Below are 72,089 nucleotides of genomic sequence, written 5' to 3'. Positions count from 1 at the left end.
AATAAGGTTTTTACCTTACCATCCTCATCTTCACCAGATATTTACAACTTTGCCATTGATATCAATACCTCAACCACCATGAACTACCAAATTGAGAGTGTTAATGCCCTAAAGTTTCGATTTTTTCTCATCCTTTCTCATTTCCTATCCACACAAACCACATATCTTACATTTTCTCTCAAAATTCATAAAAAACTGAAGATTTTGATTACAAATTATGTAAGGTTCATAAGCTCACGATTCTTGGTGTTTAACGAGTAGGTAGCTGTTGTGGTGAAGTTATGGCTGATTGGAGAAACCACGCAAGTCATCTCACAAGTTCAAGGTATGAAATAGCGAACTACATATTATTTTTCAGATCTGTTCGACGAAGAAGACTTCTTTAGAAGTCTTCTGGTCAATGCATAAGTTAGTTTTGCAATTTACCTTTTGTGTGTGTTTTAATAGAAGACTTCCCTAGAAGTCTTCTAACTTTCCTTTGTAAACAAAAAATTTAAAAATTCCTAGAGAAGTCTTCTCGGATAAAAAAGTTACTTTTAAATTTGACCGAAGTTGGTCATAAATTTGACTTTCTGTAGAAGAATTCTAAGGAAGTCTTCCTGGAGAAAACTTCTATAGAAGTCTTCTGAAAGTCTTCCCTAAGTCTTCTCAATGCCGGAAGATGTCTGCGTGGGTTACTTTTGCAATTGAAAAATAATAGTAAAACATTTAATATGAATGAGAAGATCGAGTTTAATTATGGGTTTTGGTCAAACCTTTGCCCGCGAGAGAAGACTTCTAGAGTAGTCATCCGATGGAAGAGTTCTAAAGAAGTGTTCTCTCGAAAAGTCAAATATAATGAATTGCAGAAGTAACCCAACAGACTTCTTGCGACGTTGAGAAGACTTCCGAAAGACTTAAAGAAGACTTCTTTTGAAGTATTCTCCAGGTTGACTTCCCTATAAGTCTTCTACAAAAAGTCAAAATTCTGACGAACTTCGGTCAAATTCAAAAGTAACTTGTTTATCCGAGAAGACTTCTAAAAATCGAAAAAAAATTCAATTTCAAAAGTAAGCCAATATTTACAAAGGAAGACTTCCGAAGATGTCTTCTGTAGAGTAGACTTCTTAAGAAGTCTTTTTTCGTAAATTTGCAATTTCAAAAATGACCTAAATAGAAGACTTCTTTTGAAGTCTACACAGAGTAGACTTCAAAATCAAAAGAAGTCTTCTACGTAAATCTTTATTAAACTTCAAATTTATCCAAAATTAAAATCAAAATCAAAAGAAGTCTTCTACGTGAATATTTACTAAACTTCAAATTTATCCAAAATTAAAATTAATTTTTAATATCTTCTTACTAATTCGTCTTTATTAGTCAATATTAAGACTACTGAGTCGAATTTATAACTTAATTAGTGATAGTTATGAAGTTACAAACGTTGATGTTTAATAATGTTTTTAGCTCAACGGAGAAGTCTTTTATAAGTCTTCCTCATAGAAGACTTGTAGAAGACTTCATAAGAAGTCTTCTCCGATGATTTTGTTTTATTAAGTTGATATTCTATGTTTTTGTTGTCTTCCTCATAAGATACAATTTTTAACTTTCATGAGATTTAAAATTTTAATTTTCACTTAAAATTCAATTTTGATCTTTTGTAAATTTGAATAAGGTTTCTTGAGAAGTTTTCTCTCTTAGTTTTAGAAAATTTTACTAAGTTTTTGTGTTGTTGTGTTTTGTTATGTGTGGGTAGAATGATTAAAATATTTTTTGGTATGTTGCATCAATAACTATAATGAAATCAAATACTTTTCGCAAAACATGAACATATATTCTTTTGATTAACAGCTCTAAAAGTTTACAAAATAATTCACAACTAAAATATTACACATACAAATCATAAAAAGACCATAAACAAAATTATTACACAGCTAGATATTATTCTTCAACATAGATAAGCTTGGACTCAACTTCACATCATCTTTTTGTACCACTTCATCATTTTGTACCATATGAATACAACAGTTGGTTTAACTATTATACGTAGTTTTCACTAGAACCATATATAAAACCTGAAACTTTATAAAATGCTAAATATTTCTTATAATAATAATATAAATTTCAAAACTAAAAGGAAAGAACATAACCAATGGTTATAAATAAGCAACTGCAAAATAAAACACAAATGTAAGAAGTGGTATATATTATTTTTTACTACACATAAAAAAATATGATTCTATACCATGCTCCAACATAATTATATGACTGATTGTTATTAATTAAATGATAATAATAGAATATAAAAATAAATTGAATTTTTATAGATAATTTTTAAAATAAAAAAAATCAAGGAGAACTCTAGAATTAACTTTAATTAAAAAAAATATATCATATATTGGTTGGACATTATGAAATTAGAGACAAGAAAAATTTAACAAAAAACAAAAAAAATACATTGACTTTTTTTAATAGGTTAAGCTAGTTACAGTAAAAACTCTATAAATTAATAATGTTGGATTATGATAATTTATTATTATTATTTTTTTTGTCGACGCCCATCTTCAAAGATCAAGTGGTAGTCGGGCTTGAGTCGTTCTGAAGAGACGCTCTGTCCGGCTGGGTCTGATCGATATGGGAAAAGAGAACTCCGATGTTTCTTGCCTCCTTCGCGAGAGAATCTGCACGCAAATTCATGGTCTTCGATATACAGTCAATGGTAATCAATGAGAATTTATTAAATTAACAAAAAAATATTTTTTAGATTTTTATTTATAAAATATATTTTCAAGTTTTATAAGAAAAAAAAATTGATTTCACGATATTATATAATAATTTAATTTTGTAGATTTGATATCTTTTTATTAGATTATTTGATAAATATTTAAGTATCCAAATTACATATCCTCAAACATAGGTGTGTTTTGTATGTAATTCGATACAATAACATCAAAATATTTAAATGCAAAGAGAAATTTTAGATGAATTTCACTAAAAAATAAGCAGTACAATGTTTGTATGTTTATATAAACCTTATATACTAGTTGTTGGACCTAATTTTGGTCAATACATTAATGAGCCACGATCGAGGATATGGGCCGTAAAGAGCGGAAGCCCATAGCGAGTGTACGAGTTCAAGAAGGAGACTTCGAGGGCCCATAGGTCGTGGAACAAGGTACAGAGATCGCGGAGCGGTTATGGTGATCACGAAGTCGACCTACTATAAAGAGAAGAGAACATACATGGAGAAGAACACATTGAAAACCATAGAGAGAGCGACACCCACACTTCGACCTTGTTTTCATCCATCTTTAGATCCTTTCTCTTAACGATCTCATTGTAACGTTCGATCTTGTTTTACTCATTGTATTTGATCTTATTCATCAATAAAGTCCATTTTTGCCTATCGGAAACTGATTGTATTGTTGTGTTCTAAGGATATCGTTGCCTACATCATTTATCTTCCCTTAATTAAACTCCCGATCACTATCAAATTATTAGTGTAGATTTTAGGATCTACATTTTGGAACCGACTGTGGGGAAGATAAACGAAAAACATCTTTGCTAAGAAACAGATCTAAGTTTCCTAAGCGCGACTATGGATCTTAATCACGCACGATCCGACTGCATCAAATCGTCGATCTCGATCTTTCTAGATCGAGAAAACCGAAGTCGTCGAAAATCGACCGCGACGCGAAGGGTCAACACATTCCTCTCCAAAAACGAGGTTGTCTCTCAAGTGACAAACCGTCTGACCCCTCGCGGAAGCAATTGATAAACCGGACGTCGCGCCCTCTGAAGAGATAATGCGCGACGTCAAGACTATAAACTTCCACGAACATAAAGTCGCTAAGCTCGATATTCCCCACGACGATGCCTTAGTAATTGCGTTGGAGTTTGCAGGCACCATCTTCTCTAGGATTCTCGTCGACTCCGGGAGCGCCGTCAATGTCGTTTCACAAAAGACACTACAATCAATTATCCAACCGACCTCAGTAATCGGTCACGAAACGACTCCCCTCAATAGTTTCAAAGGAAACTCGGTTCGGTCGCTCGGGGTCGTGCCACTAACCACCAGAACTCACGATGTCGAGCTGCAGACCGGTTCACCGTAGTTGATCATTTCATGCCCTTCAACGCCATCATAGGACGTCCCTGGTTACACCAGATGAGGGCGGTCCCATCGGTTTACCACCAATGCTTGAAGTTTTTATCACCGACCGGCGAAAAACCATACGTGGGAGCAAGAACAATTCCCAGCCTGCTATATGACCGGATTCCTGAAGATGCCCCCGCGAGGAGAAACGTCTCACTCGTCCGCTATCTAACGGTAAAAGACCCCGCCAAAGACCTATCAAGCATCATCGCTCTAGACGAAAACTCCCCTGAAAAAGGCATCAACATCGGGAACGATCTCCCTCCTGAAGTCAGGAACGACCTCTTATCTTTCCTCAAGAAAAACATTAGAAATTTTGCATGGTCCACAGCAGACATGCCCGGATTCGACATCAGTATCACCTCTCACGACCTAAATGTCGACCCTACGTTTAAACCTGTCAAACAAAAACGAAGAAAAGCTAGGACCCGAACGAGCCAAGGCAGTAAACGATGAAGTTGACAAGCTCCTAAAAATTGGTTCCATTCACGAAGTCCAATACCCTGATTGGCTCGCAAACCTAGTCGTAGTAAAAAAGAAAAAAGGAAAATGGAGAGTGTGCATCGATTTCACCGATCTCAACAAAGCATGCCCAAAAGATAGCTTCCCATTACCACACATCGACCGGCTGATAGAAGCCACAGCCGAACACTAACTTTTTCCTTCATGGATGCATTTTCCGGCTACAATCAGATCCTCATGAACCCCGACGACCTGGAAAAAAACGAGCTTCATCATCGAGCAGGGCACCTATTGCTACAAAGTGATGCCATTCGGGTTAAAGAACGCCGGAGCTACTTATCAAAGACTAGTAAATAAGATGTTCTCCACGCAACTCGGAAGAACGATGGAGGTTTACATAGACGACATGCTAGTAAAATCATCAAGAGCCAGCGACCACGTTCTACAACTCCAGGAGTGTTTTAACATTCTCAACAAGTTCAGAATGAAACTGAACCCTACAAAATGCACTTTTGGAGTAGCTTCCGGAGAGTTCCTCGGATACCTCGTGACCGAAAGGGAAATCAAAGCCAACCCGAAACAAATCACGGCGCTCATCAATACCCTACCTCCGAGGTCGATCTGAGATGTACAGCGCCGCACCGGCAAAATAGCTGCGTTAAAACGTTTCATCTCCAGATCAACCCACATATGCCTTCCTTTCTACAAGCTATTGAAAGGAAATTGGTATATATTAAATCAATTTGTATAAAACTAATAAAAATGATATGAAATTGTATAATTATCAAAAATTTAGCCTTAACAATATTTATAAAATTTGTAGGTATATACAAAACTAATGATCTTACAATTAGATATTTAATTTTTAAAAAAATTGTAGAAATTTTTGAAAGTTTTAGTAATACAAATTGGATAATTATACAAAAATAATAATATTTCGAAATTTGAAATGTTATATGAATATATTTATTTTATAGATGATGTATGAGCTATTACCATATTTAAAAACAAATTACCAAAAAGAAATATCAATATTACATGTAATATATGAATTATTACCATATTCTAATAAGTTTGCCAAAAATATAAATCAACATTAAATGAAATTACCCATGTTATATTTTTCTGGAATCCATGTCATCAATTTCAATAACCATGTCATATTTGTTTTGTAAAATTGATAGTAGAGAGGACATGTGGCAAAATCACTTCGCAAATATAGTCTAGGGGATAAGAAGTTCGAATGGAATGCCGTAACAGATTCCGCCCTAAAAGAAATGAAGGCATACATCAGCGAGACGCCCATGCTGTTAAAACCAATCATAGGAGAGACCCTCATTCTATACGTTGCAACTTCAGATCACGCAGTAAGCGGAGTGCTAATCTGCGAAGAAATCGGAAAACAAAGACCGATATACTATGTAAGTAGATCGTTGGTCGACGCCGAAACCAGGTACCCCGTAATGGAAAAACCGGCGCTAGCAGTAGTAACCGCCGTGGCTCTAAAATTAAGACCTTACTTTCATTCGCATTCGATCACGGTCATTACATCCCAACCCCTGCGGACAGTGCTCCACATTCCAAGCCAATCAGGATGATTGGGAAAATGAGCAATCAAGCTCAGTGAATACGACATCGAGTACAAATCACGAACAAGCTCGAAAGCGCAGGTACTAGCTGATTTCGTGATCGAGCTCGTCCCAAAGGAGGATAAAGTGAGGTCGAATACCCAGATATGGAAATTACACGTCGATGGGGACTCGTCAAGACAAGGATCCGGGATCGGAATACAACTCGAATCCCCGACAGGATAAATGATCGAGCAATCGTTTCGCCTGGGATTCAGCGCATCAAACAACGAAGCCGAGTATGAATCCCTGATCGCGACTCGCACGAAGCATCGTCGCCCGGGAAATTAACGCCTTCAGCGACTCGCATCTACTCACGAGCCAATTCCACGGGAGTATGAAGCAAAAAACAAAAGAATGGAAGCATATCACGCAATCCTACAAGAGATCTCTCAACAGTTCGACAAATTCGAACTAACAAAAACCCCAAGAGGAGATAACACGTCGGCCGACGCTCTAGCTGCGCTAGCTTCGACTTCCAATCCGGCAATGAAGAGAGTAATACCAGTAGAAGGAATAGAGAAACCAGCATAGATCTTCCATGCAAAGCAACCAACCCTCAAGGTGATAGTTCTCCCAGTATCGCTTGTTGGGATCAAAATCGGTCACGACGGAATCAATGTCTGAAAGCCCGAAAAAATCATCATGAACGTTTTTACGAAAAGTCTTGTTCAAATCTCAATCGAACCACAAAATACCGATTGTCTGAAGGTAACATACATATATCCAAATCGGCCGCGGACAAGCTCGAGTATGCCAATCGGACCGCGGACAAGCCAAGCTCGATATATACACGGTGACCAAGCATGCACACAGCTCGGTCGCTACGTAGCGACCGAGCTCGAGCCAAAACTCGGTCACTACGTAGTGACCGAGCGTTCGTCCCGCTCGGTCGCTACGTAACGACCGAGCTCGAGCTCGAGCCAAAGCTCGATCGCTACGTAGCGACCGAGTGCTTGTCTCGCTCGCTACGTAGCGACCGGGCTCGAGCCAAAGCGCGGTCGCTACGTAGCGACCGAGCTCTTCCAAAACGTCGATACAACACCAGTCCATGCATTCTCGTCAAACCTTCGATGCTATCTCCCGAAGACCGTAGTTAACTCGGTTCATGTTTTCCGCTATTCTAAATCATCGACCAAACTTTGAGGATTAAAACCGCGGAAAGTTCGTTTTTTATCGAAAGAAGTCGCAGTAAACGCTTCGAGTCGGAAGACGGCCCAAAGGGACCTAAAACACGACTCGAGGCCCATCCTACGATTTCTTAACCAAAAGCCCGTAAAACGTAGCACGGTTTACGCTTGGCGCGCAAGGAAGGATAAATGTCAAGTTTTCGCGGATAAATACGGAATTTTGAGGATAAACACGAAGATCGGAAAAAATGGAATATCTCCATTTTATGCTATGACGGCTTAAGGGCAGAAGAGTAAAAGCGTAAACCGACCTTGGAGCGAGTATATAAGGAGTCCTAGGCGAGAGGCATGGAGAGAGAACTTTTTCAGAGAAAACTTAGCATTTAGAGCGATTTAGGCAATTTTCCGTTTTTGTTATTCGAGCTGCGACTCAATTAGATTTTTTGCCATCTTAGGGTTTTACCACTAGGAATCTCGCCAACAGCTCTCGAGCCAAGGCTTATACCTTGTTGTAACGCTCAAACGCCGATTCGGAATAAGATCTACTTTGCTCTCTTTTCGATTTCTTATTTTTCTCGTCTTTATTTCGTGTCTTGATTGTTTGGCGTGTGGTATTAACATATCTCCGGGACCTCTGAGAAATTAGGGTTTTTCTAGTTTCCTTATTTAAACGGAAATCGACAGTGCGAATTTCGGTTCCCACAGTTTGGCGCTAGAAGGTGGGGGGGGGGGGGGGAGGGGGGTACGGATCAATCTAACTCTCAGCCAAAAAACGCTTGATCAAAACAATGTCTGGAAATACGAAAGACAAAATCGCAGTTTGCAATAACGCTGGTAAGACAACCCCAGCCGCAACTGCGCCTATGGCCACCGACTCCGCAAACGCCACAGTTCTTGAGAAAACCGAAAACCTTGCTGCGACTTTTCGCCGCAGGAAGTGCAATGAAACGAGCTCGCGATTTCTCTTTCTAAACATAAAGGGAAACGTTAAATCTTATCAAACCCCGTAAGTTTGGCTCATTACTGAACAAAAGAAATCTCAATGTGTAAGGGTTTTACCAAAACACGTTTTCCGAAAACACTTCGGAAGGGTAAAACTTGTTCTCCCAAAAACCGCTGAAAAACCCCTAGGTTAATCGCGGAAAAAGGAAGCACAACAAAATGATTACACAGCTTGGTCGCTACGTAGCGACCAAGCACGCACACTGCTCGGTCGCTACGTAGCGACCGAGCTCAAGCCAACTCTCCACTCGCTACGTAGCAACCTGTAAATCCTCAGAAAGGTCCTCCTTTGGGTTCTCTTTTGAATCCTCATCGAAACGCTTTTCGTTTCGTCTCAATCAGAGTTTCCGTTGAGATTTTACGACAAAAACAAGTAGGACTCTTCTTGGCTCGCTTCCACTCGTTACGTAGCGACCTGTCAGACCTTCGTTCGCTACATAGCGACCTGTCAGGCCTCAGAAAGGTCCTCTTTGGGTTCTCTTTTGAATCCTCATCGAAACGCTTTTCGTTTCGTCTCAATCGGAGTTTCCGTTGAGATTTTACGACGAAAACAAGTAGGACTCTTCTTGGCTTGCTTCCACTCGATACATAGCGACCTATCAGGCCTCAGAAAGGTCCTCCTTTGGGTTCTCTTTTGAATCCTCATCGAAACACTTTTCGTTTCGTCTCAATCGGAGTTTCCGTTGAGATTTTACGACGAAAATAAGTAGGACTCTTCTTGGCTTTCTTCCACTCGCTACGTAGCGACCTGTCAGACCTTCACTCGCTATGTAGCGACCTGTAAGGCCTCAGAAAGGTCCTCCTTTGGGTTCTCTTTTGAATCCTCATCGAAGCGCTTTTCGTTTCGTCTCAATCGGAGTTTCCGTTGAGATTTTACGACGAAATCAAGTAGGACTCTTCTTGGCTTGCTTCCACGCGCTACGTAGCGACCTGTCAGACCTTCACTCGCTACGTTGCGACCTGTAAGGCTTCAGAAAGGTCCTCCATTGGATTCTCTTTTGAATCCTCATCGAAACGCTTTTCGTTTCGTCTCAATCGGAGTTTCCGTTAAGATTTTTAGACGAAAACAAGTAGGACTCTTCTTGGCTTGCTTCCACTCGTTACGTAGCGACCTGTCCGACCCCCAGCTCGCTACATTGCGACCTGTCAGGCCTCAAAAAGCTCATCCTTTGTGTTTTCTTTTGAATCCCGATTGAAACGCTTTTCGTTTCGTCTCAATCGGAGTTTTCGTCGAGATTTTACGATAAAAGCAAGTAAGACTCGTCTAAACTCCTTCGCTTGCTCCTACTCACCCTTACCTCCAGCTTTGTGTTCTCCTTTAAATCTTGATCGAAACGTCTCTTTTTTCGATCGGAGTTACCATTGAAACTTTACAAAAAACTGCAAAGACTTGTTTTCTCGCATGGATTCAGATTAATCATATAAAACGGCAACGGTTAACTTAACACCTTGGCCGCCTTAACTATACGATTACGTTGAACGTTTTTACAAAAATTGACGTCGTATCTAAGGAGAAGATAACATTAAAGTTCGGAAGATAAATGTCAAGTTTCAAAGGATAAACAACATTATCGGAAATGGCGAACATACACGAGAAGAGGAAAGGGAAATGAGTAAGCAAAACTGAGAAGAGACAAAACTGCACCTTCGAGAGAACTAAGGTATTTCCGACTTGAAATTTTTGAAATCAGACTTGGAATTTTCGTAGAAAATTACTTTGAGGTTGCCATAGAACTTTAGGGAACGTAAAACCTAGGCGGATAGTCTAGCGAACTAAGTCTTAAGCGATTTTTCCTGTCTCAATATATTGTTCCATAATTGTTCATCTAGATCTTGCAAACCGATCTAAACTCTCTGAAAATCGAGAAATGATCACCACACATATCAAGCTCGCCTCCTAAAGAGAGAAAAAACTAGAGACAGGAACGTCGTCTTAAAACCGAATCGTTTCTGGCAATTTTCTCGGAACCCACATATTCCAAGTCGTCAACGTGGAAACAACCAAATCACAGTCCAAGCATCGTCTATAAATCGTCCCGAATTATCGATCATTCCAAACCTAGAAGAAACGTAAAGTATCGGTTCAACCGTTTTCTTTCTTAAAAAAAAAAAAAGGGATTAGGTGCGTATACTATACTCGTATACTCCCAAACTTCAAAAACTTCTGCAAATCGTCAAGAATAGGCAAACGACAATCAAATATTCGTCTAAACGCTAGCAACATATTCAGACGATCATGAACATAAATCTCAAAGACTACATCATTTCTTGTCGCAATCATGCGTACAGAAAACCTGTACCAATATCAAACTGAAACTCGACGATTAGCCAAAGTATTGAAGCCCTTTCCGGCTTTAGAAAGCCAGTTTCGTTTAAAATTTTCTACGAGAAAATCACCAAAGCATTTCTTTCAGTTTCCGTTGAACCAAGCAAGTCACGGAAAAGCATCGAAAACATTTGCGACGAAGAAAACTCGAGAATAGATGTAGCATCGTGCACATTAAAAGGAGCACTTTCCTCCCGATGGTTAGCTAGATTCACCTCTGGTTGACCAATTCGTTCAAGAAATGAATGTGTCATGAGAATCCTCTAAAAAAACCTACGAAAAACGTTCTGCGACTAAATCGTATTGAAATAAACTTCGGTAACACTCCATGAGTAACTTCAAGCAACTTTCGCCTAAGATCAAAATCACAGCAGAAACGTTTCTCGTAAAACCCGCAGAAACAACGCTAATTTGACATATGTATACATATCACTGATTTACAACTTTTGTAAAACCGGTTATATGATATGATAAATTATCGTATAGCCTACAGTCGGAAATCATATGATAAATTTTTCGTAACGAAACTAAGTCCTAACAACCAAACGGTTAACGGAAAATCTAAACTTTTAGAAAATTGACCAAGTTCAATACGCTCCACAATTCACTTTAAGCTCGCAACGTTTTAACCACAATACGCGACATGTAAGGAAAAACTCGTAACAAAGCTTCTAGAGCTATACGAAACATCCTAAAAAATGCACAAAATACCTCTCGGAAGGCCAACACTTCACAAAGCACTATGAAGGAAAACGCTTGTTCCCATGGACAAATTTACACGACACCTCAGTCATAATTCCTCGATCGCAAATAAAACTATTAGCATCCAAATAGGAACAACAATTTTGGCTGCGAACATTCGTAGTCAAACCAGAATGTTTCTCAAACGCATGGCTAAGACTAAACCCTTGCAACCTCGCAAAATATCTTCAAGCCCGCGAACATTTCAAGCAGGAAACGTGGCATACGAAAGAATAACAAATCTTCAGCATCGCGAGACGTCGCAGACGCCTGAAGATTAATTCTTTGACGAAATTTCCTTCCTCGATAAAAACACCTTCATGGAAGACCAGACAGTCATACGCACTAACATCTTCTCAAAAAATATTATTCGGGAAGACTCAAAATGGTAATTTTTACCATTAAGTTTGTTGCTGATCACAACAAACTCTTAATGTCCTAAACAGACTTAGCCATCTCGTAGAGATGACTCTCGTATATCCGTCACAAGGATAATAGCGCTATAAAAAAAACCCAAAATTTTTGGTCAGCACTTCCAGGAGGCTTAAAAATTGTCCTTGGAGAGATGCTCGGCTCCAACCATACAAGAGCCTTTCAGTAAAATCTTGTTCAAATCTCAATCGAACCCCTAAATACCGATTATCCGAAGGCAACATACATATATCCAAATCGGCTGCGGACAAGCTCGAGTATGCCAATCGGACCGCGGACAAGCCAAGCTCGATCGATACGCGGTGACCAAGCATGCACACAGCTTGGTCGCTACGTAGCGACCAAGCCCGAGCCTAGCTCGGTCGCTACGTAGCGACCGAGCGCTCGTCCCGCTCGATCGCTACGTAGCGACCGGGCTAGAGCCAAAGCTCGGTCGCTACGTAGCGACCGAGCTCTTCCGAAACGTCGATACGACATCAGTCCATGCATTCTCGTCAAACCTTCGATGCTATCTCCCGAACACCGTAGCGAACTCGGTTCATGTTTTCCGCTATTCTAAATCGTCGATCAAACTTTACGGATTAAAACCGCGGAAAGTTTGTTCTTTATCGAAAGAAGTTGCAGTAAACGCTTCGAGTCGGAAGACGGCCCAAAGAGACCTAAAACACGACTCGAGGCCCATCTTAGGATTTCTTAACCAAAAGAGCGTAAACCGTAGCACGGTTTACGCTTGGCGCGCAAGGAAGGATAAATGTCAAGTTTATGCGGATAAATACAGAATTTTGAGGATAAACACGAAGATCGAAAAAATGGAATATCTCCATTTTATGCTATGACGGCTTATGGGCAGAAGAGTAAAAGCGTAAACCGACCTTAGGGCGAGTATATAAAGAGTCCTAGGCGAGAGACATGGAGAGAGAACTTTTTCAGAGAAAACTTAGCACTTAGAGCTATTTAGACATTTTTCCGTTTTTGTTATTCGAGCTGCGACTCAATTAGGTTTTTTGCCGTCTTAGGGTTTTAGAACTAGGAATCTCGCCGACAGCTCTCGAGCCCAGGCTTATACCTTGTTGTAACGGTCAAACGCAGATTCGGAATAAGTTCTACTTTGCTCTCTTTTCGATTTCTTATTTTTCTCGTCTTTATTTCGTGTTCTGATTGCTTGGCATGTGGTATTAACAGATCTCCGGGACCTCTGGGAAATTAGGATTTTCCTAGTTTCCTTATTTTAACGGAAATCGACAGTGCGAATTTCGGTTCCCACATCGCTGCAATCATGACACGGAGCAAAGCCCAGAGAGCAAACCGGAATCCCGACGACGAAACAAACAGTGAGCTCGAAGAGCGACCATCCCCTAGCGAGCCACCCACCAGGACTAGGAGGACCGCGAACTCAGCAACTATTTCCAAAGAGGCCGATCATGACACTAATAGCGAAGCGCACGAAGCCTTATGAAAAGAACTCGAGGCCAGACCAGACTGGAGACTCCCAATATTTAACTATATAAAAAATGGCGAGCTCCCCGGAGAAAGATGGAAAGCCCGAAAAATAAACGCACGAAGCTCGCGTTATTGCATTATGGAAGATAAATTATACAAACTTAGCCTAAACGAACCCTATTGGCTAGGCGTGTCGCCCAAAGACGCATTCACAACCTTGAAACAGAGCCATGGGGGATCGTGTGGGAGCCACTCCAGCGGACGACCTTTAGCAATTAGGATTAAAAACTAGGCTATTTCTAGCCAACGATCGCCGATGACAGCGAGCAGTTCAAACTAAAATACGACAAATGCCAAAGACATGCACCGATGATACATCAACTGACACAAAAATTATCTATGATATCATCGCCACACCCTTTCATGAAATGGTCTATGGATATAGTAGGTCCGCTGATATCATCAGGACCGGCCCAGTTGTGATTCCTTTTGGTATTAACAGATTATTTAACCAAGTGGATCGAAGCCGAGGCATACCACAAAATCACCTCAGCGATGGTAACCAGCTTCATTTGGAAAAACATCATATGCCGAAACGGTTTACCATACGAGACAGTAACCGACAACGGACCGAAATTCATCTTGAAAATATTCAATGAATTCTGCGAAAAGTGGAAAATCAAGATTAAGGCTTCAAGTCCCCGATATCCAAAATCCAACGGGCACGCCGAAGCCGCAAATAAAACCATAAGGAACAACCTCAAGAAAAGACTCGTCGTTAAGAAAGAGAGGTGGCGCGAAGAACTGTACGGAGCCCTCTGGGCCCCATTCTCACTATCTTATGGAGTCGAGGCCGTAATACCAGCTGAAATCGAGGTCCCAAGCCAACGACGAAAAATATGCCCAGAGGACATCGAGCTCAACGAAGGACTACTGATCGATCAACTAGAGATGATCGAAGAACAACGAGAAAAAACGGCAGTACGTTCACAAAACTACAAACAAGGCGCCGCATGTTACTACGACTCCAACGTAAGAAACCGCGGAGCAGGAAAATTGGAAACAAGATGGGAAGGTCCATATAAAGTAGCCAAAAAAATCCGAACCGGAGTCTACGAGCTAGAAGAATGCAAAATCGGTCTCCCCGAGATGAGACCTTGGAATGCCCACAACTTAAAGAAGTAATGCAAATAGTACAAACCCAAACCTCGACTAAGTCCATCGAGCATCGAGCTGGGAGGCTACCGGCACCAACAGCTCAGTAAAACGAAAAAGAACTACGAATAGGCTTGATCCCTCGATACCGAGCGCAGCCAAAACAACCAAACAAACTTTTGTCACTTTCCTTCTATTATTCAGAAGACCTGAACTACTAGCATAACCCCCCCCCCCCCCCCCCCCCCCCCCCCCCCCCCAACAATTGATTACGCCATTAGGCCTTATAAAGGCCCACGAAACAGATTCCTGATCAGTCTCTGTTCCACACCTTTTAAATGTTAAACAAAAAAGCTCAATGAAGCTAAAGTTGAACAAAACATTTGATTAGAAGGGTATTAACCCGATAATCTATTTTGAAGACATATATATATATATATATATATATATATATATATATATATATATATATATATATATATATGTTTCTTCAACAAACCAAAAGAAAAATAAAAGTTAAAACACAACAAAAACTACAAAGCAAGCGGGTTAACTTTCGCATCATTCTTGATCAACTGAGTCACCAGAAACCTCAGGAAGCTCGAGGCAACTAAGGGAAGGGTCTGACACTGAAGCAACACAATAATCAAGATCAAGCAAGATCTCTCGGTCTCTAAGACGCCCCAATTCCTCTTCGAGCTTGAAACCACCTTCGCTGTACTCAGTCAAAGCCTCAATACGAGCTCGCACCTCCTGCAAATGAATCTCCGCAGCCGTCTCCTCCTTCTTTTTCTGAAGCTTATCTTTCACCACGGCCAGAACCGCGTCATATTCCCGGGCGAGTGAACGACGATCAAGATCGCGTTCCTTGCCAGCCGCCGCATCACGACCTTTGATCTCCCGCCTATGCTTTTCCTTCATCGAGTCGAGGTCATTCTAGACAGCAACCTTCTCCACCTCAGTAGCAGCCAACTTCCCCTTCAATACCACAAACTCGACCTCACGTTGCTTCTCCGTCACTCGAACGGCCTCAAACTCACCTCGGAGTTGTTGAATCGTGAGAAGAAGACCTCCTACCTCCTCCTTACTCGGAAAGTCAGCCAACTGCCTCTCCATAAAAGCAGCGTATTTCATTGCTCGCCTCCATAGCCTAAGCAAAAGCAACGACAGAGTTCATGCAGTCGTCATTTAACCCAACAGAACATCAGAAGCAATTGCGGGATAGATTACCTTAGCATTCGCGACCGCCATCCGAATATAAGCATAACGTTCAGGCATGTCACCCATAGAAGGAAGCTCGCATTCCTTCTCTCTGATCTTGCGCCAGATCAAAGCGAGACTCTCGGGGTTCTCAAGGATTGGTACCTTGTTGTTGTACAAAAACCTCCACGAGGTGGTATCCTGCACATCTGGAAGATGAGCGCTCGGGTCGACTTGAGAAGTACCTTCAGCAGAAGCTCGCTACGGTGGAGGAAGCCCCGAGCACGGGGAATTAAAACTCACAGAATTGATTTCTTCTAGGGCTCGACGTCGGTGACGGTGAGTCGATGAATCGACGTCGGCATCAAGGGCTCGATCACCAACAGAACCAGTTGAAGCATTCATTGCCTTACGAACCCCACCCACGGGAACGGCGATCGACACAGGCCTAGCCAAAAGACCAGGAGACTGAGCCTGCAACCTCGATCTAAGAGTCGGTCCACGTCGAGCTTTTTGAGCTCGTTCCAACGACCCAACTTCAGAAGACTCGTCAGGACAGTCGGGTAACACCTCCTTCTCCCTCGCTCCTGATCGAAACATATTTGAGGAACTGAGGGACGCACAAACATTTGGATCTTTCCGAAAAAGGGAAAGGAGGAAAGATCGACTTACTTTTGTTACGACGACCTTTCGTCGGTCGAACAGGACCGTCGGACCAATAGGAGTAGCACGATTTCTACCCGGTTGAAGAGCGTAAGCAGCTCGAATTCGATCTACGGTGAATGCGAGCTATCGAGTGCTACCTCGCCGCAGAGTAGCAATCAACCCACGAAGCTTGGGAGTCATAGGCGCATGACCAAAGGGCTCTACAAATAAGTGGAGAAAGTTTAAAAACGCCAAAAGAGATTGAAGAGTACAATTCGCCTCGAGAAAAAAAAACTTACCAATCTTGTCGGACCACTCCCTAGGGATCCTCCAGAAATCGAAGTCACCGACCGACGCCGGGTTAATCTTGAAAACGAAAAACTTCTCCCTCCACCGGTCATCCCTGTTAGGGATACCATCTATGATAGAACGGCCGGGTCGAGGAGCGAGAATCATGGTACCGGGAAAGCCACTGTTCCTCTTAATAGCAAACAGTTGCTCTAACTCCTCGAGGCCAAACTCGAGACCTTCCTCCCTAGCTCGGATCCAAGAAGCTAAGAAGTAGCAAAAGAAATTAGTCGCCATCTGGGCAAAAGCCATCCCAAGCTCCGCAAGCGCCTCAAGAAGAAAGCAAGGAAGAGGAAACGACAAGCATCCGTCTTCGAAATGCAACATGTAGGCCCCACAATACCCCGGCCTAACAGTCTCCAGAGTTTCATCATCGTTGGGAGCTTCGATCTCGACGGCATAATCAATTCCCCAGAGTTCGTAAAGGGCCTCGATATGTTTTCCCTGGATGATTGTCGGGAGATGAGGACAGAATTTCTCAGATACAATAGATTCCTACAGGAAAAAACACCAAGAGGAGGACGGTGAGAGAAAAAGTAGAATCGTGGTGTTGAATAAGATTATATAATCGGTAAAATATAATATATATATACAAAAAAATTGTTCCCGAAGCACTTAAAATTAACCGGCCACGAACTATCGATCTCAACCACACGATTTGAAAATGGCCGACAAGTCAAATCAAGCCGATGCGCGTGACGTCCCACTTCCCGAGAATCGCGACGACGCCGGGTTATGTCAGTTTTCACCCTTTCGGTTTCTCAATAAACCAAAAGGGCTGGGGGACAAATGTTGGACTCAATTTTGGTCAATACATTAATGGGCCACGATCGAGGATATGGGCCGTAAAGAGCGGAAGCCCATAGCGAGTGTACGAGCTTGAGACAGAGACTTCGAGGGCCCAGAGGTCGCAGAACAAGGTACGGAGATCACGAAGTCGACCTACTGTAAAGAGAAGAGAACATACATGGAGAAGAACACATTGAAAACCCTAGAGAGAGAGACAGCCACACTTCGACCTTGTTTTCATCCATCTTTAGATCCTTTCTCTTAATGATCTCGTTGTAACGTTCGATCTTGTTTTACTCATTGTATTAGATCTTATTCATCAATAAAAGTCCATTTTTGCCTTCCGTAAACTGCTTATATCGTTGTGTTCTAAAGATATTGTTGCCTACATCATTTAGCTTCCCTTGATTAAACTCCCGATTACTATCAAATTCTTTGTGTAGATTTTAGGATCTACACTAGTTATAACCATAAATATTAATTTATGATTTGATGGGACCATGTATTTATTTAAGTGTTTAATTTTTATTATCTTATTACTTGTTGAATTATATCATATTTTACATTGATCAAATCTGAAGTCGAATAAATTTATCAACATATAGATTATTCATGGCAATTTGAGTTAATAAATACCTCGAAACTTCATTTATTTCGTCTCCGCTCTTGGTGTCGGATTGAAGAAAATGCCAAACCCTGGAAGCGGCGTGTTGTTCATGAAGAATATACGGGCCTCTCGTTATTGGGCTCAATTTTGTACCCAAAATAAAAAATGAAACGCATGAGCCCAATGTCACTTTAATAAAACGCAGGGTTTGGGAAGAGGAACACTTGTCACTCCCAAAAGCTCGATTTTCTGACATGTATGCTAAGGTGACGCGCTCAGGAGAAAGATAACATTTATATATATATAGATAGATGGTAAGAACAAATAATTAAAATTACACAAATTATATAACATACAATTTTAATTTAATTTAAAATAGAAAATTATTTTTCTTATTTAATTTAATATCCGAGGGACAAAGATCGGATATTCACACCCTGCTTGGCATTACCAATTGGGGGAGGGGGGATGGGCAATTATTTGGGCATTCCGGAGAGTCCAGGGAGATAAAAAAATTCAGATTTTTGGGTTTTTAAATGAACGATTAAATACTAAAGTGAACGGTTGGACAGTTCGGTTTCTTACAAGAGGGGGAAAAAGAGGTGTTGATTAAATCAGTAGCATCAGCAAAGCCAACATATGTAATGTCATGTTTCTGACTTCCCAAAGGGGTCACTAAGAAAATAACAGGTACCATTTCCTATTTTTTTTTGGGGGGGGGGGGTTGCGGAAACAAAAAAAGAATTCATTGGCTGTCATGGGATAAAGTATGTACACACAAGGAGGACGGGGGGGGGTGAATTTTAGATATCTCCAAGACTTCAATACAGCTTTGTTGGCAAAGGAGTTCTGGCGGTTAATTGACAAACCAGATTGCTTGTTCTCGAAGGTTTTTAAAGGAAGATATTTCAGAAATACCGATCCTATGGACGACCATATATCTTATTCATTCTCTTACGGTTGGAGAAACATCTGTTCAGCTAGATCTCTGGTTAAAAAAGGGCTAATCAAAACAGTGGGAACCGGACAGTCTATTTATGTATGGACAGATCCGTGGATCCCCGCTCCTTGCCCGAGGTCAGCACAACCAAAATAAATACCCAACTTTTAAACCCTAATTTAAGGGTGGAACACTTCATTAATCTGGTTGATTGTTCATGGAATGTGAATTTGCTTAATACTTATATACATCCTGACGATGTGAAGATCATTCGAGGTTTGGCGGTCAGTAGAAGTTATAGGCCGGACACGTATGGATGGAATTTTACGGAATCTGGTAAATATTCGCTTAAATCAGGCTTTAAGATTGAATCTTCATTTCCTGATACAGAGAAAAGGACGATTGTGTATGGACCAAATATAAAACCTTTGCTTGCATATTCTTGGAAACTGAAATGTCCCCCAAAATTGAAGCATTTTGTGTGGCAAATTTTATTGGTACGCTGCCGGTCTTGAAAAATCTAAAGACTTGGGGGATAGATTGCGATTTACGTTGTAGTATGTGTGGGGCGGAGGAGGAGTCTACTAACCATGTACTTTTTGAATGTCCACCAGCACTACAATTATGGGCACTATCCATGATTCCTTCCGCTCCAGGGGTTTTCCCATCATCCTCGGTCAACACAAGTATGGATTATTTATTTTGGAGGTTGCCGAAAGAGGATGAGTTTAGCTATTTCCCATGGTTATTATGGTATATATAGAAGTCTAGGAATGATAAGGTCTACTCGAATAAGAATGGAAACCCGCAGAAGATCCTTTGCCTAGCTGATGTGAAAGCAAGATATGGATGGAGGCGCAAGTAACAGTTAAGAATCAATATGAGCATTTCCATCATGGGAGTTTGTACCAGGCTACTGACTGGATTTCATTGGATAATACAAAGATTTGTTATATTGATGGAGCCTGAAAAAAAAGATAGATTCACGGGTCAAGGATGGTTCTGTCGAAGTAATGGCTCGGCAGATGTTATGATGGGGGATGAATCTCCGTAGAAGTCTATCTCCTCTGCATGTTGAGTGTGAAGCATTGATATGGGCTATGGAGTGCATGAAGTTCCTTATGTTCTCTGATGTAGTGTTTGCAACGGATTTTTTTCAATTGATGAAGATGGTGTCGACACCGGAGGACTAGCCAGCTTTCTCTACACACATGGAAGAATTCAGACGCATTAAGTGTTTCTTCCCTGATTTCCAAATCAGACATATTCTAAGAGCACAAAACATATTGGCGGACACACTTGCACGTGGTGCGAGAAGTTTTACAGTTATGCTCAATGTCGATTCCACACCATCGGCTTGGCTCTCCGAACCGGCTGGCGTAGTTATTTAGTTTAGTAGTTGTTGTCAAAAAAAAATCAGCTTCTCATGGACTTGAATTTTCTCTTCTAGAAGAACTATTTTCAAATACATAACAGAAAATACTTGTTGTCATGTAGTTTTTTACAATTGTAAACACACACATATTAATCTTGTAAGTTCTCTGGTGAGAGATCAAAAAGGTCTAGTTTGTTCTTCAAAGTATATTAACTCATGTAGAGATATACCTCTGGCTTCATTAGGTTCATAGTAGACCTAGTCGTCTCTGAGAATCTTATTTTTATAAGTTGTAGCCAAAAGAAGACCTAAACCCCCCCCCCCCCCCCCCCCCCCAAACCACAAAAGACATTTATAGAAAAGAGAAGCCCTGATTCATTATTTTGAATCCTTATCTCCTACTCGAACTTCGAAGGGAACATATAATAAAGATATTAACTACAGGGTGAAGGTTCAGCTTCTTGTTTGTCTCCGGCAATGTTGTATGAAGTATACACTATAAAAACATGATATGCTTACTGTTTGAACCGAGACTGTCGATAAACTAGTAAAGAGAAAGGACGAGTTCTCGTCAGTGTCGTCGGTGGGTCAAGACAAAGACGTGTTTTATTAGATCAATGAGTCGAAACAGTATTATAAAAGGGGAAGAGAACAGAGGAAATAGTCCAGTGAAGGCTAGTTCGTCGGACCGTACAAGTCGGCGAGATGTAAGATATAAAACTCTAAGTCTAGCCGAAAGTGAGTGTAGTGATTTGCGGATCCCCTTCCTTGTTGCCTTTCCTTCTCTTTTTATAGACAAATGCTCGTTGACCTAATGTTCTCTGTCTCGATGGGCCTCCTCGAGTAGTTGGACCGAGGTGTCGGGCCGCTGAGTCAAGTCGTCGAGCCGACGGCGTTCAATTAGTCGTCTCGACGGTCAGAAGTAGTCTAAAGCCGAGCTGATCGCCGGCTCGCAAGTCGACGAGCCGACTTTCTTTGTTGTGATCATGTGTCTGGGTAATTGTCTTGTGAGCCTTTTGGGAGGGCTAGGCCCATACCCAACACTTACTTGTAGGGATCCAAAGATTCAAACCTTTTTTCTTATGTTTTATTTTTTGGTGGCAGTTGCTGAGTGTTGTTGCCTTCCAGTGAAGATAGACATTTTAGTATAATAGATAGACATCATCAGCTCAAGACCAAACTCTCTCAGGTCATCTCCAACCCAACTTCAAAACACTATTTTAGTATAATTTTGACACAAAAACCTTCTCCAACCTAACATTAAAAATCACACCATTTTAGTACAACACTATAATTTCACACCAAATTTGGTGTAACACTATTCACCACACTAAAACACTATTTATTCCACTAAAATATTATTTAGGGCAATAGATAGACATCATCAGCTCAAGACCAAACTCTCTCAGGCCATCTCCAACCCAACTTCAAAACACTATTTTAGTATAATTTTGACACAAAAACCTTCTCCAACCTAACACTAAAAATCACACCATTTTAGTGCAACACTATAATTTCACACCAAATTTGGTGTAATACTATTCACCACACTAAAACACTATTCATTCCACTAAAATATTATTCACTTATTTTATTAATAAAATAGATAATTAAATAAATGATAAATAAAAACATAAATACATATAATATTATAAATATAATTTTTAGTGTGAAGTTTAGTGTTATGATTGGAGAAGAATTTTTTTTTAGTGTTGAAATTACATTAAAATAGTGTGATTTTAACATTAAAATAGTGTTATGAGTTAGAGATGCTCTAATTCAAACCTCTTAAGCCCAAAACCCCTACTCTGAGTGTACACTAACCAAACTCAGTTTCCGAACTTCTTATTCTCAATCTAGAGATGAATGTTGCTTTAAGAACTCTCCGTTTTGTTGCCTGAAACGAAGCTTGTATTTCACAAGCCACCAACCCAAAGAAATATTCAGAAAAAAAACAGTAAATATTTCCGTTTTAATTGTAAGTTTGTAACTAAAGCTTATAAAATGAAAATATAAGTAGAGACCATATTATCTTAAGTTTACGCATAAGAAAACCAAAGAGCAACGAAACATATATTATTATATCAATCCACACATATTTATGGATATACCACAAGGAAAGGCCCTTCTCTTAGCTGCGTCTAGGCTAAGCATTAAAGATTCAAATAATTGTGCCAGTCAGATTGCATATTAGAAGAAAACATGTGGGATCCAAGTAAAATTGAGATTACAAAAGCACAAAATGGGATACATAAATCAAGACCTCATCTTTTGGTTCCCCTTGTCATTATACAAAGGAGTAAGGATGATCTAAAACTGGGACAAACCTTGAGGTTTCTCACTGTTGTGGGAGTGACTTGTGGTCTACCTGTCCTTTATAGATAGACATCAACTCAGGCACCAGCTCGTCATGCTTCATCACATACTTGTTCAAGAACTTCGGATCCGTACACGACAAAACAGACGACACTGGAGGGAGTTCACTCCCAATCAACCCTTTGGACAAGAGAGCTTTGATCACGTTACACCTTGGTACAATCCTCTTCTCCAAGCTGTAACCAGCAACCTGAGGGTGCAAAGCAACGGCCTTCACCGTCCAATTCATCTTCTTCAGCAAAAACTCAGTCTTCTTTATAACCGACTCCGTGGAATACTCAATGCAGGGAGGATAGCGTTTGACCATCATGGCAAACTCATCCCTGCTGAACCCTAACCCTAGAAACGTCTCCATGGAGCTCAGCATCTTGGTCTTGGAGACTTTCAGGAAAGTAGGAGTGCTCCTGAAGATCTCCCATATATCTTCGACAGTGAAACCTAAACTCTTATAGACTTCAACTTTCTCCTCAATCGTCTTGTCGCTCATTTGGTAAAGCATGCGGAGAGCTAGGACAAACTTTGAGGTGGTCGGATCAAAACCCATCTCGATGACCCTCTTGAGGGAAGCATCGAAGTTCTCTTTTCCGCAAATGGGCTGAGATTTGGAGATGAGCAAGGGGAGTAAGAGCTTCTGAGGCATACCTAAACCTCTAAGAACAGATACGTTTCTGACTTTGTTCTCTAAACTAGTACCCTGTGGGAAAGAGTCATCATTACTATCTGCTTCGATGATGCATTTGACAGAGTCATAGTATATGCTGATAGACTTCTTTCCCAAGATCTCTGGAACTTTGGAGATAATCTCGGTGAGCTCGGAGGTTGAAGCTCCTCTGGAAAGCAGCAACTTGAGCTTGGGAGCGAGTGTTTTCTCAGCGTCTAGTGTTAGGACTTGTGGGTACTCTGTAATGATGGTGGAGATCTGAGAATCTGTGAAAGCGTGACTCTTCAGAAGATTCAGAACCGAATCTGGGTTTCTGTCTTCGTCTTCGAGACTGAGTTTCTTTGAGATTGATTCGGCGAGTTTTGAAGTTAGACCCAGTGAGCCAACGAGGTAAGACACTGTAAAGTTCTGACCATCTTGAAGGATTGCTGCACTAGTAGAGGAAAAGGAGTTGGAGAAAGGAAATTCATTTAAATGACGCCATTTCTGCAACTCGCAGAACCTTCTTCCATGGAGTATCAGAGAATACATTACAGAGGAGAAAAAAGAGGAAGAGGAAGAGGAAGAGGCAAATGATGACTGGACAATCGGTGTGATCCGTCCGTTCACTCGGAAATAGGGTTTATGATGCAAATGGACCTTTACAGCCCATTATCCAACTAATAGTATGCACCTTTTTCATATATGATAATATATAATCATCTTCTTTTTTTAACACTAAAATCCTTTGGCTTAGACATTGAAGAGATACAAAATCGAATACAAAACCGGTGGAACATGAAAAAATCACCAGAAGCAAAAGCCCAAAAGAGAAAGACTCAATACTAATAAACAACAATAGGTTTATATTTAACACACGAGACTTGATATTCTAAAAAAAAAAGACAGTGACACTAAAGCTGGGACTGATAAACCAAAAACTAATTCACTTTTCCATAGAATCCGGTAACACCGAAAATGAACTAAGAACCAAAAGCTTGAGCATTTCTCAACCCTAAAGGGATCAATAAGGGATCAACATCGAGCCAAAGTATAAACAAATTACAAAAGGAAAGATAGCAAGGCTAATTCAACACCAACACTAGCTACTACCAACCACAACTTGCACGACAAAGACCATCACTACACCTAAGAAACAAGTACCAAGGAACTTGAAACTCCACTCGAGAAAACGACAGAGAAGACCACCATTTCTTACATGCAGACACTCACTAGACAGCCAAATGACCTACAAAACAAAGCTGCTCACCTCCTCCCAAGAGAAGAACTGAAGATCAAGTTAACTGCTTCGCCAGAAACCAAAACCTAAGGCCACAACTGTCCAAGGAAAGGTCTTGTAGATACCTCCACAGCGAACACCAATCGCAAAGCCGAACCCAAACAACGAATCTAGGCGGAAACGATAAGACCAGGGAAACAAGAAACTTGAAAGGAACCCAAACAACGAATCTAGAACCAACTCGACAAAGGCACTACACCGAACCAAACTAAGGCAATAAAAGGGAATACATCCCACCGTCTGTAATAACCCTCACGAGCCAATAAATTTTTGGTCGAGAAAAATCTCGCTCGACCAGTTTTTAGTTGGCTCAACCAAGATTAATAAGAATAAAAACCGACCCGGAATATTAATTTCTCAACGGGGCTGTCTTGTGGTCGAATTCACTTGATAGTCTTAAATATTTTGGTCGAATTTTTATTAAGTTGGACGAGATTTTCCGAGAACAAGACGAGAGCCAAAGACAAAGATTATTTGGGTGGAAAATTATTAAAAATTATCAAGAGAAAGAAGAAGAGAAAATCAGTGAGAAAATCAGAAAATTAAATCAAGAAAAAAATTGTTGGTGATTTGACCTTCAGTCCTAGCTCAGTCAGTTGCTGTGAGAAAGATCAGAAGGTGAGATTCTTAAATAAAACCCTAGACCTAGTTCAGTTCAGATCATGATCAGGCCTTGATCTTTCTCTTTGATCAGTTCAGCAACAATCTAATCTTGGAGAAGAGGATCAGCTGAGGCCATCTAGTCCTTTGGTTCATCTTGGTAAGCTTCATCTCCTTGCCTCAGACCAGTCTTGATCAGAACCAGTTCATGTTTAGCTAGGTGTTGGTCGGATCACTTGTCTAAGTGAATATATGGTTCAGTTTGTTAGTTTCGGCTTGGATTAATTTTCTGTAAACTGCTAGCTAACTGATGGAACTGTATAGACCTAAGCTGGACTGAACTGATCATGTACTGAATAAACCTTGTCTGAACCGAGCTGATCTGATTTAGGATGAGTAGAACCAAGCATGGACTGAGCTGAGATGAACCTAGATAAACTATTATAGCTTGAACCAAACTGATCTTGTGATCATTCACTTATGTTTCAGGTCAGAGGTGGAGTAAGACTTTAGGTATCCAACCAGTTCCAAGACGAATCTCTTAGGTGAGTCTAGAAAGATGTTGAGATTGATTAAGTTAGTAAAGTCTCTGAAATTTATAAGAATGGTGTTATGTTTACTTATTGTGAACTATACATAAAGAGTAATCAAAATGTTAAGTGAGATTAATCCCAATCTTAGTACTTGTTTTCAAGTACTAACCTTAACTATGAAATAATTATGGTTTAATTAAGAATTAATCTTGGTTTAATTGAGACTTAATCTGAGATTAAGTAAAGAGTAATCATGATTAATTAAAAACTATTCTTGTATTAATTAAAGATTAATATGAGATTAATTATGGATTAATCTGAGATTAATTAAAAGTTAATTATGATTAATTAAGGATTAATTATGGATTAATTTGAAATAATTATGGAAGTAAAATCATGTGAAGTCTTGTTATATCCACTACCCTAAAACCCCGCATTACCGTGACTTGGTCCTGGAAACGGAACATGGTCATGAAGACACGATGATGGGGTAGCTCCCTGGAGACCGTGTACTGCATGACGATGCTGTGTCGGATTGTTCATACCAGACATTCGACAATGACGGTGATGCTAACTCACTAGTCTCAGTTAGCCTCAGTGGTTTCTCGGGTCTAGTATATATATTTTATTTTATATGGTAACGGGCGGGTGTTGTGGAAGTGATGTTTAAAATAAGAATTCACAATGATGATTGGTATACTAAATATAGTACTAGTACTTGCATGATCATGTATATGCATTTGATAATTGTTTTGTTTATTATTGATTGTGTTGTGATTCTAGATTCACTGAGTAAACTGGTTGCTCATGACTCATTCGTGTGTGCATGTAAACCTTAGGCGGGAGACATTTTACTCTTTTGGACGGAAAGAGCGGCCAACCAGCGGTAGTATTTTGTTGTCCTTGCAACGTACTTTTTGATGTATATTTACTTAAACCGTTGTGGGGGATAAGCCAGAGAATAAAACTATAACACTTTGTAAGATGTTTAAAGTAAATAAATAATGTATAAAAGATGTTTATAAATAACGAGTTCTCATATGATATTAGTCCTTGTCCGGGACGAACTAACTATCGAATATTGCTTTATCGGGTTGAAAAGACTAGAGTAATATCCGATAGGAGCGTCTGTGTTCTTTGGTTGTTGGTCTAAGGCGATCAAATTTATTTCGAGAACCTCGGGTCGACTATCAGGGAACATCGACCGTGTCATTTCCGGTTATCTACGATCAAGGGTGTCACAGAGGTGGTATCAGAGCATTGTTATACAATGCTCTGAATGGGACTTGTTTCAAATAATTTTCGAGTCAAAAATGTGTTGCAAGGATAATTAGGAAATGCTGGTTTGTTCTTTCTTTTAGAAATTGATAGACCTGGGTAGAAACTTACCATGATCTTTCGTTGAAGATGCCACCCAGATAGGCATATTGTGATGAAAATTATCTACCAATACCTATTTTATCATCTTCAGACTCTTCGCCGCCATCTACCCCGACACCACTTCCGACTCCTAGCTTTGGGGCTACACCTTCGGGCTCTAGCTTTGAGACTGACCCATCTGAAGGGTCATATAATCAGACACCGGTGCACATGCCTTTGTCTCCGGACCCGTACTTTATGGACATCGAGGTGGCTGTGGTACACGATAGTCCAGTGCACGGAGATCATCCCGCAGCTCCTGCATCTCCTGCCGCTCATATTCCACCAGCCTCTGCCGCACCTATTCCTGCAGCACAACCTGAACCAGCGCCAACTGATCCAGCTATAATAGCACTTCTAGAACTGATGGCTGAGATGGTGAATTTGCAACATCAAGCACTGAATGCATATCATGATGCACAGCGTGCTCAGCCAGGTCTAGTACCTACCACTTCTCATCTGAACTTCCTGAAGATAGTCATGATTATGAAGAACTTGGGGACAAAGCATTACAAGGGAGGCACTGATCCCTTTGAAGTTGATGTGTGGCTTCACAATCTCGAGCAAAACTTTGCTGCAACCCGTTGTCCGGAAGAATTCAAGAAGGACGTGGCTGTTTACTATCTAGAGAAGAACGCCATCAGTTGGTGGTTATGTGAGAGAGGAACTTTGGAGACTTTGATCTGAGTTGGGCAGACTTCCGGTACAGCGTTTGTTCGAAAGTACTTCCCACCAGAGGCCCGTGATCGTTTGGAGATTAAGTTCATGGATCTAGTTCAGGGAGGATTATCTGTTAGGAAGTATGAGGCAGAGTTCACCCGTCTCAGGAAGTATGTCCACTATGGTCGGGAGGACGAGATGATGGTTATCCGTAAGTTCCTTCAAGGACTTAACCCATATATCAGGAGCAGACTTGAGGCAGTAGAGTTTCATAGGCTTGCTGATCTTGTTGAGCGTGCTGTGAATGTTGAGGAGGCTATTGCTGCTAAGAGAGCTTCTTCTAGCCATTCCACACCACCGAGACGTCCATCTGTTCCGTTCCATTCTCAGCCAGATTCTGCTATGCAGCGAGGACGACGAGGTAGAGTTTTTTGGGGAGGTCGTTCTGGAGGTCCTAGACCTAGAACCCCGACTTGTTTCACTTGTGGCCAGCTGGGCCATGTTAGGCGAGATTGTCCAAACGTGGGATAGTTCCAACCGGCTGTACCATCTCACATCACTTGTTTCACGTGTGGAGAGCGAGGACATTACGCGATATCATGTCCACGCACTCATCTTGCTCAGCCTGTTGTTTCGAGTGCTCGACCCGTTGGACTAGTTAACCCACCTTTACCCTTACCTCCTGCTAAGCGTCAAGCCACTGTTGGTAGGGCTTACGCTTTATAGTTACCAGGACCATCCAGACCACCTCAGGGTCCGATTTCAGGTTTGTTTTCTTATCCAATTGAGTGTTGCATAATTTTTTAAATGATTGGTGAATTATTAATATAAAAATATTATAAAAGTGGTTGCGTAAGTAATTGACGGTAAAGTCAATTATTGTCAGGGACTTTACTTGTGGGTGGAATATCCGCCCATATCCTTTTCGATTCGGGAGGAACACATAGTTTTGTAGCTCCCGAAGTAGCATCCAGATTTGATAGAGAATTCACTAAGGTGAATTTATCCATTCCCGTTCTAACTCCCGGAGATTAAGTTCTTGAAACTTAAGGCTGTATTTTAAGAGTTCTAATCTATCCAAGATATGGTTTTCCTGGCTCATCTGTTAGTTCTCCCATTAGAGAGGTACGAGGTAATCTTAGGGATGGATTGGCTGTCAAGTTACCGAGCTCACCTTGATTGTGGACGAGGGAAGATTGTTTTCGAGAGAGATACCCAACCCCCTTTAGCTTACCACGGCATAGTACCAAGTGTTGAAGCGTCATTAGTACCAGCCTTGAGAATTGAAAATTTTTTGGAGAAGAGTGAAGAAGTGTACTTAGTGACCTTGGTTGCTGGGCCAGTAGAAGACGAGAAAGAGGAGAACATGGAAGAAATACCAGTAGTCAGAGAATATGAGGACGTGTTTAAGGCATTAGAAGGATTACCGCCGTCTAGGAATAACCCCTTTAGTATAACCTTTGAACCCGGATCAGCTGCAATAGCAAAGGCACCATACCGAATGGCACCAGCAGAACTCGTTGAGTTGAAGCAGCAGTTAGCTGATTTGTTAGACAAGGGTTTCATACGTCCTAGTTCATCACCATGGGGAGCAACTGTGCTGTTTGTAAAGAAGAAAGACGGAAGCATGCGGTTATGTATTGATTATCGTGAAATCAATAACGTAACCATAAAGGACAAGTACCCACTCCCAAGAATTGATAAGCTGTTAGACCAGTTACAAGGCGCAAGCTGGTTTTCGAAGATTGATTTAGCTTCGGGTTATCATCAGATTCGGATTTCCATAACCGATATAATGAAGACTGCCTTTAGAACCCGCTATGGACACTTTGAGTTCGTAGTAATGCCTTTTGGTCTTACCAATGCCCCGGCTGCATTTTTGCGATTGATGAATGAAGTATTTCGGGATTACCTGGACGAGTTTGTTATCATTTTCATTGATGACATCCTCATATATTCCAGAAGTGCAGAAGAACACAAAAGACATCTACGACTAGTTCTGGAACGTTTGCGAGATCAAAAGCTTTTTGCTAAGCTTAGTAAATGTCGTTTCTGGAAAAGAAAAGTTGGCTTCTTAGGACATCGAGTGTAAGAAGGAGTTGTCGTTGATCCAGAAAAGATAGCTGCTATTAAGGAATGGCCGCATCCGACTTCTGTTACCGAGATTCGAAGTATTTTCGGATTGGCTGGCTATTACAGAAAGTTTGTCCAAGGATTTGCAAGCGTATCAAAGCCTTTGACTCGTCTTACCCGTAAAGGGATTGCTTATGAATGGAGTATAGAAACCGACGAAGCATTCGAAAAGTTAAAAGAAGCTTTGACGACTGCACCTATCATAGCCTTGCCTAAGCCTAACCAACCATACACCGTGTATACGGATGCATCTCATGTTGGTTTAGGTTATGTGCTGATGCAAGACGATAAGGTAATCGCCTATGCATCTAGGCAACTGAGAAAGCATGAAGTAAATTATCCGACACATGACCTAGAGATGGCTGCAGTAGTATTTGCCCTTCGGATTTGGCTATCATATTTGTATGCTGACCATAAAATCCTTAAGTATTTTTTCACTCAACCTGATCTGAACCGAAGGCAAAGACGATGGATGGAGTTCCTAGCTGATTATGACATGCAGATCCTATACCATCCAGGAAAAGCCAACGTTGTTGCTGATGCGTTGAGCAGAAGGAAAATTGATGTAGATTTTGAAAAAGAACTCCATAGCCTAGAAGCAGAATTCAAGATGGTTAGTTTGGTTGCTTTAGAAGGAGAGGAACGAGAACCTCTAGGACTACAAGCAGTAAGCCAAGCTGGTTTACTTTCTCGTATCCGAGAATATCAAATGAAAGATGTGAACCTGAAGAAGATACGAGAGCAGTTGAATGAAGGAAACTTCGGAGGATATCAAATTGCAAGTGATGAAACTTTGTTACTCAATGGTCGAGTAACTGTTCCGAAAGGAGAAGGACTTCAAGAGGAGATTCTAAGGACTGCACACTATTCTCTCTTAAGCATTCATCCCGGGAGCACAAAGATGTATCGAGCTATCAGAAGATATTACCACTCGCCAGGGATGAAGAGAGATGTTTCCATATGGGTTTCTCAGTGTCAGACTTGCCAGCGGATAAAAGCTAAACACCAAGTCCCAGGTGGCTTACTCCAAAGCCTACCTATCCCTGAATGGAAATGGGATGCAGTAGCGATGGACTTTATTTCTGGTTTACCTCGAGCACCCAGCCGTGGGAATGATGCAGTTTGGGTACTTGTAGATCGTCTTACCAAATCTGCTCATTTCCTACCGATGAAACTTACAGACAAAGTTGAGATGTTAGCAGAGCTATATTTGGAGGAAATAGTAAAGCTTCATGGGGTACTAGCAAATATAGTTTCAGACCGAGACCCGCGCTTTACAGCTGAATTTTGGCGAGCCTTTCAACAATCCTTGGGAACTGATTTGCATATGAGTACAGCGTTTCATCCAGAAACCGATGGCCAAACCGAAAGAACCATTAGAACTTTGGAAGATCTGTTAAGGTTGTGTATCCTCGACTGGAATGGTCCGTGGGAAAAGATTTTGCCTCTTATAGAATTCTCCTACAACAATAGCTACCACTCTAGTATTGGTATGTCACCATACGAAGCATTGTATGGCCGACCTTGTAGAACACCAATATGTTGGGCAGAAGTTGGTGAGAGAAGAATTCTTGGTCCAGAAATAGTAGATGAGGCTGCAGAGAAAGTAAGGATAATTCAAGCCAATATGAAGAAGTCTCAAGACCGACAAAAGAAGTATGCAGACCGCGGTAGAAGGGAAGTCATTTTTGCAGTAAATGATTTAGTCTTCTTGAAAGTGGCTGCGCAGAAAGGAAAGTATCGATTTGGAAAAATTGGGAAGCTAGCTACTCGTTACATTGGGCCATACCGAATTGTCGCCAGAGTTGGAGAAGTAGCCTATAGACTAGAACTTCCACCCGATATGCCTATGCATCCAGTATTTCAAGTATTGATGCTGCGTAAGCATATACCAGATCCGAATATGGTCGAGCCGCAGCGACCAGAGAACTTGCAACATAACCTCACCTATCCTGAAGGTCCTTTGCGGATAGGCGAGCGTCGTATCAAGAAATTGAAGAATAGGGAAATTTTGCAAGTTCAAGTATTTTGGGGAAAGCGAAAGAGAGTTGTCATAACATGGGAGGATGAAGACAAGTTCTGAGCTGATTACCCAAAACTCTTCTCAGATACCCCAGTCGTCCAGTAAAGGGTGTACACTTGTATTTTGAGAATTCGGGGACGAATTTTTTAAGGGAGGAAGAGTGTAATAATCCTCACGAGCCAATAAATTTTTGGTTGAGAAAAAATCCCGCTCGACCAGTTTTTAGTTGGTTCGACCAGGATTAATAAAATTAAAAATCGACCCAGTAGATTAATTTCTCGACGGAGCAGTCTTGTGGTCGAAAGACCTTCACTTGATAGTCTTAAATATTTTGGTCGAAGTTTTATTAAGGTGGATGAGATTTTCCGAGAACAAGACGAGAGCCAAAGACAAGGATTATTTGGGTGAAAAATTATTGAAAATTATCAACCAACGGCTACAATTAATTTTGGACCAGACTCATGTCTTCCACAAGCCTGCTTGCTCAGTATTTAATCATATGACTTGCACCTGCCTGCTTACCTACCTTCTTCACTACATGTCACATGACAATCACAAGCTGCATGTATGCTTCCTTCCTCTCTTAATTATTATGATTGGCTGGAAACTGCTTCATGGGAGGGAAAGAACAGCATAGTGCAGATGTTGAAGCTGCTTGCTAGCTGTCTCCTCTTACCCTTCTTTGGTCCTTCATCTGGACACTCATCCAAAGACCATCTGAAATATATAAACCTCTCCTCCAGCTGCTTTACCACGTTCTGAAAACTCAGAAAAATCCACAAAATTTTCTGAGAGAAACAGAGAAAATCAGTGAGAAAATCAGGAAATTAAATCAAGAAAAAAATTGTTGGTGATTTGACCTTCAGTCCTAGCTCAGTCAGTTGCTGTGAGAAAGATCAGAAGGTGAGATTCTTAAATAAAATCCTAGACCTAGTTCAGTTCAGATCATGATCATGCCTTGATCTTTCTCTTTGATTAGTTCAGCCACAATCTAATCTTGGAGAAGAGGATCAGCTGAGGCCATCTAGTCCTTTGGTTCATCTTGGTAAGCTTCATCTCCTTGCCTCAGACCAGTCTTGATCAGAACAAGTTCATGTTTAGCTAGGGTGTTGGTCGGATCACTTGTCTAAGTGGTTATATGGTTCAGTTTGTTAGTTTTGGTTTGGATTAATTTTCTGTAAACCGCTAGCTAACTGATGGAACTGTCTAGACCTAAGCTGGACTGAACTGATCCTGTACTGAATAAACCTTGTCTGAACCGAGCTGATCTGATTTAGGATGAGTAGAATCAAGCATGGACTGAGCTGAGATGAGCCTAGATAAACTATTATAGCTTGAACCAAACTGATCTTGTGATCATTCACTTATGTTTCAGGTCAGAGGTGGAGTAAGGCTTTAGGTATCCAACCAGTTCCAAGAAAAATCTCTTAGGTAAGTCTAGAAAGATGTTGAGATTGATTAAATTAGTAAAGTCTCTGAAATTTATAAGAATAGTGTTATGTTTACTTATTGTGAACTATACATAAAGAGTAATCAAAATGTTAAAGTGAGGTTAATCCTAATCTTAGTGCTTGTTCTCAAGTACTAATCTTAACTATGAAATAATTATGGTTTAATTAAGAATTAATCTTAGTTTAATTAAGAATTAATCTTGGTTTAACTGAGAATTAATCTGAGATCAATTAAGGAGTAATCATGATTAATTAAACACTAATCTTATATTAATTAAAGATTAATATGAGATTAATTATGGATTAATCTGGGATTAATTAAGAGTTAAATATGGATTAATTTGAAATAATTGTGGAAGTAAAATCATGTGAAGTCTTGTTATATTCACTATCCCTAAGGCCCCCGTATTACCGTGACTTGGTCCTGCGAACGGAACAAGGTCATGAAAACACGATGATGGGGTATCTCCCTGGACACCGTGTACTACATAACGATGCAGTGTCGGATTGTTCATACCGGACATTCGACAATGATGGTGATGCTAACTCACTCGTCTCGGTTAGCCTCAGTGGTTTCTCGGGCCTAGTATATGGATTTTATTATATCTGGTAACGGGCGGGTGTTGTGGAAGTGATGTTTAAAATAATATTTCACAATGATGATCATGTATATGCATTTGATAATTGTTTGGTTTATTATTGATTGTGTTGTGATTTTAGATTCACTAAGTAAACTAGTTGCTCATGACTCATTCGTGTGTGCAGGAAACCCTTAGGCGGGAGACACTTACTCTTTTGGACGGAAGGAGCGGCAAACCAGCGGTAGTATTTTGTTATCCTTGCAACGTACCTTTTGATGTATATTTACTTAAACCGTTGTTGGGCGATAGGCCGTAGGATAAAACTATAACACTTTGTAAGATGTTTAAAGTAAATAAATAATGTATAAAAGATGTTTATAAATCACGAGTTCTCATATGATATTAGTCCTTGTCTGGGACGAACTAACTATCGAATATTGCTTTATCGGGTTGAAAAGACTAGAGTAATATCCGATAGGAGCGTCTGTGTTCTTTGGTTGTTGGTCTAAGGCGATCGAATTTATTTCGAGAACATCGGGTTGACCATCAGGGAACATCGACCGTGTCATTTCTGGTTATCTATGATCGGGGGTGTCATACCATCAATCAAATAGATCCGGATCTCCGGCTTCAACAGAGCGAAGAAGATGACCACATCTGAACTCTTGAACCTCTCAACCAACCATAGCTCTTCAGACTACAGCCTCAAACCACAAAAAAAAATACAGCCTCAAACCACAAGAAAAAAACGAAAGCTCTCTAGACACCGACTAAACAAAAGAGGTCCTGGGATGTGAGACCGAATCTGATGCTAACAAAGCCATCAAAGCCGGTCTCTGATAAGATTGACAGCGAAACCCAAGGATTAGGGTTTGACGGCTGTGAACAAGATTACCAGGATAATATATAATCATCATCAATCAAATTTGATTAAACCCATACATAGCTAAAATTTCCAAAATATCTCATGATCAACTAGATCTTAACCTGTGCATTCGCACATATTATTTTTAATATATAAAAATATTAATGTTTGTATTCCAAAAATTTATGATATTTTAGTGTTATTCTATAAGTCTATAATAGATGTTCATCTATCTTACGATTATTTTGATATAAATTCATAAAATATTTGATTTTTAATTTTGATTGCCCCACATACTAACCGATAAATTTGATTCAAAATATTATTTAGAGGTTGTATCAATTTTTTTGTTGACATTCATGAGAGACAGAATGATATGGAACTTATCAGATTCATCACTTTATAAATGTTATCTCATGTGAATTATAATGTTATTGGTTTGTTTATTAGAAATATAATGGTCAGTTAAATTCCTAATGTATACCTTATATAATGTATGGTAGATGAATGTTTAAGAGATACAATAATATAGGTTTGGTTTAACAAATTAAATGAAACATTTTCTATGTATTATAAACAGAGCTCATCTAACTCTACTAAAAGGAGAATAACAAGCCTTCTTAGGTGTGCCACCTAGGATCAGAAAATCAGTCACTAATATTACAGCAATGAGACATGTCATATGTCTTGATTTATGCTTCTTATTTGATTTTGGGCTTCTTATTAAACCTTTCTTTAGTTTGTTTAGGGTTTTTTTCTATAGCTTTCTCGATCATCCTCTTTTCTAACTTCGGTGATCATGCCGTTCGCTTCTTACCTTTCAACTTCCCGATCTTCCCTTACTCTTCTCTCCAAATCCGTTTCAACTCATACTTTCACCACAAACTGCTCTAATCAAACCTTTCTTGATCTCATTCAATGGATTCTTTTCATCTTCCTCTCCATTTGTCTGTCTATAAATCTCTTCCCTTGGCTTATGTGTCGATTAAAATCGAAAAGCTTCTCTCAGACAAACGTCACGATGGAACCCAAAGGAGACTCTTTGATCTCCAGCGACCGCAAGACCAACAAGAAGACCGTCGCCTCCTCGGCGACTGCAAGGCCAAACCGGAAGTCCACTGCTTCCTCCACCATTGTGATGAAACCTAACGGAAAGTTTTCTGTTTCATCTGCCATTCTGATGAAACCAAATGCTTCTACCGCTCTCTCCTCCACGCATGGTGATCAAGTGATGTTCTTCAGAGATGTTTCACTCGGCCCACCCGAAGCCGGCTTGAGGTTTCGACTGATTCATTTATGGGAGGCTCGAAATCCATACACGAAAACCCTCATTGGACAGGAGATGCTCCTTATCGATGAATAGGTTCGTCTGCGAATCTTCTACTACTCTTTCTCCTTCTTTAATATTGCTCGATATTGTTAGATTTCTATTAATAGACAATTTCAAATGATCTATAGGGAACCGTTATTCAAGGTTTTGTTCCAGCGGGACGGGTTGGGACATATAAACTGGAACAAGGTTTTGTTTATAAACTGAGGAATTTTTTCGACTCCAGAAACAAAGCTCAGTATCGTGTTACGGATCATAGCACCACTGTTACATTCGCTTGAAATTATGAATTATTGGTTCTTGATAACCCTTTGGTTCCAATTCATGAAGATAGGTTCAGGTTCCATAGCTACGAGGAGTTTCAGGCCAACTGTGACCGCAAACTTGATCTTTTTAGTGAGCACTGTTGATCTTTATACTTAAATCTTTAAGTTATTTTCACATCCAATGAATATAATTCCTTTGAATTGTTCTATCTCAGACTATGTTGGCCATATGAAGCTGGTGGATGGGCAGACTATCACTGAGCATTGGTCCTCGACGAAGTTGACATATCAGAGAAGCGACATCTATGTGTTCATGTTCAGACACATGAGTAAGTTTGTCTAAATATTAGACGCATTCTTTGTGTGTTATGCTTAACACATGATTTAAACCTTATGCAGTGGACCAGTGATAAAGCTCTATCTATGGGACATGGCCGCATCTGACTTATGTGAGAAATTCAAATCTTATGGAAGCACTATCCAAGCGTTCTGTTGGTCACCACAGTAAACCCTAAACATCTTGGAGGTTAGCATTTCACTAAACAACCGGATTAAGTCACTGTATTATTAGGATTAGATGAGAAATTGATATATCTTGTATGGCCATTTAAATTCTATTGTCTCTCATCGTTTATCGTAATTGGTTGTGTCCTCATCTAGAACGTAGCTGTGGTAATTTAAAATGAACTGTATTAAGTCATTTTGTGTTGCTAAGTGAGACAGTGATATAACACGTACCGCCATTTGAATCCTATTGTGGCATTGTTTACGCATTTGGTTGTTAGTAATGAATTCATGTGTTCTGAACATGAACCCTTGCTCTCACTTTGATGGCATCATCTCGAGTGTTTATGGATACCGATGTCCAGCCTAGCAGGGATTATCTTGGATGGTAGGCATTTTTGTATTCAGTTATATTTTTCATTCACTTCTGCTTTGGCATTTCATGCGACTTCAGCTCTGACATTCTTTTGGTTTCCTCATTTTTTACAGGCTGAGCTCCAACTCAGATATTGCTAATAAGATTAATGCAAAGGTAGTTGTTCTGTTTCACATTCATTGTGTTATGCTTGTGTATTGACAGAGTTTGTATTATTTTTCACAATGATAGGTTGTTTGGTTTGAATGCACAACAACTATAGATGATGTTGTTCAGGGTTCTGCTTGGTATTATATTTCATGTGGTGCATGTAATAGTAAGGAAGTCAAAGGGCCAACCTCTCTGATTTGTAACAATAAGAAATGTGGGAAAAATGATGTTACAGGCGTTGTAAGTATAACACAGTTTCATTAATTTTTTCCACCACTAAAAGCTAATGTTCTCTCATTGCAGATACCTCACGAGGATTTCTGTTTATAATAAGAGTGAACAAGCATTTTTTATCATTCTTGGTGATGCTAGCAAAGAGTTGACTGGGAAGCATGCATCAGAATTAGTTGCCAGTTACTTTGAGGTAATTTCAAACCTGTCTATACATAGCCCCAAGTTAGTTGAACTTACATATATTTTCTTGAACGTTAGTCTAATGAGGGCGTAGAAGCTGATCATTGCGTGCCGGTACCGCAAGCTCTACTTGATACAATATGGCAGACTTATAAATTCATTGTTGAAGTCTCAGATCATAATTTGTCGGGGAAGACTCAAACCATAATTGTCGCAAAGATATTCCCATCAGAAGCTCCACAACCTATAGCTCCCTTGGAAGAACCCGATGTTCTATCAACGTCTGATGATATCTTGATGACTGGAAGTGAGGAATCCGGTCCTTACAGAGGCTTTGAGGATTCTGCGCGTGATAGGGTTAGAAAAGCATCTGAGAGTCTTGAATCAGATGAAGCCAAGCGTTACAAGAGTGGCTAATACCTCGTCAACAATCCTCTTATGCAGTGTTTGCTTTTGATGCAGTTTAAGTTTCGTTTTTATGTTTACCTAATTACTTTGCCTTCACTCTATTTCTATCTTCAGACTTTTGTTCATTGGAGGTTTTTTCTGTTTCTTTGAATACATTTCCCGTTATATGATTTTCCTTTTCTCTTAAAACAATCTTATTCTATTATGATTAGATTTATTTTCTTTACTAATACGCATCTTATTAAGAGTTTAAAATAAGGAAGAAACTAACATAGGATTTGTGATTATCATTGAAACTAACATTTTGAAAGTTACATATTTATTCAATCTTTGGCAAGCGTGATTTGGGGCATTATTTTAGCACCTAATCATCAAGTCAAATTCAAGAAATTAATTACTCAGATCCTAGACATCTCCACTCCGTTGATATTAAGAAAACAATATACACATTTCGTAGCCCATATGTTCCAAATCAGTTTATTCTTCTCTCATATGTTCTCTCAAAGAAACACCTAACTTCCTCTTTCAAAGAAACACCTAAATTTATTCTTCTCTCATATGGTCCAAATCAGTTAACAAATCATCATTGGAACCGACAACTAAGCTCATATCAATTCAATTCTCCAAAAGTGGTGTAAGTGTGAGAATTTATAATAAGTCTACAAATTGCTATACCTATTTCAAATTTCTAATTAACAATCGGATTGAATCTAAGGTTCTCAATATCAACGGAATGGAGAACCACCTCCGACCCCCCTGTCCAAATTGCAGGTAACACAAATCTTATTCCAGTTTGTGTGCACTTACTTTTCTATGAATATTTCTCTAATATTTTTTTAATTATATAATTATGTGTTTTTTACACATGATAAATATATACATTTAAAATTTATTGATTATTTACGTTATAATCATAGATGTTAGATATGCATTTAAAATTACATAACACTTTCCTTATCATAATCATATACATTTAAAATTGCATAATTAATTTCCTTATCACGAAACATAATCAATACACGGGTCACCAATTACATATATACTTTCCTTATAACTACAATAATAATATACACATTTAAAATGTATATAGAATAATGTGGCAAAATATGGGCTAAATTAAAAAAAAAATTGAGTTAAGACTTGAAAGTAAGTAAATACTCAATAATTTTTACAAGCTAAACAAGAAAAAGACGATAAATGAGTAAAAACTACAACACACCTCATCTTCCCAAATAGCAGCTGATCTATGCTCATGTTGCCACACCAGTACAGACTGATCAACAGGACCAGGGTCCAAATCAAAGCTTATTAGACTCTGCACCTCCATCTACATATATAGCACATAACAGCAATACAATGATCATTAGTATACAACATAAAGGAACTACCTTTATGAACATTCTCTATCAAAACAACAAAACGATGAACTAACTTGAAAGATAATACTGAGGAAAATCATGCTAGTTACTCATATGCACAGACACGAAGAACTGAAACAATAAACAGTAACCACAAAGAGACAAAAAAGGAACGATTGACAAAACCAAAGTGTTTTGTGTGTTTAGTGCAAATCAATATTCTACTATAAGAAATATAATATACTCATATAGTTTAAAAATTTATCTTTAATAAGCAATAAGAGTATATTTTCTTTAAAAAATTCAATAATATTCTACAATCAATTATAATATCGCCTCAGTTGTTCTCGGATATGTATAACCGGATATTTTCGTTTGTTTCATAGGAAAATATCAGTTGTCCATTTTGAGTGCAAAATAAATAATATTATAGTTGAGAACAACGCGTTTAGATTGGTAGGTTTATGGTATTTGTGGTTTTTGTTGGCGAAGACCATAGTGTATGAATAGAGTACTAACTTCGATCAAAATTGAAATTTAATTATATTAATTTTAAAATGATCTTTTTTTTGTAAAACTTTTAAAATGTTCTTAATGTTTATTTTGGTCAACCTGTTTTAAATCGTTCAAACTATTTTAATGTTGTCACCAATGTTTTGTCATTTAATCTTTCGATCAAAACAATGTTTAATCATTGAACTAACAGTAACGAAACAAACACAACATCATCGTCTTCACTGAATAAACTTTGAAATGAATGTGTCTACATGTCCTATTCATTTCTCAACTGTCACCATTTAAAAGACGATCTTATATTATAAACTTTTATGTTGTTCAAAAAAAAACTATAAACTTTTAATGATAATATACAATTTGCAACAACCAAACCTAATTTCTGCGTAAATGATTCACTTAAACAATTCTCAAATAATTAAATATAGAGGTAATTATTAGGTGGTTCAAGTCACTGGTTATAAGATTTGACCACCATTTTTTCATTAATTCATCGTTCCTTTTCGTGGTACTTATGAATACCCTATATACCATAGACTAGGTGATAACCCGCGCGCATGCGCGGAATGAAAATATTTAAATAGTTTATCACTTTAAATATATAGGTATTAAAAAATAGAAATCATAGGAAAAATATGATATTTTATATGATAAAATATTCCACGGAATTGTGTATGTGTATATAAATTAAGCTTCGGTTTTTTAAGAAAAACATGTGTATTTGCTTTGTTAACTTGAAGTGGTCCTGGAAATGAATATCTAAGAAAAGAAAAAAATGCTATATAAAATAAATTATGAAATAAAGATAAAAGAAACATTGGCAATAGAATTATTGTTTGTCGTAAGGATGTATTGAGAAGGAGAATGTGGTGAAGAAATGTAGATAGAAGGCCTTGTATATATACAAAAAGGCGTGATGATATGGTAAATAATGATAGCCAATCGCCATCTTTATTTTTCGTCTTGAAAACTAATATTGATTGTCCAAAACTTGCAGTAATCATGTTTCGTAATTCAAATACACAGCGGATTTGATGGACTAAGAAACAATTGGTCAACGGAAATCAATTTAACTCAATCAGTGTCGATGAAAAAAGACATGTATGATTCTGTTGGACAGTAATTTTTCATTACTAAATTGTATAATATTAATGAGTACGTTTAAAACATGAATTAGTGTTATATTTAGCTCAAAAATTCCTAATTCGACTGCAATTTTGTATTACCAAAATCAAATTATATTAATAAGTACGTCTATGATAGGAATTAGTGTCATAAAGTGCTCAAAAGATTCCTAAATATTAAATATTATGAAGATCATTCCTTTGCTTGCAAGTAATGCTAATTGACAATGTATAATCGATCTTTAGAAAGCCCAGGTTGCATGAATAAACGCTATAATTGCAGGGCGTTTGGATCACTGGATGGCATTGTTGATATGTTTCAACAGGAAATGATATTATTTTATTCACATTGATATTTGAATTATTTTTGGGAAACTGTATCTGGTGTAATTTAAACACCCGACGTATGGTAGACAGCTTTGAAGTACATGCATAAAATAAATCTTGGAGCATGAGAACTATAGGAAAATGTAAATTTGCTCCGATTCATACACATTATATATGGGGTCCTCCTCTTTCTAACTTTTGAAGATGTATGGTTTAGTATTTCATATTTAACTGTGTAAACATTATCTATTAAGTTTTAAAAATCTTCTGAGCAAAACATATTAATTTGAATAAAATATTCTTGACATATATGGTTTTTCAATATTAAAGTAAAAAATAGTATTTGTGATTTGAATAAATGTAACCACATTTTCGTTTATTAAGATATGGTTTAAATAAAATCTTATGAGCAAAACATATTAATTTGAATAAAAGTTTCTTAACAGATATGGTTATTTCAATATTAAAGTAAAAAAACTATGTGTGTGATTCAAATATCATAGAAAACACATTTCGTTTCTAGACATTATATATTAAGTTTAAATAAAATCTTCTGAGCAAAACATATTAATTTGAATAAAATCTTCTTAACATATATGTTTTTTTCAATATTATAGTAAAAAACAGTATTTGTGATTCAAATAAAATAGAACACACATTTTTCGTTTCTAAAGATATGGTTTAAATAAAATCATCTGAGCAAAACATATTAATTTGAATAAAATTTTCTTAACAGATATGGCTATTTCACATTAAAGTAAAAAACTATGTGTGTGATACAAATATCATAGAAAACACATTTTCGTTTCTAGACATTATATATTAAGTTTAAATAAAATATTCTGAGCAAAACATATTAATTTGAATAAAATCTTCTTAACATATATGTTTTTTTCAATATTAAAGTAAAAAAAATAGTATTTGTGATTCAAATAAAATATAACACACATTTCCGTTTCTAAAGATATGGTTTAAATAAAATCACTTGAGCAAAACATATTAATTTGAATAAAATCTTCTTAACAGATATGGTTATTTCCATATTAAAGTAAAAACCCATATCTGTGATTTAAATATCATAGAAAACACAATATTCGTTTCTAAACATTATATAATAAATTTAAATAAAATCTTCTTAACATATATGGTTTTTCAATATTAAAGTAAAAAAATAATTTATGATCCTAATATCATAGAAAATATATTTTTCGTTTCTGAAGAAAACCATTTTTATTCAATTGGATATCATGTAAATTATTCTTCAGCAGATATGTTTTTTTTATTATTAAAGCTGTCAAATAAATTGTATGCTTATAGAATATCATTTTAAAAAATATAAATAAAGTCATGACTATTAGACAAAGTCGTGGTTTGTCATGCAACCAAACCATGATGCATTGGTTTTGGTTGAACCAATCAAACAACCCGAATTTAAACTAAGTTATAGATCACATTGCATACACACCAACAAACATGTTATGTAGTTGCAAATAAAACATTATGTTAAGCTACAATTAATGAATAATGGCAAATAATGTAATAAGTCTAGTAAAGAGAGGACATTTAATTAGAAAGAGTGATAATGAATATGGTGTTGACACCTAGGAAATGACATTCTTGTTAATACCACATGAGCTAAAGGTTAGTTTCCTATAATGCTCCTATTTTAATAAGTAAGGGATTATGTCTGTTAAAATTGATTTTTTGTGTATTATGCAATGGTGAACCTCTGGCACAAAGATTCTACATGCCATGTATGTTAAAAATCGAAACAAAATCAAATACCGGTCATATTGGTTTTAAGTAAACCATAAAATACAATAGTACACTAAACCAATTATATTAAAATGGTTATTGATCAAACAAAACACATCATAATAAAACTTTAGCCGATGACACAAAAATCCTTACCAAAAATCTAATGGCTAAAATAGATGGTGTATGTATAACTCCAACATTGTATTAATTTTAATAATTATAAATTGTTATATCTATTGTCAAATGAATTTTTTTCCATTGCATATTTTAATGCTATTTTCCACACATTCTATTTTTCAATGATGATATTTTTATCTATACTATTAAAAGGGAATCAGTTTTTAAAAATCTACTTATAAAAGGTTGTTGAACCCTTTCATTAGAATATTTATATAACCTTAATTAATCAACTCCACATAATATGTTTAATATTTGTGCCAAACTAAAAGATTCTACCACCTGATTTTGTGCTTATTAACAGAAAATAATTGTAATAGCATTTATTTTCAAATACAAGAAAGATAATGTTTAGATATAGTTTATATTGTCAGCTATGATGATTATTTATCCGCTCCACATAAAGGTTGATTTACAACATTTATTAACATATTATATGAACCAAATTTTTGTATATACAGAATGTAAAACATTTATGTAAAACAAAACATGACAATACTTTAAAGTTTTTTTATTATATTCAAAATCTTATGCGTATACACAAAATATGTTTATAAAAATCTAACATTTTATTTGAAATCTGAAACATTAACCGAAAACCGAATCTGAAACACAAAACAATAATCGTGACACCGAAGACATATTTGAAACAGAAAAATATATTTAATATACACAATACATTTTAGATACTCAGGGTACCGGTTCAGATCTCTGTAGAATCCAAACCTAAACCGATACTGTGGGTCTGAAATATACCCAATAGATACTTTACCGTAGACTTGGATCTGAACCGATTTGGATCGGTTTTTATTTGAACCAAACAAAATGTTTGGACCTAAAAAAGAGTTACATAACAATATACATACAAAATTTTAAATAAATAAATTCATAAATCATATAATTTTATAAAATTATGTTTTGATATAATTCAATATTGTAACATAATAACATACAAAAATCATTAACATTATTAAATTTTTTATTGTAAGAAAACCCGCGCTTTTGAAGCGCGGGTCAATATCTAGTTTCTTACTTAAAATCATATATTAGTTCCAACTATATAAAAAACACTACTATATAAAAAACACTACTATATTAGTTCCCAGGATTAGGAAAATACACTACAAAAATACATCACTTAATTTGTATCACATAAATAAATGATATTGATTTAAATTATTCATTACCCGCAAATTTAAGTATAATTCATATTATTAAGAATACCTAATTATTCAAAACAAAGAAAAACAGCCAATCGGATCTGCCATATCATTCAAAGAAAATAACATTTATGTATTAGTTTTGGTTGGTAAAGAAAATTTATTTGATACCATTGAAGAAGAATTTGAATAAATTGACTCGAAAAACAGCTCTCTGAATACAACTTTTTGTATAAAACTTTCATAAGTTTTTCATTTTATAATATAAACTATATAATACAAAAAAAATTTATATAAATAAAGCTTTTACTAACTCCGATACTCATAAGTACTTAGCTAATTCTTTTTTTGAAATTCAGAAGCTTCGTCTGGAATAATGCATAAAAGAAAACGAGGACGTCCGCTCGGATCACGAACGAAATAAAAAAGTGTGTCTTTATAATAAGTTATACACTATTTCCAACTAATATGTTGTATCGGATATTAATCTAATTATGATTATTTCCTAGTTCATCTAATAAACGATCGACTAACATTCAAACCGAAGTTGTTTGACTGTAAGTTTATATGGATTATGATAACATACTTTTATCAATATAAATTCATAAAACTAATTGGGTTTCAAATTTAAACAAACCTTTGATAACTGCGACACTTATGGTACGGAACGTTACTTCAGTATTTATATCTTACATTATAGCTTCTTACTAATTACTATAAAACATATTAGTCAAACAAAAAAATGCACGTAACATGAGAAAGACCATCTTGCTATCAAAACGAACTTCAGCACCGTCACAGGGTAATCATCATAACCAACCAAACCCATTTAGGATTAATAAATTTACTAGATTTTGACCCGCGCTTCGAAAGTGCGGGTTTTATAGGTTATATACGAAGTTGAAAATGTGATAGTATTTTGAGTATATTGTGTATTATTATGTTATAAAGTCGTATTATATCGAATACATAAATTTGTTTAAAATTATATAACTTATGTATAAGTTTATTCGGGATTTTTTATATACACTCTTATGTAAATCTTTCTTAAGTATGAACATTTTACCTAAATTTGATAAACGAACCAAACCAATACGAAATACAGGTTGAGGTTCGAGATTGGGAAAAAGTTACCTATTAGATTTTTTTGGACCTGTGGGTCTCTGTCGGGTACCTAAAGTACCCTGAATGTTTTGTTCATATTATGTATATTTGAGTAATTCATATATGTTTTCAGTATAAAAATATTATTGTAAAATTTGGATTCGCATTTTCTGTTATAATTTCATGTTTTGGGTAAAATTTCAAAATATATTTAAAATATTGGATATTTTTGGTTTGTGGGTAAGATTTTGGTCTTTTAGATATTTAGTTATTTCTGGTATTTTTTTTTTATTTTGGGTATTTTCATGTTTTGATTTTTTGACTTTTCGGATTCTTTAAATCTTTTTGTGTGAAATACTCGAACCGAGCTAGACTCATTACGTATCCAAATTACATAGTAAATTTTATAGATACTTGAATTATTGACTCAAACTGACCTGGAACTAAAAGGAACCGATCTGAACAAAAATCATTCAAATAGCTAGTTGGATATAAATGCCCAAGACCCAAAGAACTTGGATCTGAAAGAAACCGATTTATATTTGACCCGAAGATCCGAGTGACCAAATCTAACATTTCACTATATTTTTGTGCATTTATAAAAGTTACATTTGTTAAGTTGGTGAAACTTAAGATTTATTTGAGAGGTTTTTGACTAATTTAATAGTATAGATTTGTAGGTTTTTTGTTGAGCAGTAAAAAAAGATTTGTTTGGTTTTTGATAATTTAAGCTTATCTTAAATATTAAATTGTTATTTATCAATAAAATAAAATTAAGATAATATATAATTTTTAAATTTATCTTAATTATGAATTTAATGAGACATATTTAGAGAAGAGTATAATAAAGTGTATGTGATATTATATTTTCGTGAACCAAATTTATGTGGTAGTATATATATGGTATAATCTTTTCGTTTACAAAAAGATATGGGTCCAATAAATAAAAGCTTTGACTAAATGATTGTTAGAGAAATTAAAGGTAACATATTGTTTGTCCAAATCAAAGTAAGACCAGAATATTATTAGTTAATAAAAGAGTCCAAACAATTTTTTTAATTAGATTTATTAAAACTCCTTCCCTTTTAATAGTATTGATAACTCTAATATTCATGGTTTATGCATATATTCAGATGCTACAATCCGACCGCATGGCTTGCGACGGACTCCAACGAAAAAGGTACATACTATCAAAAACCCTTTAATGAACGAAAAGTAGCCACATTTGATCTTACATACATTTTAAATAAGCCTCAAATGTTAGTGGATAGTTGAGACACACATGTGTTCATGGACGTGGTATTAATATTTTGTTATCTATGAAAATGTGTTCATGATATTTTAGCTATTCGTTAGATCTTTTGGTACGTCAATGTTATGGTCTAACACACGCATATAATTATTTGCTTAAGTTAGCCCTTTTGTCACAAAATTATTTAAATATTAATTTTAAGTGACATTAAAAATAATATTAAACACACTATGTGTTAACAATCTCAGTATATTAGAAGATAATGTCATTAATAATATTAAAAATTCTTAACAAATTTTAAAATCCATAAACTCTAAATATTAAACACACTATGTGTTAACAATTTCAAACAAATTTTAATTCAGATAAAGGCTCCACATTTAAAGCTGAAGAGAACATAATCGTAGCATGCGCAAAATGTGGTGCATTACTTCGGAGAGCACTGGTATGGACTCCATAACAGGCGAACCAACATTCATAATTTGTTGTAACTATGGCCAAATAAAGCTACCCCCGCTCAGGCAACACCAGCTATGTTAGAAGAACTTATTCATGCTGGGTGGTTTAGAGATACTATCCGAGTCTATAATATTGTACTGCTTGAATGAAAATGGATTATAGTGTGGTGCATACGCCTGGTCCTTACACTATACGGATCCAAGGTCAAACCCACCACATAATTGGCTCGATTATACCACGACAAGGCCATCCCCCAGAATATCTCCAGTTTTATATATTTCATACAGGCAACGAAGTCAGAAACCGGTTAAATGCGATGGGGCAAACCTCAACCAAAGACAATCTTGATGAGACAACCTTAGAGCACCTCATCGAGATGATTGACGAGAATAATTGTTTAGCTAAGAATTTCCGACGGGCACGTGATCACTACGAAAGCGGTGGTCAAGAGTTTACTATTAGGTTGCTCCAAGATAAAGGGAAAGGGAAAGAATACGATCTTCCAAGTACGAGTGAAGTCGCAGGCCTTATCGTAGGGGATATATCATCAACAATTGGAGTACGAGATAGAGTGGTTCAATTCCAATCTGACACTTTGCAGCAGCTACGTGATGATCACCCTCTATTCATGAGCCTCCAATATCCTCTTCTGTTTCCATATGGTGAGTATGGTTTTCACCCCGAGATCTCATTACATCTTGAGACAGGCACTTCAAGAACAAGGCAATTCCTAACCATACGCCAATTCAAGGATTGAAATTGATTAAAGCCGGCCGTCTCCTCCATCAATATGTTGTGGACGTTTATACGGCAATTGAAGAAGATCGGTTAAGGTGGGCGAGGAATAATCAAGATGTCCTGAGAGCCGAACTATACAGTAATGTACTCGATGCTGTTAGCAAGGGTGGCACAGATGCTAAAATTATTGGTCAACGGTTCATACTGCCTCCAAGTTTCACCGGTGGACCCCGATACTTAGTTAAGAAATACCATGATGCGATGGCTATTTGCAGAGAATATGGGAATTCAAATTTGTTTATCACAATGACGGCCAATCCTAACTGGAGAGAGATTAAAGATCATCTTGATATATATGGTGGAGACTCTCCTAATGATAGACTAGACATTGAATGTCGAGTCTTTAAAATGAAGTTAGATCAGCTACTCGAGGATTTCAAAAAAGGAACTTTCTTCAAGCCATACACAGCAGCTCTCCACATAATAGAGTTTCAAAAAAGAGGGCTCCCTCATGCACATATATTATTGTGGTTGGGAAGCTCTTCCAGAACACCAAGTGCAGAGGAAGTATATGAGATTATTTCAGCCGAGCTCCCAAACAAAGAAGAAGATCCAGAGGCTTACAATTTAGTAACAAAACACATGATCCATGGTCCATATGGTGTCATTAATCGGAAGTCACCATGTATGGAGAATAATGTGTGCACGAAAAAGTATCCTCGCCAGTATAATGACAATAGTTCGATTGACAAATCAGGATATGTATTATATCGTCGCCGCCGGAATGAAAATGCGTATGTGGTAAAGGATGGGGTGATTCTAAACAACACTTTCATTGTACCTCATTACATTAAGCTTCTAAAGAAGTAAAAAAGCTCATATTAATATTGAATGGTGTAATCGTACAAGCGCAGTTAAGTACTTATTCAAGTATATAACCAAAGGTGTTGATAGAGCATCCGCAGTTATTGAAAGGGGAAATACGGCAACTGCCTCTGACACAGTGGCTTCTGGCGAACCAACTGAAAGAGTTATGAAGCAACGGAATGAGATCAAAGATTAAGTCGATGCTCGGTATTTATCAGCTTGTGAGTCTATGTGGTGGACTTTCGCATTCCACATCCACAAAAGAAAGCCATAAGTTGAGAAGCTTATTGTTCACTTAGAAGGTTAACATAACATCACAATTAAATCAACTGATAACCTCGGCCGTGTGATCCGCAAGCCAGGTATTGAGAAGATGATGTTCACTGAATGGATGGTCTTATGCAGAAGGTCAGAATTTGCACAAAAATTAACTTATGTGCAAATACCAGAAATGCAAACATTAACTTATGTGCAAATACCATAATATTTCGTATGGAACAACAGTACCAAAGTCTGGTCCGAACGCAAGAGAGGAAAAACCATTGGGAGGATTGTAGCCGTCCATCCATCAGCTGGTGATCGTTACTATCTAAGGATTCTCATAAACAAGATTAAGGGTCCTAGAAGTTATGACGAGTTAAAAACCTTTAACAATGTGAAATACCCTGACTTCAAATCAGTTTGCCACGCAAGAGGCTATTTGGACAATGATGTTGAATGGCTTGAGAGTATGACTGAGGGTTCTAGAATGGCTACCCCATTCCAACTCCGTGATATGTTTGTCACATTCCTAAACAATTGCTTCGTTGCAGGCCCTAAAAACTATGGAAATCAATGAGCGAGGACATACTTCACAAGAGGCAACGACTCTTAGGTCATACAAATCTGGAACTGGATGATGAGACCCTTGAGCAATACACATTAATCGAAGTGGAAAAGTTGATGCGCATGCATGATCGCTCATTTGATGATATTAAAGAGATGCCAAAGATCAAACAAGTTTTGCTAAAAGAATTGGAGAACAGTTTGTGGAACCAAGAAATAGATTACGATGTTGCTGAGGAAACACTATGACATGACACGCAGTACAACTTACTTAATGCTGGGCAGCGTGCGATTTACGAATCAGTCTTAGACTCGGTTGATAAAAAGGATGGAAATTATTATTTGTATATGGCGCAGGAGGCACAGGGAAAACATTCCTATACCAAGCCATTATATCCAGACTTCGCTCGAGAAAACAAATCGTTCTGCCGGTTGCTTCTTCAGGAATAGGCGCATTACTACTACCTAACGGGAGGACAGCTCATTCTCGCTTCAATATTCCTTTGAAGCTCTCTGCAGACAAGCTCTGCAACATCAAACCAGGTACAATGCTGGCTGAACTAATTGAAAAAACGGACCTCATAATTTGGGATGAAGCACCTATGACACATAAGCATGCTTTTGAAGCACTAGACAAAACGTTGAAGGACATAATGTCTATGAAAAATCCACCTGCAGAGGATCAAAATTTCGGCGGCAAGACCGTTTTGTTAGGTGGTGATTTTAGCCAGATCTTACCAGTAATTTTACAAGGTAGTAGAGCTGATACTGTCTTAACTTCAGTAAGTCATTCATATCTATGAGATAGCTGCCACAAGTTCTCTTTAAAAACAAATATGCTAGTCAATCAGGACAAGAAATAATTCTCTGAGTGGCTTCTCAAGGTCGGGGAAGGTCGTCTAGAATCGGTAGAAGAAGATGAGGATGATGGCTACCATGAACAAATGATAATTCTCGACAATTCATTGGTCCAAGAGCCTAAGGATGACTCTTTAACAAGTTGTCGATGCCGCATATGGAGATGTCAACAAAATAAAAGCCTCCCAAAGTTCTTACACTGATAGAACTATACTTACACCCCGAAATGATACAGTCCATGAAATCAATGCATATACAATCTCCAAAACTGACGGGGAGTCAAGAGACTACTACAGTTACGATAGCTTTGAGATTTCGGATACTCAATCCAATCAAAATAATACATTATATGCGATTGAGTATCTCAATTCCATGGAATTTCCAGGATTGCCTTCTCATAAGATCACTCTCAAAGTTGGGGCCCCAATCATGCTTCTGCGAAACATAAATTAAAAAAAGGATTATGTAATGGTACCCATATGACCCTAACCCACATAGGGGAACGAGTGCTTAAAGCATAAATAGTCACTGACTCACACATTGGAGATGAAGTTTTGATCCCAAGAATTGTTCTCTTGCATGATGAAACAAAGCTGCCGTTCACTTTACGTCGACGACAATTTCCTATCAGATTGTGTTATGCAATGACAATCAACAAAAGCCAGGGGCAAAGTTTAAAAGAGGTTATCCTATATCTACCTAGACCGGTCTTTGCACATGGTCAACTCTATGTGGCCCTCTCACGTGTAACAAGCAAAGCAGGACTAAAAATCATCAAAGGTGAAGATTCACACCCACGAAAAGTGAAGAACATAGTCTACAAGGAAATCTTCAACCGCCTTCGCTCCCATGACGGTACGTAAAATTTTAAATTCAGAATCTCATCCAACATGTTTTTATATTTATTTATCTAATAATTCACATTTATCTGATACTCAGTATTCTATCTACCAACACAATAAATCAAAGTTAAAACTCCTTCCCTGATGATGGATATCTCACTACTTCCAAGTACGTCTACCTATTCTATTAATTAGATAAATTGATTTCTATTTCTAAATTATGTCCACTAATTTATTTTAAAATAATTTCAGGCTCTCTATCTCGAAAAAGTCCAATCACATCTATATCCCTCTTCCTCAATAAGTTCACCATCTTATCTATGATTTTCGCTTTTTTTTGTTTTAAGCTTAGTATCTGCTCTTAATAATATGATAAGCGCTTTATCTATGCGCTGTTTTTACTGTTTTTTTATACTTCATATCAGTGAAAAGAAGCAATATTTTGTCACAAATATAATATGCATGAGAAGATACAGTTTTCAAATAATCCACTTAACAATACTTATAAGATTCGTTTAATCATTTTAAAAACCATTGTTGACTAGTTTTATTAGCACCGAGAGTAAGAGGCCATTTGTTTAAATGAATTCGCCTCCGCATAAACACCATTTTCATGAAAGCAAATTTATTTAAATTAACATGTTCTTTTAAAAAAATTGTATATATGTTAAAAAGCAAATTATTTTGAATGCTTTTATTTTTATCAACTATACGGTACTGAAAATAAAAAAGTAAGCTTAGTCCTATTAAAAACAATCAAAATTTAAAGTAGCAGCCCCATAGCTCAAACATATGTAACTTTTAATTCTAAATATATAACTCCATTATATTTGAAAACCTATATATTTCATACGAAACGAAATACCTATAACATCTCAACATAATTAAATAACTTTGACCGCTCAATCAAATACGTCATGCACTACAAAGAGCGAATACCATGTCAATAATGGAATGAACTCGAGCGCAATTCACGTTTTCAACAAAACAAATCCATCAAGACAAATCCAAGCCATAGAGAGAAAAAATAAAAGCTCAACCTCTTCCTACTCCTTTTATTCCTGTCCCACCAAATTATGTATTATTCTTTAATTTATGTATAAGCGAACCCAACAATTTTTATTAGTTATTTTTCTTTACATATAAAAAATAAAAATAGTTACAATACAATTTCAGTAGAAATTACTATCTCAAATTAAAAATACGCAAGTTTAATTCAGTTTTATAATATTATAGAAAAAATCCGGGCGTAGTCCAGAAAACCCTCCAGTGTTAATAAATATAGGCTTTAAGCACATATAATCATATTTGAGTTTGTTATATAAAAGCTATAATGGATAACTAGAGCTTCGCCTGCACGGACGTACGAATATTGGTTATTTTATTTTTATAAATTAATATTTATTTTTTTATGATTAGTGTTATATATTTTAGATGTTGCTATATAATAAATTGTATTAAAAAATTCAAGATTGAATCTGGTAACATAGTTATTTTTCGTAACAAATATTCCGAACCCGTTTCAGATACATCAGTTATTTTGATATTTTTAGGTTCCTATACATCAGATCCGAACTATCTAACCCCGAGAGAACCCAACTCGAATCCCACAGTTACATTCATCCTTGACAGGTAAGAGAAAATCTTCAAGAAGTAATCGTTATTCTCATCCATACTCCAAGTATCAACCATCTTGAAGGTATATAATTTGTGCTGTAAGTGAATTCTATTTGGTAGAGACTTTGAAAGATATAACCTATCCAGTGTAGATCATGTAGAAGCAGCTGGCGTATACAACTCGATCTTCCTTAACATATGATCTCCAACATTGAGAATGATCAGATTCATCGCTTTTTATGATCTTTCAAGCCTTTCAGCTTCCTCTTTTACCAACCGCTCCCTGTAAACATCTTCATCTTCATCCTTCTGAATCACTTATGCATAAGTTGACATCGACTCTTCTAATACATCCTTTAAACCAAGGATAGACAGATGCACTAGCATCCTCTTCTTCCACAATGAGAAGTCTCCTTTCCCATCAAATAGCTCCACCTCAATTCTTGCATTCGCCATTGAGATCAACACCAACCAAGGATCTGATACCACTTTGTCGAAATAACAACCACACAGTGGCAAAATAGTTTGACCTGGAACCATAATCAAACACACAAAATCGCTGACACACTCTTTGACAAACTCGCCGACGTGAGTTAAGTATGAGTTTGCAGAATAATGGAGATCAGAAGAAGAACTTGGAAAATATAGAAGATTGACACTAGAAATTGTTTACTTAGAGTTTACCTAGAATGGCTAAGCCTCTGAGGCCTGGCAAGAGGCAATCTACTATAATGTTAAAAACAAAGATATAGAACCTCTCTCTCTCTCTCTTAAGCTTACAAATCAACTTGCTTGAGAGAGAGATAAGAGAAAATTTGAGCTCCTCTTATATAGTAGGAGTCTATTACATTAACCTAGTTGGATTAGGGCATTCCCCGATTTCCATAAATCTATTAGGAATATTTCCAAAATTCTTGCAACTTCCACAACTCCATGTGGTTATATTTCCAAGATTCTATCAGCTTCCATAATCCATAAAAGTGATATATTTTTTTCGTATATGACATCATTTTCTTGGTTTAAGTTTTGCGATATTGTTTGATTACCATCACCAAATCCTGACGAATCGCAACATATAACTCTTTTTTGGCTGGAAGTGAAACTTGTAATTGAATGATATAATCTGGAAATCAACAATGAAAACCCCAGTAAAGTATATATCCACACCAGCCTTTTCCCAAACATAATTCGAAGAAAAGATCAAACTATTCAGACATGAATTTTTTTTTAACACTGGTTCATTATGCTATTAAAAGCTATGAAAAACGTTACATAGACGTTACTAAAACCAAAACTTTTACCTGCCTTACTGCATCACCCAGAGTTGGCCTATGAGATTCATTCCTGGCGGTCCGCCTTGCGTCATACCGAAGATCTCTTATAAGTTTTTTTTCCAATATTCTGCATAGTTTGCAGTCTTCTCCGGGAATTGAAAATCAGACTTCCTGGTATATAAGCATTAATGAACCCTCAGTCATACCACTGGACCAAGGGGCCTTCCACAACACATATGAAGATTTAGAGCTCTAAATTTGGACACCATCTAAGAGCTCAATCATTCGTTCTCGGGATGCAATTTCATTATCATATCTCTACATTTCTATGTTGCTAACTCGGAAAATGGATTCAGAATTACAGCTTTTAAATTGCTTTATAAGTCAGATACAAATCAGGTTGAGATCACTATTAAAGCTTAGAATCAGAATGCACATCTCGTATATTACCTCAAAATTAAGGCATCAGATATATTGGCAAGCCTTATGATCTATGAAACACAATATTTGGTGAAGGACAATCAACAACTCACGCACCAATAACTTAAGTCCAAGTTTCAAGTTATTCATAAATAAAAGCTAAATACTTGACAATCCTTTAGATCTAGGAAACACGATCTCTGGTGCAGATAGACTTTCTGAAAACATCTCATTGGTACACACAAAACATACCCAATTGAACGGCAGGGGCTGACCCTGAAATTTTGGCGGTCGTAAGCTGTTTAGTAAATGTTTATATATATATATTTTTTTTCTTTGCAAATTGGGGGCCTATGTCAATGTAATTATTTTTCAAAATTTTTGTGAGTTATAGGCGAATGTTTCATGAGGCTTTGTCCAAGACCGGCTTTGTAGGAAGTTCAGTTCCAAGCAACCCTTTGGACATGAGATATTTGATTAATTTACACCTTGGAATAGTCCTCTTCTCCAAACTGTAATCAAGTACTGAATGGTTCGAGACTACAGCCTTTACTATGCAATTCATATCATTCACCAGAAACTCAATCTTCTTCATCACCATCTACGGCGATTTTTTGTAGTAAAACCAAGTGATTCAACTAGGTAAAAGACCATAAAGTTATTACCTTTGTGAACATTAGAACCAGCACTTGCAGAGGAGAAGGAATTGGAAAAATCATATACATTTTGAAACTCTAAAGTTAAGTCATTTCTGCAGCTCCGTAGATTTTTTCCGTGCAGTATCAAAGAGAACATAAGAAAACAAACCAAGCATATTTCGATGATCAATCTCAAAACTTCTTCAAATCAACTCATCGAGTATGACTCACATAATTTAAATTACAAAAAATTGCCAAGAACAACAATATTTGAGAGGGTGTAAACCCTAAATAAGTGTATTTGGCCTTTCATGGATCTTATGTGGGCCTTAGATGAGTTTTATATGAGTTTACTGGATTAAGGATTGTTGGAGATTGTGACATTGGAACCTTGGAATTACATTTTGGAAATACATGCATTAATATGAATTGCAAAACAAAGAAAAATTGTGAGTCTTTGGTCTTCAAATTTATTGAACCAATTTAGTCTGATGTGATTGTGAGCAGCTCTTCATCATATTGCAAAACTCTTGATAGTTGATACTTCCATCCTTATGAAAACAAACATGATCCAAAACACTAAGCCAATTTTTAAATTAATCAAACTATGTTTGTATTTACTACTTTAATTACAATATATAACTTACGTTATCTGCATCAACATCAGAGATAATCTCCATGATCATGGCATCATCTCCCATATTATATTCCTTCATAGCCATTTCTAATTCTTGTCTTGTAATAAATCTATCAGCACACATTTAGCTGGTTATTGATCCTGTTTAGTTCTGGAATATATGTGGTCGATATCGGTTTTCAAACGTACCCACTATTATCTTTATCGAAGTGTTGAAAAGCTTTAAACAGATCCTCCTCCCTTTCAACTCTGTACCGGTTCATTGTAGCTGAGATGAACTCAATGTAATCAATTGTACCATTCCCATCGACATCAGCCTAAAACAAATACATTAACCAAAGTAATCCATACTGGTTCAATTCAAGGAAAAATTAGAGAATGGCATGCCTTACATCTTCCAAGATCTGCTTAACTTCGGTTTCAGTTAACCTCGAACCAAGTTTTTCTAGTCCAGTTTTCAATTCATCGTACGTGATTGTACCGCTTTTATCTGTGTCCATGTTTTCAAACATCGTCTTGAGACCCTTTAGTTCCTCTTCTTTGAGATTTTGTGCAATAAACTGAAACCAAACTATACCAATGAATCAAACCGATCTAATATTCACCACTAAACAAATCCTCGAGAATACTTACTTTCAATGCAAGCTTCTTAAGCTTGTTCATAGCTCGAAATTGCTTCATCCGCGACAAAATGGCACTATCAATCGGTTTATCAGAAGCTTCTCCACCTTCTCGTATCCATGGATGTTCTAGATAAAGAAAAATAAGAGTTGGTTCAGTTTCCTCAATTCCAAACGTTAAACAGAAACAAACAGAGTATACTAGTAACCTTACCTAGGACTTGAGCAGCAGTATACCGACTCTTGGGATCACTCTTTAACATGTTCATCACCAAATCTTTAGCACTCTCAGAGATTGACGGCCACGGTTTGGACTCAAAATCAATCTCTCCTCTCAAGATCTCCTCAAATATCCCCTTATCAGTCTCTACACAGAAAAAACAACATTAGTAAACATAAGAAATTACAAAACAACACCAAGTGATCCGGTTAAAGAGTACCGGCCCAAAACGGAGGAGTTCCACAGAGAAGTATGTAGAGAATAACTCCAGCGCTCCAAATATCAATTTCTTTGCCATAGTTTCTCTTCAGAACCTCTGGTGCAACATAATATGCACTTCCTACAATATCTTTGTACACTTTCCCTAGGAAAAATAAATACTGTATAACAATTCTTGGGTTGCAAGAAAGTATAAAGATAGTTTCTTGCTTTGCAAGAAATAATTAGTGTTATCCATTTATGATTTGACCATTGCTGATGTTGGTTATGCATACCTTCTTCGATGAACACTGAAACACCAAAATCGGTAGCCTTAAGCATTGCAGAAGCTTCATCTTTACCAGATAACAAGAAGTTTTCGGGTTTAAGATCGCGATGAATCACACCCATGAAATGGCAAATCTCTACAACTTTAACCACACATCTTATGATCTCTGCGGCTGCTTTCTCTGAGTAATGTCCTCTTTTACTAATCTTATCAAAGAGCTCACCGCCTTCACAAAGCTCCATAACAAGATGCACACTTTGTCTGTCTTCATAAGCTCCTTTGATCTCCACAATATTTGGTTGCCCTGATAAATACTGCATTATCTGTATCTCTCTTCTTACATCTTCTCTGTCCTGTAATATAATTTCCCAAAAAATTACTCAAATTAACTAGATTTTGGGTGTTTATTAGGCTCTTACCTGAGTTCTGATGAGTTTTCTCTTTAAGATGGATTTACAAGCGAAGTTCTTGCCTGATGAGATCTCTGTACATAGATACGTAATACCGAATTGGCCACGACCCAATTCGCGACCAAGACTGTACGTCTCCTTAACGTCTTCAAATGGTTTTCCTGAGATCGGTTCTGGTTGGTGCATTAGCTTTTGTTGTTCTTGAGGGTGAGAAATCGGAACTGGAAGTGGGAGTTTATGAGGCTGCACCACGATCTGGATATTGGCTCTAGGAGCAGTTTGTCTTTGACGAAGGGGTTGTTTTTTAGTTGATTCTCCGCTCTGGAACTCTGTGTTTTCTTGACCATTGCCGACTGGTATTGGTTTCTTGGGCTTCTTCTTAAAATTGATGCAGAGACATGCCATTTTTTTGATGTATTGAAGAAAGCGTTTTTAGGACAAAGACTTGAGAAAACTTGATGTGTTTAAGGTATGTTTCCAATTCACAACGACACCTAAGCACGTTAGTGAATTTGTTTAAGGCTTGCATATTTTGTTTTCTATAGTTTTTAGAAGTCAAATGTGTGATAAAATCTGGAACAACCTCACTATTTATTATTTATATTATTGTAATTTTAATATTGGAGGGAAATGCTGTTTTATTATTTAACAAAACTATGTTACAGCTATTTTTGGAATCTTTGAAATTTCCAACTGAAACTAACATTGTGATGGGCGTTATACATGGCAGGCATGTTCTGTTATCTATATGTGATGAATTTATTAAGGGAAGTAAATGGCTGATAAAAATTTAGTTATATATTGTCAAACATAAGTAATTATGTCTTCAGTATATGTAAAGTATATACGACTAGAGGGGGGTTAGTGGGAGTAGAATTTTTATAGAATTGGTTTATTCTAAAAGTCAAGAAATTTGTTAAATTTCTAAAGACTTATAAAGAGTTTTTAATATTTAAAAAGTTTATGAAAATGTTCTAGTTCAAGGATTTTAAGAATCTAGAGGAAATATGCAAGATTTTTGAAGTTTTGTTCTATGAATAAAATTATCTAAAATTCAATTTCCAATAACATTGAATTTGACAGAAACTTAGAATCATTAAAATCTAACTTTTTGAATAATAAGAGAATTTGTAAGTCATTAAACAATCATTAAACTAATAACACTAGATTTTAGTAAAAATGATAGAATCCACCAACCAACAAAAATATAATTTGAGAATTTTAACAATCACTACAAATTCATATCCCACTAACACCCCCTAAAAGTTTACAGAGCTTTAGACTTTAAAGTTTTTGTGTTATAATATAATTAACTAGTGTTGAAATTTTTTTTTGAAGTTTTCCTACCGTCGTATACAAAGAGAGAAATACCTAACTATCTAATTATATAAAGGAGTGTTTTACTCTCACTTCATGCAATCACGCCACGTGTCCACGCTTCGCTCCGCATCATTTCATTAAAACGAATTCGTTTTGGGCTTTTTTATAATCAGGAAGATTTCGTGATGGGCTTATTAATTAGTGTTTACATTGTCTTATGGATTTACCAAAAACCATAATACGAATTCACCAAAAAAAAAAAAACGAAATCCTTCTTCTTCTTCTTTTTCGATACGGCGGTGATACTAGGACTTTCACGATTCTTCTTTCGATCTGAAACAGTTTAATTAATGGATGTGTGGTAAATCGAATTGATTCACCCCTCCACAATTCATCTTCAATGCTTTGTGAAAGGCGGTCTGTAAACAGTATAAATAGATGTGAATATTGCTCTGCTTGAACTCATAATCCCTTTATATCTCTCAGCTCTATCTAATTCACTGTAATATGGCTAATACCAGAGTTTTCTTTTCTGATCTGAATTCCGGCGGCAAGTGTTCATCCGCCGTCGAGGCTATACTCCTGCGATATTGGGAGGCCCGAATGTGGAGATGACCATCTCGGATGCGACAAACTCGGCTGTGTTGTGGTGTTTTATGCAGAAATGTCTAAGTTAACAAATGTGCGTGCGGCAGGAAGCGGGAGAGCTCATGAACTATGCAGTTGATGGTAATATTTCTCTCTTTCCTGGGTTTGACTTGAAGCTCCGGTTCAATTCTTATAGAGTGTTTTTGTGGGTCAAATCAATGTTATTTATCGTGAGGTTTGAAGCTTTTGATGATGTGTGTGACATTGTAAGTAATATGAAGCCGGTTTGGTCAATAGTTTTGCTATTCTCATTCTCTTTTGTGGGGTTTTAGGGTTATAAAAGAGAAAGTAGCATTTTTGTGACTAGACTTAGTATTTACACAGCTCCTGTTGAGATATGTGAGAAGCTTGCTACTCCTGAAGCTGAATGGCCACGAGCTATTAGTGAATTGTGCGGTTTGATTCATATCGAAGAGGCTCTGTTCTAACACCGCATGGATATATATATATATGTTTTAGCTTTGTCTCAACATTAATGGAGTGAAAGAAGACACTGAATGGATGTCAAAGGTAACTCTTTTTCATTGAGATAGTATTGTTCTTCTTGTGATACTTTGTATTAGTTTTAGTACTGTTAGACGAGTGTGTCTAATGCCGTAAAACATATTAAAATGGTGTTTGTTAGCTTAAAACGTCTGCGTTGTTCAATCTGTTTATATACATAAGTGCTTATTTTATTTTAGATGTGTTCATTCAGTACCAAAATATTAAAGGATGCTGGTGTCAAAGTGTTTTTTTGTACAGTTTATCATATGCTTTGCTATTACTTTGCACATGTAAGTTTGAAAAGGGGAAGAGATATATGGTCTGCCGTCACTGGCACAACGACATGGCTGAACTGGAAAAGTGCTGGAGGAAAATAAGGTGGTCTTTACATGAATACTACTTGGTCCAAGAAGAACAATACGAACGCAATTTGTAGCTAATTAATCATGCCCTCAAAAATTTACAGGACGAATGAAATCCTTGAGAGATGTCCAAAATATTTTTATTATAAACAGAGAAATTCAACCGTTTTGTTATGTGACACCACCGCTGTACTCCTCCCACATGTAACATGACTCTTGCATTTCCTTATCTTTTTCAAGTTTTTACGTTACAACCACAGCCTTACTTTACGACGAGTTGCATGCTTTGTTTTTTTTTTAATTTTCACTCTCAACCTCTTCAATTAATACCTTATCCAATAAGTATATATAATAAATAAAAACATATGGAAATTGCTTTAAAGAAAACCATACAAATACAGTATTACACAGTAATACGTTGCAACAAAATTATATAAAACTCACAGTTTGCTCGGCAAACAAAATATTAATCAAACCATTCGAATATTAAAAAATTCAACATGTAGCATAATATCTCTAATGGGCCTAGCCAATCTCCAAACGAAACTTAATATCCAATCTTACAACATGGTCCAACATTATAGTCATAGTAATGAAACCCAAGTCAAAGTAGGTTTGCGTATTTGGCTGAGATTAATATTTTCCATGCAAAGAAACAAAAAAAAATTCTTTGAATACTTTAATGAGTCGACTTTTTTGTGTATATTATTTCTTATATATCATTATTATTAACGTTATGGACGACAAAGTACCACTGAGAACTTCTAATTAGTATTTGAATACTTTAATAACCCTCAACAGTCGCCACTACCATACATGCCTTCGTAGAATTCATCTTAAAGTTTATGAATAATTTTAGAGGCTTATTTTGTAACAAAAATAGAAAGTGATTAGAAAGAAAAAGAAATACACCATCACCTTCAGAAAGCTATATAAGCTTAAAATTATAACTACTAAGGTTTTAAACTCTTTAATCAGACTTTTTGTATATGTGCTGATCATATCTATTATTGGTTATATAAACTGTCGAGAATCTCTAAGAGAGATTTTCAATATCCGTGGACGGAAAATCGTGGAAACGTTTGGTCAATTTGAGTCAATCAAACTGATACAGATATTTATATGCTTCAAAAAGTTCTTTATGAACTTCACCAAAAAATATATTGGTTTAAATTTCATTAACATGAAGATACATTATCTTTTGTAGCATCAAAATCTACATATTATGATTTTAAAGTAACTATTGGTCTGAATCTATTTTTATAACTTTATATTATAGTAATAGACTATAAGGGATTATTAAATTCATAGTAATATAATTTTTAAAAATCCTAGTTAAATGAATGAGTGTTACTTAATCAGAAAATGTAGTACTACCTTGGCTTCATATGGTTTATGTAACAACACCAACTACAATAGTTGATGTTAAAACAAATATTTTGTATCATTTATTAATAAGTGTTTCAAATTGGTATTATTTTTTTCTGATACTACTTATGTGTTGTAATATGATCTTTTTTTATAGTATAGCATACACATTTTTTTGTAAATGCAAACTTAAACACACAAACCACAAAATCATAAAAAGTAATAACCTAGATCACAAGTAAATCTCGCCCATAGGGCGGACCGACCCTAGTATGTTTGTATAAAAATTCAAGCGACGTCTTTCAAGCTAGAATCATGTACGCAGGCCATAATTATTTCTTTCCGTTTACATTTGGATTCCATGTTATGGGGAGTAACACAAACAGAAGCGGAAAAAAAAAAACAACAATTGTGTTAACCAACACATCTTCAAATTAAAATATTGAACCAATTTTAATTTATTTGTATTGTCATGACAACCAAATCTGCAGTTTCAAATTAAAATATAAACTAATTAGTACAAACTCTGATTTAAAAATATGAAAAATATAATTTTCTATACATAATATTAAAAAATGAAATAGAATATATAGAATAAGCTTTGTTGAAACTTGGGGGTGGAAAAAAATATAATAACTGAACACCATTGTCTCTTTGTAAATATATTATAGAGAATGATATTTCTTATTTTCTAATTCGGCAGTGCAGTTTGATACATGTCTATGAGAAATTTCAGATCATATCCACTGTACGATTAAAATACAGTGTATACACATAGGAAGGAAAGTGCTATGATATGTGTGTAATAATTGTCATATTTAAAAAAAAAAAAATACTAATTGTCATATTACCCTTAAAATGTTTTTTATTGTTTTTATCTTACAAATATGTTTTTCCTTTCTACTTTTAGTTGCTTTCAATTTCTATGAAAACAATTACTGAACTTTGTGCTTTACATAATAAAAACATGGATTTTTTCTACCTATAATATGTTTTGAAACTTTCAAAAGAAATATATATTTTATAAATTTTATACAATCTTCTATAAACACGATTTTAAATCTATATTATTTTACCCATACATATAGTATATTTAAATTTTATTTTCAAATGAGACACAAATATTAAAAATCTCCTCATCTACTTCTTGTGGTGGCCTCTCCTCCTCCATCAACCTTGATGACACCTACTCTGCATATTGTACTTTCTCGTAAGCCTCATGGTTTTTATCTTTCACCTCTCCCTCCGCCTTTTCTTTTGTCTACTCCTCCACCTCCTCCTCATCTTCCTCATCCTCCTTATTCTCTTCTTCCTCCTCATGATATGGTGTTGCTTTTAATTGATTGTTATGTACTATATATTTTACAAATATAGCATAGTACAACATCGACTTTTGTATTAACGAACCCTCAGGCACGGAGAAGGAGAAAGTTGTCCACTTTCATACCAAATTGACACACATATTAGTGCATGGCTATATTTTTAATTCTTCTTCTACTATGTACATTTCACAAGCAGATTAAATCTATAGAACTATTATTCCAATACCTTCTATAGAAAATACATGTATGTTTGATATATGTTTAGAAAAAACATACATATATCAAACTCTTAAGGTAGAAAACTCTTTGGTCGTTGCTAATGCTGAAACATTAAGTCTTTAGAACTATTATTCCAATACATTCTATAGAAAATACATACCAAATTAAAATATTAGTTTAGGTCATGTTCGTTTTTGTATTTGATATAAAATCTTAATGTACCATCTAAATACAACATCTAGATGTACCATCTAAACACAATATCTAGATATTGCATCTAAATATTGTTTGTTTTTATAGCTAGTATTTTCATACAGATGGAACATCTAAATGCTAAATAATGTTTGTTTTTTATTCTATAATAACATTTGAATATTATTAATTAAAAAAAGTAAACATAACATAATTATTATTCTTAATGGAGAACTAGTTATAATAATTAAATAAATATAACTAAAATTAATTACTTTAATGGCGGGAAAGAGTGATTTTGCGATTTATGCGGAAAACTTAAATAGAATAAAGAACAATATAGAATATGAAGAGATTGTAGAGAGAATATGGAGAATAGGTAATAAAGAAAGAAACTTAATTCCCTTATTCTTACAATTGACGAGATGTTATAAATTAAGTTTAAGTTTTTCTAAGGAAACTAAACAAACTAGACTTTCTAAAACGCTAAAATAAAAATAAATATTTCTTTGGAAAAATTGCCAAAAATGACTCAAAACTTAAGTTTGAATACAAAAGTGTACCCTAAATTCAATCAAATGCAAAAGTAACCCAAAACACTAGTGAAATTACAACAACCTCCTTATGACTAAACAAAAAACATGTATTGAGGTTTACTATTATAATCCTCTGTGTGAGATGACTTATTTGTAAGTCTTCTCGTTCAGTAGATCTTTATAATAATTTAAAATTTTTATAAAAAATATTTTGATGGGAAAAAAATTGATATCATGTAATAATAAACGTTTCTAAATGATGTAAATGTTTTTTGTTAACGCAGGATAATTATGCTATTACAACTATGAAAAATATTACAAACGATTTTACAGCCGACAATTCTACATGCCGTATGAGAATTCACGCCTGACGAGACCACATACAGATTCACGGATAAGGAGGGGAACGTACTGTTCTTCAAGCTACCTCAACCCAACCTCACAAACTTCAGCTCGAAAGAGAACATCCGTTTCCTACCTGACCCGGAGTTCCTTTGCGTCGATCCACGAGCGCCACCTCCGGATGACGAGATGGATTAGCCAGAGGACATCACACCGAATGAGGCCACGGCCTATGACTTAGGCCCACTCGATGATGACGCAGACGTTGCCATATACCGCCGCTGGATGGTTGATTCGAAGCGAAAGAACAACAGCCTCAAGAAGAGGAACCTTAAGGCGATCACGGGAGGTTGTTTCGGCGGTCAGGAACCCCAGTCATTCCCGCATGAGCAGACTCCGCAGCAATCACATTGGCCGGTCAAGGAACCGGCTGGATGTTCTGCAGCAGAAGAGCGTCTAAAGAGGAACCGGAGGACAGCTGGTCGCTCCGAGAGCGGGGAGTCAGACTGATTCCACCACATCACCCTATCTCATTGTGTTATCCATGTTGACAATTTATTTTTTCTTGCTTTTTATTTGCTTTAATTTGGTTTGTTTTAGCCTACCTCGGATTTATTTTCACGACCAGGGATGGTGTGAAGTAAGTCTGGGGGAGGCAATTGTGTTTCATCAGATTTATTTTTTCTTGCTTTTTATTTGCTTTAATTTGGTTTGCTTTTATGTTTGAGTCAGTCCTTGTGTTTCATCGAGCCAGTCCAAACTCTTGTGGGAATTAGGACCCTATTCTGTGATGATTTTTCAACCACCTCGTGCTTTGACTTTCTTATTCAGTGACCTTAGCAGTGACGAAAGACCCGCAGTTGGACCTGGAACAATCCTGACTTACCTCACTTGACTCTCCAGAATTTTTTAGCCGATCAGGTTACATTGGGTAGATTTAACTCCACCTAACTTGAACCTAATATTGACTGCAATTTCCTCTTGTTATGGGCATTAGATCAGGGAAACGAGACCTACACTCAGGACTTCTTACTATTTTCATCCATCTTGCTGATCCTGAGTGGCTGCTCATTTTTAGCTAGTTCCTACATTGCACCTAAGCCTTTATTCCTCCTTCATGCATTCTGTTTTCAGTTTCATATGTGCAGAAATGTGCAAAAATGTTGTAGAGGAAAGGATCGACAGGCCTCTTACTCGTTATAGTTGCAAAGGTTCGCACATAGTAAGGAGAACAGTCATTTCAAGCAGTCGGAACAACTGCTCCAGAACAGTCAGAAAGGATCAAGGGAGAATTAGCAGGATCGCCATCGGCACCAATCATCCCATGCATCATCTCCTTCTCCGTCACACCATCATGTTGATCTCATCTTACTCAGTTATAAAAAATAATAAAATTATTATATTCTTCTATATGAGATCACTGATGGAGAAGGAGGATTTAAACGAGCAGACGTTAACAGCTGGTTGGACGTCAACTCCCTCGAGCTATTTCAATTGGAGCTAGCCTAGGAAAAATTTATGCTTGATCAAGAACCTAAATGAAAGCTCTCCTTTCGATATCATGAGAACACTAGGCAATAAGGACAAGGATACTTGGTACCAGTAACAGGGAGCAGGGGAACAGTCGGAGCGATAGCTCCAGAAGTCAGCAGAATGAGTAAGGGGTTGTGGACATCAATGGATCCATCCTCTCTTGCTATTTTGCGTGATATCCTGGATCCACTACAGAAAATTGGTAGCCCCTAAACACTCTTTGACTCCACTATAAAGTTCGCATGTTCACACCTAGACCGTCTACCCTGAATGATGCATGTGACAAGATGATCACGCCACTTTAAAATGAATGTATGGGAGTTCTGTCTCGATAGTGTGCTTTTTCAGGTTTGAGATGTAGAGTATGGAGCCGATCTTTGCACAGCGATCAGTGAAGATTCTGGTAAAAGTGTGTGGTCCTAGTCGGTTGCTTATATGGTTCAGAGATTCGTGGTTAAGGTATGGTTATTGAGAATTAGGAGAGTTCCCACCCTTTCAAACTATTTCCCTGTTCTTGATACTTGCCTTGTTCGAGAACAAACAAGGAGCTAAGTCTGGGGGAATTGATATATGGTGTTTTTGACATCATTGTGTTTGTGCTTTCTAACTTGTTTTCAGTGTTTTATCGAGTTAGTCTAGTCTTTCTAGAGTAATTTCAGGTCTGGAGAAGACTGAAGAGCTAAAGGAAGAAGCATGAAGAAAGGAGCAAGAATTGGAGATCTTCCCGAAGAACAATCCAGCGGAGCAGTCTGACGATCGATCCTACCAGGAGCAGCCATACGATTGCTCTCGATATTTATGGAAGTTTCCATATCTTTCAAAGATTTGCCCTAATTTCCGATTTCCTACTCTGAAGTCTATGGGCGCCTCCATATAAAAGCGACCCCTGTCTATCTTTTATTGACCACGCTAGTTTTGCAAGAGACCTAGACCTATTCTTGAATATTTGCTATTGTAAGGGAGATGGCTCGTCTTCTTGACAGAGAAGATCATCCTGAACCGTATTGATTTATCTTTGAACTTATATGCAGTATTATTCAGTTATCAGGTCTTGTTCATCTTGTGTTATGGCCGAGTAGTCAGCTATCTTGTCTAGGGTTCTAGGGTGTTAATCGCAAGGCTAAACATAAATAAGCAAATCTATTGTATCTTCGTTCATCTCAGCTCTTCAGCTTTAACCTGATCACTTACTGCTAGATCTTTGGTTTAATCCACTCATTAACCGTATAGTAGGTTGCTTGATAGTGAATGAACAAGCCGCGCATCTCTAGTCAGCGAAAGTAGATACTAGAGTGCTCGGTGAACCTATCGGACTTGATCTCTATTGCTTGTGATCGTTCTTGTTCCAAACAACAGTTTAGGTATAAAGGTCAAACCGCAAAGGGAACAGCACCACAACAGTGGGTTGTTCTACTAAGAGTGATCCGTGTTCTAGAATGTGTTTTAAGGAGCTTGAATAAATGTTTGGTTGAGCTTGAACATCCAATGAGAAACCCTAGATCGGCGTATCTCTAATATTGAATTTTAAACCATTTACTTTACTTGCACGTCACAACTCAATTAAAAAGCCAACTTTTAGTTTTAGCTAAATTGAAAACGCAAAAGAACAAAGTGTAGACTGGTCTTCTGGATTGAATCTCAAATATTACAATTACCACTGTTAACTTGACAGTAGGAAAGGTTCAGCTTTAGTATATCACTAGGTTAAGATCCACGGGATAAACATTATATATAAAAATAATTTTATTTACTATATGTTATTATATATTCTGAAATAATAAATATATATTGAATAATTAAAAGTTATTAACTACTACATATATAACTAAACTATGGATCACAAAATTTGAATGTGAGATTTTTAACAGTTTTATTAGTTTATAGTCATTTTAAAAAAATCTAAATATAACATATACAAAAAAAATCTAAAATTTTATTATATGGTTATTGTGGTTGTTTAATTTATTTTAATAGTTTAAAATTAAACAAATACGATAGAAGATACACTAATTTTTATCAAATCTTTATTATTCAAAATCATTAATTGTCATATATACTTTAGCCGCATTAAGCAATTCTGTAATTTTTATTTAAGGAAATTATAAAGAACATTAATAATAAATTTATGGTTAGTTTAATAAAAATCTTATTATATAATTAGATGGACCAACATATTTCTCTAATGGTTCTAAAAATCATTCCAGTGATGACACGTGGCTACAAAAAGATGTTGTAATGCTTCTCAAATAATATATAGGGGATTATTGATGCATTTAATAGCAAAACACAATAACACACAAAACAATTCCAATTTATTACAACTAAGAGAGAAGAATTCTCAAGAAAACTTAGTCAAATTCACAAAAGATAAAACATTACATAAGTTCAAAGATAGAACACTTTCATTAGATACATAAGTAAAAATTATATCTTATGATCTAAGAAGACACATTAAACCATGTTACTTGATAGTCTTGAAGTTACATAACAGTTTTGAAAATTAAATAAACATATCTTAAAGTTACTTAACAAATTTATAAAAACTATTGTAGAAAACTTCGACGGAAGTCTTCTCAATTAGCTAGAAACTTTACTAAGCATAAATGTTTGTAACCTCATAAATATCACCAATTATGTTATAAATTTAATTCAGTACCCCCAATATTGACTACTATACATGAATTAACAAAAAAAATTAAAAAGTCTTTATAGTTTTAGAGAAAATGAAAGCTTATTAAACATTAATGCAAACGACTTCTACGGAGGTCGTCTAGTAGACTTCTAGGAAGTCGTTCATTTAGGTTAGTTTTGCAATTGATTTTTAACCTAGACGCCTTACATGGAAGTTGTCCATCTTTGTTTGTTAAAAAAATTCAAGACGACTTCCATGTAAGTCGTCTAGGGAAAACATGTTAGTTTTGCATTTGATCGGATTGTGTCAGAAATTTGACTATTTCTGGACGACTTACACATAAGTCGTCCAGCAGAAAATTAAAAAATCAATATTTTGTTATACCTAGATGACTTCCATGTAAGTCGTCTCAGGTTAGTTTTGCAATTGAAAAATAAAACAAAAAAAAATATTTTTTAAGACGACTTACACGGTCCGACGACTTACGTGGAAGTCGTCCAAGATAAGCAAGGTTTAACCAGAATCTCGGAATAAAATCATGGCTCTGATAGCGACTTCCGTATAAGTCATCTGATGGACGACTTCCGTGTAAGTTTTCTGATGGACGACTTCCGTTTAAGTCGTCTAGACAAAAATGATTTTTTTTTTTATTTATCAATTGCAAAACTAACCTGAGACAACTTACATGGAAGTCATCTAGGTATAACAAAATATTGATCTTTAATTTTCTACTGGACGACTTAAATGGAAAAGTCAAATTTCTGACACAATCCGGTCAAATGCAAAACTAACTCGTTTACCTTAGAGGACTTACATGGAAGTCGTCTCAAAAATTTTTTTGAACAAACAAAGATGGATGACTTCCATGTAAGTCATTTAGAAAAATACATTTAAAAATCAACTGCAAAACTAACCTCTGCATTGACCGGAAGACTTCCATGTAAGTCATCTACAACCAGACGACTTACCTGGAAGTCGTCTGGACGAACATATATGAAAAAAAACTAATTTTATAGTTTCAACCAGTGGGATAATTTTTTTAGCACACAAAAGTCTTCTCCAAGCACCCAAAATCTCAAACAAAAATGATCCACCAAGAATCGTAAGGTTCAATGGCTCAATGAACCATAAAAATTTTTGAATCAAAAACAAAATTTGTTTTGATGAATATGGAGAGAAAGTGAATGAGATGTTGTCTTTAGTTTATAAGAATTGAGAAAGAAGGAGTGTAAATCGATTTGAGGTGCATTAAAACCTTCAAATTGGTTGTTTATGGTGGTTGGTGTATTGATGGCAATGGCAATCTTGTAAATACTTGAAGATAATGAGGTTGAAAGAGTAAAAAGACCATTTTCGAAAGAAAAAAAGAACTAATGGCATTTTCGTGAATAATAGAAACTTGTCTGGTGAATAGAGCAAAAGAAAAATCCAAAAAAACGTGGGTTAGTTTTAGATTTGACTTTTGAGTTTTGAGTCAATTTTGCAAAAATCCATATTTGTCTATCATGGAAATAATGATATATTTGTAAAATTTATATTTATTACCATGTTGTTAAACACTTAGAAAAAATATAATTTACATAAATATAGTTATTTATATCACAATTAATTTTATGACATGTCATATTTTTTTAGAAGCCATGTCATTTTATTTTTTTGTGATAAAGAAGGATTTTGGTGATAAGTGATAACTTGTATGTTTTTTATGAGAGTTTTGTTTTTTTAAATGGGAAACGGTATTAAAAGGTGAAACGTTCGATTTCAGATGTGGGTTAAGCAAAAACGTTTTATAGATGGTCGGAAAAGCGTTTGGTCGGTTACAAAGAAAGGAAACCGGAGCTTGGAGAGCTTGCCGGAAAAGTACAATACGACGAGAGAATAAAGGTAAAACCCTAATCTAGCCGCCGAGTGTATGTGAGTGATTTTGGATCCTTTTTACGTCGCATCCCTTTCTCTTTATATAGTCGACTTGGTGCTCTTCCGTGACCTAGCTCGCGTCGTCTTTGTAGGGTTTTAACTCGTTGTCCCGAGAAGACCATGTTGCTTCGGAAAGCCATTAAGCCGTATGCGCCTAGTCGATGTGCGATCGACCAAAAGCACTCTCGGATCGCGCCGAGGAGCCGGTGCTCCGAGCAGTCGAACCGAACTATCGTTATGTCTTATGCGGGCCGTGCCGTCTATTCTCCGGGTCTTGAGGGATAGTCAAATCCAGCCCCTACTTTCGTCCTGCTGAAGAAGTGGAAGTGGGACACTAATTGCACGTGAATTTTGGCGTTCCAGAGTTTCCTTTGCATTAAGGCTAGGGTCCGGGCATGTGACGGAACCGTGGTTGCTGTTATCGTAGATTAGAGCAAAGCGTGATGGTATAATGGACATACGGGATCCAGATCATAATGATGGCCTTTTAATAGACGTGGAGGGCCTATTATCATATTTCTTCAAGATGATTATGAGGGGAAAAAAAGTTTTTTTATCCTAACTAGAGATTTTTTCCGCGTTTCGCGCGGATTGTGTTTTATAAATTTATTTTATTTATGATATTATTTGTCGGGTTTTTTCTTTTACATTAACTTCTTGTTTTTTCAATGTTAGTTTTTCTTAATTTAAATTTATATATTTATAATTTTTTATTTTTCTTGTTGTAGATGGAAAATTATATTTTCTATTGATGGTTTTTTGTATGTGATATAAACTTTTTGAAATTTTAAAATAATGTTATATATAGTACGAATGACACATTAAAGAAGAAAACCATATTGAGGCACATTTTACACATGTTTTATATGCATAATTTTAAACATTATATATGTATATATTATAAGTTTGAAACATGTAAATGCTTTCTAAAGCTAAATACTTGTTATGAATTTACATAACTTATCGAAAGTTTTATCTCTTTTTAAATTCAAATCACAGAAAAAAATATCAAAAAGCCAGTATAGATGGGTTTTTTGGGTTTTTAAATCAGCAGTGAAAAATTACATGAATTAGATAACAACAGTCTTATAAACAACTGGATAAAATTTGACCGAGCCAAAGATTTTCACACAATATGTTCTTTCT

At 36.7% G+C, this 72,089-nt stretch overlaps 1 protein-coding gene and 1 long non-coding RNA gene across 3 annotated transcripts; one reads left to right on the top strand and one right to left on the bottom strand.

Moving 5' to 3' along the window:
• Nucleotides 1–22,411: 22,411 nt before the first annotated feature.
• Nucleotides 22,412–24,156, bottom strand: LOC106429525 (transcription termination factor MTERF4, chloroplastic-like). The gene has a single exon (XM_048777235.1). It carries the CDS (start codon nucleotides 23,918–23,920, stop codon nucleotides 22,691–22,693), a length of 1,230 nt encoding a protein of 409 aa, XP_048633192.1. The 5' UTR covers nucleotides 23,921–24,156; the 3' UTR covers nucleotides 22,412–22,690.
• Nucleotides 24,157–46,703: 22,547 nt separating this feature from the next.
• On the top strand, nucleotides 46,704–61,149 carry LOC106429547. 2 transcript variants are annotated; one of them, XR_001285815.3, is made up of 3 exons: nucleotides 59,608–60,115; nucleotides 60,359–60,544; nucleotides 60,816–61,149. It is a non-coding gene; the product is annotated as an uncharacterized LOC106429547 (long non-coding RNA). The 2 variants fall into 2 exon arrangements; XR_001285814.3 differs by lacking the exon at nucleotides 60,816–61,149 and having other exon boundaries at nucleotides 46,704–60,115; nucleotides 60,359–60,730.
• The last annotated feature ends 10,940 nt before the right edge of the window (nucleotides 61,150–72,089 follow it).

The sequence above is a fragment of the Brassica napus genome, chromosome A3 (assembly GCF_020379485.1).
Source record: "Brassica napus cultivar Da-Ae chromosome A3, Da-Ae, whole genome shotgun sequence".
Classification (NCBI taxonomy): domain Eukaryota; kingdom Viridiplantae; phylum Streptophyta; class Magnoliopsida; order Brassicales; family Brassicaceae; genus Brassica; species Brassica napus.
Note: the sequence above shows the minus strand (reverse complement) of the source record. Positions and strands in the feature narration are given on the sequence as shown.

What these genes read in the sequence shown, in the direction of transcription:
- LOC106429525 (XM_048777235.1), bottom strand. Translation starts at nt 23,920, where the DNA reads ATGTATTCTCTGATACTCCATGGAAGAAGGTTCTGCGAGTTGCAGAAA.